Here is a 58,370-nt window from a genome sequence, read left to right as displayed (position 1 = left end):
ATAAAATAAAATAAAATAAAATAAAATAGGAGGCCCTGAATGTCCAGGCTGGAGAGTTGGGGTGTGATAAAGGGATATGAGGGAATCCCTTGGAAGCTCAGCAGGGAAGTTAAACAATGGAGGTGGGTGTATACCAGGAGGGGTAGAAGATGCTTGAGATGGGGTGTCACCAGGCTCCTAAAAATCCTCACTTCCTCCCCTCTGAGGACACCTGGTGTGAGAAGTGGTCCCTGGCTAAGCTCCTTCAATATGTCCTTTTCTCCCTTTGAGTTTTGACTAGCAAGGGCATTCATGGATGGCTAGTGGGACTGAGCCAGAAGGTTCTTTAACCTGAGGCTCTGAGCCCATAAATCCTTTGGAGAGCACACCTCTTGCCTGTCTTTGTATTTGAGGATGACTCCTCAAGGGAGCTGTGTCCTGGCCAGTCACAGCCAAGTGCTGACCCAGCTGGGGATAAAAATAGTCCTGAACACATCTTGCCAGTGTCTCACCTTTTGCCCTCTCAGCACCCTTGCAGGGTGTGTGGACTGTTAGTCTAGGTTTTTGGAGGTAGAAGGGGAACTGATGGTGATGTGGAAATCATTGAGGGAGCTGAGCAATATTGTTATGGCAGGGCAAAGATTCCTGTAAGACCTTGGGATAAAGGATAGATCGTCACAGACTCTTGTATCTGGAATAAGACTCTGGGGGTTCCAGTGGCTGGTGGGATAGGTGTTTCAGGAAAGACACACAGGAACCAAGGGGTGGTGGTCAGGGATGGCCAGCTCTAGCTGAATGGCTGGTGGGGTTTGAGGAACATTTAATGGGAGGAGGTACTGGTGGATATTTTTAAGCTAATTCAGGCTAGGGAGATAGCATAGTAGGTACACAACAGATTCATGCCTGGATATCTAAGGTCCCAGGTTCAGTCCCAAACACCACCAAGATGAACAGGAGCTGAGCAAAACAAACAAATAAATGAACAACCAGATCTTTCTCTTCTTTTGCTTCAACCTACAAAGGAACTTATGGGCACCTGGAAAGTTCTCCATGAATATCCAATGGTTCTGGGAGGCTGATTAACTAGGAAGACAAAGGAGGACATCCAGGAGTGGGATCAGGGGCTGGGGGTGGCAAATCCTCTCATTGTCATGTTGGCAAATGTTCCCACACTCCTGTCTCAATGGGGACCCTTCACTGAAATGTGTGTGTAGGTAGGGGTCTCCTTGCAAAGATATCTGCTTGCTTGGATTGGGGAAGTCCTAGGTGTGTCCAGAATGGCAGTGTGGATTACAGAGACGAAAAATCATGACTTGAAGTCCAGCTATGCCACATACTAGCTGTGTGACCCTGGCCAAGTGATGTTTCTGGTTACCTTACCTATAGAATGTAAATGGTAATCCATGCCTACCTGGGCTGGTGGGGTGCTTATGGGAGTGCCTGAAGGTCTCCTGTCCTACTCCAAACTGACTAGGTGACTGTACTGAGCTTTGCAAAGGGACAGTGTACCTGGGCAGTGAGGTGCCACTCCTGTGTGAGCAGAAGGCGGCATGGCAGCTTTACAAGGCGATTGTGGTCAGCCCAGAAAGCCTTAATTAGGACACCTATTCACAAATGGCTCAGAACAAAGAGAAATGCAGAGGATGAGCCCCTTGATGACAGGAAGATGACAAAAGGACAACAGAGGCTGACAGGTTGTGTTTTCCATCTGGCCTTCAGCTTGGCTATAAAGGCAGTACTGAGCTTCAGACTGGTTCATTTGTAAGACTTGCACCTCATGTCTGCCTGGCACACAGGAGGCATATTTATCCTGCTGTTCAGAGCCTGCCTTCTGCCTGCCTCCCTCAGACTGCCTATGGCTCCCACCCACCCTTATTCATGGTTCTTTATTTCCCAGTGTGCCAGTCCACAGGCAACCGACCTGGCTTGCTTTGGCTATTTTTTGTTAATATTTGTGCACCTCCTAATTTCTTGTGTATAAATAGTGGATTTATGACCAACAACATTTGTAAATATTTTTATTTACTTATTTGTTATTGGATAGAGACAGAGAAATTGAAAGAGGAGGGGGAATAGAGAGAGGAAAAGAGACAGAGAAGAACCTGTAGCTCTACTTGACTATTTGTGAAGCTTTTCCACTGCAGGTGTGTGTGTGGGGAGATCAGGGGCTTGAACTCGGATCCTTGCACACTTTAATGTGTACACTTAACCAAGTGCACCACCACTTGGCCCCAGAACATTTGTAAGTAGATCTTTGTGCATATCTCCACTAACTTATTTAAAACCATTCCTGGCATCTGAAGAATTAGCTCACCTTGTGGGGTATATGCCTTGCAAGCACGAGACCCAAGTTTGAACCCTAGCACCACATGAGAGTATTATGGCACTACAGGAAATTGGGATGCATTGGATCGACCTTCCCATGGTGCATCCCGTGAGTACCCACTCATTGGGGAAACTAATGATCCTTCCTAGCCGACTGAATCCACATGGACCCCAGTCACTTTCAAAGCCAGCAACAAGCAGCTCCTGACAGCTTTCAAGCTGTTGGTCCTGCTCTTCGAGTCCTCCAACTTAATGTTGAGGGGCTGTCCTTCGCCAAACGCGTTATCTTCGCCCACCCTGTTCAGTGCTTGACATCTTGTCATCCAATCTGGTCTCCTACGCCTACACTGAACTTCTCTGTTCCAGACTCTTGGAAACAGAGTTGGCAGTCAGCTGAGATAAAGAACAAACACCTCATCACAGACCCCTGCAAGCGTCAACCCGGCTTTGACCTAGCACGTTATGATTGGGCCCTCCTTAATCGCTATCGAACAGGCCATGGCCGGTGCGCCGCTATGTTCCATCGCTGGGGAGCCAGAGATGACCCGAACTGCCCCTGCGGCTACAGACAGACTATGAAACACATAGTCAACGACTGCCACCTCTCCAGATTCAAAGGAGGTCTCGAAACTTTACATCAGGCTCAACCTGATGCTGTTGACTGGCTACGGAAGAAGGGCAAATGCTAGAAGAAGAAGAAGGGTGTACTACGAGAGGGGGCGGAGCAGAAACACATCATGAACCAGTGGGGATTAAACCAACGCCCTACAGTGGTTATGTAAATAGAATACAGTGGCTATGTAAATAGAATACAGTGTTAAGCAGGGGGTATTAAACCAATGAAACAGAAGGAGTCTTAGAAGCAGAATTAGAAGCATCCCAACACAAAGCAAGTATATGGAGAGAGGGTAGGATTCATTAGTCTTTAGACAATGCAGAGCAGAACTACTGGGATTTATTTATTTATTTAATTTATTATTGGATAGAGACAGAGAGAAATTGAAAAGAGAGGGAGATACAGAGGGAGAGAGACAGAGAGACATCTACAACCTTGCTTCACCACTTATGAAACTTTCCTTCTGCAGGTGGGGACCAAGGTCTTGAACCTAGGACCTTATGGACAATAATGTGTGTGCTTAGCCAGGTGTGCCACCACCTGGACCCTGGGAATTTTTCTATAGCCCGAACACTCAGGATTAGAAGGAGGATCTCACCAACTATGGATAGGGAGGTAGAGGGCAGGAACCTGTGTACACAGGGAGTGGGAGTGTTCTGGAAACAATACAGCCTAGAGCAGTGAGTTTAGACATATGCAAACCCTGTGCCCCAACAGCCCCACTGCTGAGGGAAACTCAGCCCCCCATCCAAAAGCAGTTCTCATGCAAGGATAAGATAGCCAATTCATTGAGGTTTTATTTGTGGCAGCATGAAGTTGGAGGCAACCTAGATGACTATAGATTGACTGAAGATATGTAAAAGATGACAAATTTCATATTATGGAACAGAATGCAGAAGACAGGAGCAATAAAGTCCATGTACTTACAACTGAGTACTGAATTAAAAATAGCATCAGAGCCAGGCCATCTGTATCAATAAAATATACATGTGATACATATGCCAAAAATATTACACTGCTACTTATAATAAGTATACATTTGAGGTTTGTTTTTTTATCAGAGCACTGCTCAGTTCTAGGGATTGAATCTGAGACATCTTAATAAAGTCCTGTGTGCTACAACTGTGCTACAGCTCCAGCCTCTGCTATTACACCCCTATGGACAATATTACACTCATTACTTGCTGGTATCTTAAAGAGGAGAGTCATCAGAGGGGATATGAAATGAACGGCAGCAGATTAAAACAGAGAGGGAGCTTCAATGGACTGGTAAGAGCAGTCACAGAAACTGAAGAATGGACTCAACTCTGCCAAACATGTCCAAAAGACAGAAAAAAAAAATACAGAGAGAAGAACCTAGGTGATGCGCTTGTTTCCATGAACCAGCTTGAGGACTACGTTGAGGAGCCATTCAGGGTCTCTGCCTGGTCACATGCATCTTGGAGGTAGATGTCTAGGCAACTAAGCCTGTCCAGGCGGAGGCTGGATCAGGGGAAGGAAGTCTGGTGCATAGGCTGTTAGGAAGTCAACATCTGCTGCTGGTGGCTGCAGTTCACCTAAAAATTGGTGGGTTGCCACTGGGAGAATGGGGAGAATGAAAAATTCAGGCAGAGAAGAACCAGGGAAACCACATGATCAACCTGAGAGGGCTTCCTGGAGGAAAAGGGCTTCCTTCTGGAGGGCTTCCTCTGGAGGAAAAGATGCCATGAGGTGCCATCTGCAGCTAGGACAGTGTGCCCTCTAGTGGGACCAATGTGGCAGCCCAAGTAATGCAGGTCTGAGGCACCTTTGCAGCTGATGACTCACACAGCCCACAGACTTCTCTGAACCATAGAGGTCAGAGTTCTGGCCTGTGAAATGTGTCGCCTAGTCATGCAAGAGGTAGGAACTGAATGGGCTCCTAGGAGAGACCAGAAAGGGGGTAATTATGAGGGTGTCTGGACAAGGATTGCTTCCTGTTTGTCTTCTGAAAGTTCCTCTCCTCTGGCAAGTCTTCTGAACTTCTGCAGTTAGGAAATTCTGGGAACATGTGGGTGTGGGGTGTGGACCACACCACCAGGCAGACAGCTGCCCCCATATCACCCACCAGGCTGGGCAGCCCTGTAAGTGACCCTTATGCAGAGCTCAATGTTGAGTCCCTGCCACTCAGCCCACTGATATGTCAAAAAGACTTATTTATTTATTTTCTAAAATTCTTTTTAAACTTTTTTTTATTATTATCTTTATTTGTTAGATAGAAACAGCCAGAAATTAGGAGGGAAGGGGAGATAGGGAGAGAGACAGAGAGACACCTCAACCAAGGTGAGGTACCACCTGGCCCCAACTTTCTTATTTATTAACAAGAGAGAGAAAGGGGGGGGGAGAGAGAGAGAGAGGGAGGGAGGGAGGGAGAGAGAGAGAGAGAGGAACCAGAACATCACTCTGGCATATGTGACCCTGGGGGCTGAACTGAGGACAAGTCCGGTGCTCTACCCATTGTACTACTTCCCAGGCCACTAAGCCCACTGATTGTCTTCCATCTGATTTGCTCACCCCATCCCAACCCAAATCATCGTTCCCCAGTAGTCACAGCTGCCATCACACTCCTTACTCTCCTCCCCTAGAAAGGACTACACTTGCATTTCACAGGACTCCTAGTAGGGCTGGGTCTTAGGGTCTTGAGTGCTGTCTGGTCAGCAGAGTCTCCTAGAAGTAGTGAGGGGGATCAGATGGGCCATCCTCCCCTGCTTGTGGGCTGAGCCACCACTCTAGATACTGAGCATGCAGGGGTGCTCCCTGAGAGCACAGAGGTGGCTTAGGAGAAGAGAATGGCTGTCTCTGCAGAGTCCTGCCCAGACTACAGATTCTCAGGGAAAGAAAACACCAGCTTTTAGGCTGCTAAGTTCTGGGTAATATTTTCACATGGCTAGAATGGACACTGACTAGGTTCTGTAACTTACAATCCTGCTTGATTATTACAATCATCTTATTCTAGAATTTAATATAGATAGACAAGATAGATGATAGATAAGTATTATTCCATGATATGCAGTGTTGGGGATTGAACCCAGGGCCTCACACATAGCAGCCTCCTTAGCTTATTTTTTTATTCTCTATTATTATTATTATTGAGATAGACAGGAGAGAATGAAGAGAGAGGAAGAGACAGAGCGAAGAGACAGCACAGTACTGCTCCCCTGTTCATGGAGGACCCCCTCCCCCCAGCCAACCTACATTCCCCAGTGCTATCATCGTGCTCCTGTGTGGTGCCAGAGCTCAAACCCAGGTCCTCACATTCAGCAAAGTGTGTGTCCTACCTGGTTAGCTATCTCCCAGACCCTCATAAATACTTGTGATTCGACCCCCAAACCTCTGTGTCCTAAAGTCTATTACCCACTCACTTACTGCTCAAAGTGCCTGGGCCTCAGATGTGCTGGGACCTTGACTAGGTTGTCAGCTCAGCCCCTCCTTTCACAGACTGGGGAATGCCTCAGAGGAGGGGGTGAGAGGCTGTTGGCCATACTGTGGCTCAAGGCTAAGATGAACTGAGACCAGAAACCTATGGTTGGGAGGCCAGCACTATCTCCCATTTAATTTTCTGGGTGAACTCCAGCCCTGTGAGTGGTGTGTCTGTAGACCTTGACGATGTTCAGGGAAGGGCAGAGGGCTCACTCTTTGCCTCTCTTGCCTCTTTCTGATTATTTCTGATGTGAAACTGTGTCTTGCATGGCAAGGTCTGCAGGGAGGTGGAGCTTACCTGCTACCACTGGGTGCTCACTGGAGGTCTTTTCTCACAGTGGGTGTCAGCTTTGCCCATGAAGGCTATGGGGATACCCTGAGTGCTTGTCATGAAAGAGTGGCCCTGAGGACTCTCCCTTTCTACTCTAGTCTCTTGCTCTTACTTCCTCTGGAACTCCAGCCACACACACAGTGGCACCAGAAATAGCAGCTCTTCTGACCTGATATTTGGCCTTAACCATTTCCCTGAGTGGAGGCCCGGTGACTCAACAATGATAATACTGAAGTTTCAGGCACTGCATGAGTACCAGGGACGAGATTGTGCTTTGTCTCTCCTTTTCTGGGCTTGGGACAGGATGATCTTTCCTTGACCCTTGGTGTGTGTTGAGAACACAGCACACTTAGTGGTGAGAAAGATGGATTATGGGGCCTGAACATACTTAGCATATGGCTGACATCTGCTGATGTCAAGCACATATGACAGACGTATGCAAACTCACAAGGAATTGTGGGTATAGGAAGTTACTACTTAAACAAGTGTCTGGTGGAAATGGACCTCTTTTCCTGCTTGCCTTTTCCCAGGCTGTCTTTGTCTTTTCCTCTCCCATCTTTTCCTTGGGCCCATGAAGCTGTTTCCCTAGGACCTGTGTGACTTGTGTCTATATGCTGGTAAACTAAGTTAAAAAGACTCATGGTTCCACACCACTTGGCTAGCCTGTCTTTTCTTCTTTGCTTATTTTACTGCCCTGATTTTTTTTAATTAAAAATTTTTTTTAATATAATTTATTGCATAGAGGCAGCCAGAAATTGAGAGGGGAGGGGATGATAGAGAGGGATAGAAACAGAAAGACACCTGTAGCCTCTCTTCACCACTTGCAAAGGTTTCCCTTTGCAGGTTGGGGGGGCTCAAACCCAGATCCTTGAGCCACCCAGCCTCCATGCCCTGTTTTTTGATGTACCTAAATAAACCACATTGTAATAAACGTCTTAGTTGATAAACCAGCAGAAGCTACCAGACATCTTTGTTTTAGTTACCATAGGTGTGTGACTGACTGGTTCCAGCCAATGAATTGCAAGCAAAGGGAATGTGGCCAGTTCCAACTCAGACAGGGGGCGATGAGTGTGTTAAAGTCATAAAGTCTGTTCTTCTTCTTCTAGCGTTTGCCCTTCTTCCGTAGCCAGTCAACAGCGTCAGGTTGAGCCTGATGTAAAGTTTCGAGACCTCCTTTGAATCTGGAGAGGTGGCAGTCGTTGACTATGTGGGTCATAGTCTGTCTGTAGCCGCAGGGGCAGTTCGGGTCGTCTCTGGCTCCCCAGCGATGGAACATAGCGGCGCACCGGCCATGGCCTGTTCGATAGCGATTGAGGAGGGCCCAATCATAACGTGCTAGGTCAAAGCCGGGTTGACGCTTGCAGGAGTCTGTGATGAGGTGTTTGTTCTTTATCTCAGCTGACTGCCAACTCTGTTTCCAAGAGTCTGAAACAGAGAAGTTCAGTGCTAGATGGTGATAGTACTGTAGAGAGGAAGAGTGGAGCAGGAAGTGAAGACTCAGGAGACCCAGAGAGAAGGGAGTTCAGCTGTCACCCTGTGGTCTGTAGGGCTCACTGAGGAGGTGCTACTGAAGGGAGAGTCTTCAGGGAGTATGCGGGCAGAGGAAAGAGCTGGTGCAAAGGATAGAGGGATGAGTAGACCTGGGGTGTTTGTGCCAAGAAGGAGAAGGCCATTGTGGTTTCAGGTGGACAGACAGGAGAGAAAGTGTTCTTAGAGTGGCAAACTGCCACTTTTGATAATCATGGGGGTGGGTGGGGAATGGCTAGCAGGTGCAGAGAGGACTGGGCTGTGCAAGACCATGCATGGTGTACTCAGATTTACTCCCTCAGCATCTAGGTGAAGGCCTTGCCCAATGAATGAGGACACCCCTTCCTGACCAGCTACCTGGCGCAGCTCCAGAGCTGGTGCACAGTGAAGGATCCAGCTATATGTGGGGCCTTGATGAAAGGCTCCAGATTGTGGCCATTCCCTCCTGTGTCCAATCTCTCCAGTTCTAGCCAGGCTTCCAGAGGACCTGATACATGCTTAGTGGAGACCAGGCATGAGTTTGGAATCCTGGGGCAATAATACCAACTTGAGTAACTGGGTCATAAAGGGACAGGCAGTTAAGAGCAGCCACAGAGAAAGGGCTGGAAGGGACCCATGGCACATGCGGTCACATAGAAGGAGGTGCCAGGCATCCCTGCAGCCTCTCGTGGGGAATGTGATCTGCCTGGAGGCTGTGGGCCCTCAGTGGAAACAGGACCCCTGGAGTCTCAGGATTGTGCTGGCCCTGCTTCTGCTTGTCTCTGAGGCATACTGGTCCCAGACGTACTCACAGGCTTCAGGGAAGCCAGGGGTTTGTTCCCAGGTCTGTAGGTTGGAAAGGCTGGCAAAGTTTTATAGTGAAGAAGGGTCCACTCACTATTCCCTTTGCTTTTAAAGGAGACAAGCCTCAGTGCTCCTCCAGGCCTGCCTAGCGGGAGATTCCCACGCTCATAAACAGCATTAATAACTTTCTCCTGCCTTTCATGCTGTTGGGAGGCTGGGCCTTGGCCCAATAAAAGGCAGGAGTACTACCAGGTCTCCTGCAAGAAGGAACCCTTGGCCCCTCCATTGTTCTGGGGCTACCCTCAAAGAGAGCATGGCAAGCCGTTCCTACCACATTAGCTTTGGCTGTGTGGCCAGAAACTTCAGTTCCTGCTCTGCCGTGGTGTTCAAACCTGGGGCTCGAGTCTATCCAAACCATGGGGCCAGTCCTGAGAGGCCAGGCTATAGGCGATTCCAGGGCTTTGGCAGTCTCAGTCTGTGTTCAGCTGGGTCCCCACGGATTGCTCTGAGTTATGGCTGGCCCTCCGTAGTGGGGGAAGCTTTGGCTACAGGGCAGGGGGCCTTTGTGGGCCCAGCCCTCCCTGCATCACAACTGTGACCATCAACGAGAACCTCCTCACACCCCTCAACCTGGAGATCGACCCCAACGCCCAGTGCGTGAAGCAGGAGAAGAAGGAGCAGATCAAGTGTCTCAACAACAAGTTTGCGGCCTTCATTGACAAGGTGGGTCTGTGGCTGGGTCCCTGAAACTGTGGCTCATGCAGGAGCAAGGGGCTTGGGGGCCAGTAATAGGCAGGGCTCAAACTTCCGGAATCCCAGCCCTGCTATAGATGAATGCATGACCCTAGGAAGGACGTTCAGTTGGGGTCCTTGCTTTGAAATGTTGCTGTGAAGGCCAAATGCCTGATGGACAAGAACCTGCCAGGCAGAACAGGAAGTTGCCTTGCTGCCGCTGACCTTGTGCGTCAGGAGTTGAAGTTGTGTCTATGATCCCATCACTCTCAGTCAAAGGGTGTGACTGGGGTGATCTCCTCTTCTCTGGTTGCTGTCTGATCTCTCTCCTGGAGGAGATGCCAACATCTCCCACATGGAGAGCAGAACCAAGCTGAAGAGGGGCGGGCACCTCCATTTCTGCTCCTTCTTGACAGGGGCAGTGTGTGTGTGTGTGCATGTGTGCATGTGTGCGTGTGTGTGTGTGTGTGTGTGTGTGTGTGTGTGTGTGTGTGTGTGTGAATTCCTCCACACATCCATAGATTAACCAATAAGTTGAGAAGCTTGAGGGAAGAGTTAGGGAAGGGCTGCCGAGCTCTACTTCTTGCTCGGATTGTACTTCCTCAGCCTGCACACACAGTCTGGCTCCCTTTGACCCTGTGAAGCTCTCTCTGAAAGCTCACAGCCCGATCTTTGGGTGAGGTCATTCAGGAAGCCCAGGGGAGCAAAGGCACATTTTCCAGGGCTGAATGGTATCCAGGTTTGTACCAGTGCTTTGAAAGAAGGCACACACTGTGGTGGTAGTGGGTGGGAACTTTGCTCCCTGAAAAACATCAACACCTGGGATGGGCATGTCTGTAGAAGGCACTTGTGTCCATTCCTAACATCATTGGTCATGCATCCAAACTTCTTATTCTGTCTCTGGCAAAAAGAGGCTAACTCCAGAGTCATGCAGGTTGCTTACTGCACAGAGATATCCAGCAAGGTGTGTGTGTGTGTGTGTGTGTGTGTGTGTGTGTGTTTGTATGTAGGGGGCACTTGAAATTGAGCTGACACTCTGGTCTTTCAGCTAGGGGCTGTACCAGCCTGGAGATGTCCCTTTTCCCTAGTTTTCACGAGGCCCACATCTGCAGCTCTGTCTTTTGCAAGGGGTAGGTTCCTCCTAACAGGATGAGCCCCGAGTGGGTGATATGATGATGTGGTGAGGCTGAGCCTGCACAATAGGCAAGGCCTGAAGCTGCCCCTGAACTTGTACTTGTCTGCACAAACCCAGGACCTTTAATACAATCAAGGCCTGGAATGTTATCCCCATAAACATGGGTGATGGACAGCTGCTTTATACTTGGCTGGCACTCCTGGCATCTTAGGGGTTTAGGGGGATTTCACTGGGCCTACAGATCATTTGGGTGAGCCAAGCTGAGAGACTTTTCATCTGGAGGGACATGCTGCTGGAACTTCCCCCCCCCCATGCTGGTCTAGCAGTGCTGGGGCCTCTCCAAGGTCAAGATTACGAGTCTTCCTTTCAATCACTCAAATATGGGCAATGAATTAGATTTTTTCTTAGAAACTGTCCAGGGCTAATCAAACATGCCTTGGATCAGCATGGGCTAGAGAGACCCCACGTACAGTTGCTGGTATATCTCTAGAGCCTCAGCTGGTATATCTCTAGAGCCTCAGCTTACTGGGAGGCTCAGAGGGAGGCAAGGAGGGTTTGAACTCTTGACCTGGCTTTTCTCTCTGGGGCTCCCAGCCAGGTGGGAGCCATGGTGGTTGTTTTTAAAATCACTGCCACAAAAATGCCCACGAACTTAGCAACTTAAAGCAATAAGTCTTTAGCAGGTGGGGAGATATTGCAGCTAGTAGAGTGTTGACCTTGTGTGCCTGAGCCTCACAGTTCAGTCCCAGCACTGCATATGCCAAAATGATGTTCTGACTTGTCTCTCATATCTGTGAATAAATTAGATCTTTAAAGACAACAAGGCAATTTTACTTTCTCATCAGCCTGAAACCTTCACTCTTCTGTCCTCTACTTCTACTTGAAAAGACCCCTGTGACTGACTACCTGGGCAATACTTGGATAATTTAGACTAGTTGCAAAGTTGTGAACTTAATTCAGCTTTTAGGGTTCCTTTTGCCTCACACTGTAAAGTGTCACAAGCTCCATGAATTAGGACATGAGCATCTTTTAGGGTTTATTTGTGCCCTACCTTGAAGATCTATTTCTGTAGAATCAGATGTTATTTTGTTCTGTGCAGAATAAATGCATTGTTTGCACTTTTGGGGGAGGTGAGTTCTCTGGGAGGGCATTTGTGATATAGGATTTCAGACACTGCAAAAATGATTTTGTCTGTGGGGCAAAGCACAGGCTGTTGCAAGTCAGAGGTCATCCCCAAGGGTGGAGAGTGCTCTGGCAGCCCCCCCCACCCCCCCACCAGGCTGTTCTCTCTGAGTGTCTCCCCTCCCTGGCTGCAGGTGCGCTTCCTGGAGCAGCAGAACAAGCTGCTGGAGACCAAGTGGCAGTTCTACCAGAACCGCCAGTGCTGTGAGAGCAACCTGGAGCCGCTGTTCAGTGGCTACATCGAGACGCTGAGGCGGGAGGCCGAGTGTGTGGAGGCTGACAGCGGGAGGCTGGCCGCGGAGCTCAACCACGTGCAGGAGGTGCTGGAGGGCTACAAGAAGAAGTGAGTGTGACCCAGCTGGGCGTGGTTGATGGAACAGGGAAGGTCTTCAGTGGGTCTCCACAGGTCTCCTGGGGGCAGAGAGGGCTGAGGTCAGGGTCATTCCAGGTCACTTGTCAGACAGTTCTACTTTATCATCTGCTCTGTCTTCAGCTCCTACCACTTATAGCTCCTTCTGGAAAGAGGGGACTTTTTTTTTTTTTTTTTGGAGAGTATGGCTTCCATCCTTGGAAGGAGGGAACATACCTCCAAGGCATGGACTGACCCAGAGAGGGAGAGAGGAACCAGCAAAACAGGCAAGCAGAGATCAATAGGGCTGGAGACTACAGAACTTGGGAGCAGCTAGTACTCAGATGGGTGGAAGCAAAGATGATCTGGCTGGTGTCATTTGATATATCTGATAAACCCGGCTTGTTCTTTTATTCACTCTGCAGAGAAATCACGTTGCTGATCTGCAAGCTTCTGCTATCAAAAGGTCTACGTAAATCTTTTGTATTAGGCTCATTAGTTTGGCTGTTACCTAGTTTAAACTCAACATACCACTGTGTTAACTTATCCCACACCCCCCCCTCCAGTAGACACCAAATGAGGGGTGATTTGTAACATGATCAGGCCTGTAAGTGCTTACTGGAAGCCACTGGAATTCTGGGCTATCAGGTTGGAGCATCCAGGTGGACACAGCAGTGGGTTTTCCTTTCCCTTGGGGGGGATGCACATGCAGACACCATCCCCAGTGCATGGGTGTCAAGGCTTGCCTCCCACTGGGGCATGAGGGCAGGTAATTACAGTGCTCAGAGTTTATAGCAGCCCAAATGACTGTCATTAAGAAGCTGTGAAAACCCATGCTCTGGGAACTCTGGTCTCCCTTGCTGGTCTTGGGGCCAGAGCTGCAACAGAGACAAAAACCTCCTGGGCAAGAAGAGTGGGGCCAGGCTAGGAGAGGGGGCTAACCTGGCAGTCTGGGCACAGAGGCTTTGCTGCCAAGAATTAAAGTCAGTGGATGTTGGAGGATGGAGAAAGGACTATCATAAGAATAATTTTGGCTTGCGGGGGGAGAGATGTGGGAGGTTGCACACATAGTATGAAGTGCGAGGACCCTTGCAAGGATCCTAGTTCAAATCCCTGGCTCACCGCCAGCAGTGGGGTTGCTTCACAAGTGGTGTAGCAGGTCTGCAGCTGTCTATCATTCTCTCTCCCTCCTCTCTCAATTTCTCTCTGTCCTAGCCAGTAAAAGCAAGAAAGGAAGGAAGGAAGGGAAGGAGAGAGGAAGAAAATGACCACCAGGAGCAGTGGATTTGTAATGTGGGTACCAAATCCCAGCAATAACCTTGGAAGCAAAAAAAAGACTTTGGGGGACTGGGTGCTGGTGCATCTGATTGAGCACATGTGTCACCATGTGCGAGATCCAGGTTCAACTCCCTGGTCTCCACCTGCAGGGGAAAGCTTCATGAATGGCAAGGCAGGGCCACTCTTTCTCCCTCCTTATATCCCCCTTTCATTTCAGTTTCTCTCTGTTCTATCACATAAAAGAAGGAACAATAAAAGGAAAGCAGAAGCCACTAGGAGTGGTGGATTCATCATGCAGACCCTAGGCCCCAGTGATGACCCTGGTGACAATAATAATAAAAAAGAATGACTTGGTGGATATTTATGTTCTGTTTATTTATTTATATTGGGGTTCCCAGGGTCTTTGGAGTACTTGTCTTTTATTTAACCACAAAATATTAACTGTTTTACTACATACCCAGCAGCTTTCCCCCAGAGGCAGAGAGAGAGAGAGAGAGAGGGAGAGACAGACAGACAGAAAGACAGACAGAGAGAGAGAGAGAAGATGACTTGCTTCAGGGTTTGCAGTGACTTCAGTCCTATCTTGTACTTGGACCAGAAAGTGGGAACTCAGATTCCCTGTCCAGTATCTCTTTAGTGGGTTCCTTGTGGCTGAGAAAGGAAAATCTAGAGCTGTCAAGTCTCTTCTCCCAAGTCATGCAGGAAGCCAAGGGCAGGACCAGCAAGGATGGAAACCCCTAGGTTCAGCTGGTCAGCTCCAGAGTCTGTGCACCTGTGTTCTTTCTTCAGGCATGAAGAAGAGGTGGTCCTCAGAGCGACAGCTGAGAATGAGTTTGTGGTGCTAAAGAAGGTGAGTGACTCTTCCCACACTGGAGGGATGACACCTGGGATGTTGGATGCTCTGAAACTGGGCATTGAACTCTCATTGAGTTCATTTCAATCCACAAGTAATGGAAGGCTCTCAAGTTCCTTGACAAGTTCAGGGGGGGCATTGCATATGACTGGGACAGTCACCTGAGCCCCTTGTAGAGCCCAGACTGTACCAATAGATGCTTCTTAGTGAGGATGCCTCAGCACTCTGCTTTGGCTTGGTGTTTCCTAATCTCCATGAGTAGCTGAAGTGGCCACTTGGATGTCTGATTCTCTCTGCTGACATCACAGATTACAGGATAGGGAAGTGGTGCTGGGGTACTGACTCATTTTACTCATCACTTTGCAAGTTGTTCTCCTCATTCGGTGCCATTGCAGATGATGAAAAGGCAGAGGGAAACACTGCTAATGGATTTCCCCCTTGGGTTAGTTGGGGAATAAGGTCTTTGGCCACATCTTTTGTTAAAGACACTTGTGGTCACCAATTAGCTATCGGATTGTAAATGGATGCTCTCTAACAGATTGCTGCTAGATACCTTATTTGTGAGGAGCCACAGGATGGCAAAAGGGCAGGTAGAATCTCTGCCTAGAGAGGTGTAACTTTCAGCTTTGGCAGGAGGGTCAGCTCCTTGGGGATTGGGTGGCACCAGGCAGAACACCAGGACACCGTTCCTGCTGGGAGGCATTCATTGTGGTACCCACATGCTCCATAGGCTGCTTGCCTGGAAGGTGGCAGCCTAACACCTTGGGTTCTGATATTAGACTGCCAACTTGATCAAGGTCTGGGGGACTCTGAAAGAATTGAGGGCAAGGCTGGAGGAGCCATATATCCCTCCACTTCCTAGCCCAGGGGTCCCTCAATGTGGTGGTAGATGGCAAAGGCCGGTCCCTTCTGGAGGGCCCCAAAGAAGTCCAGGTTAGACATGGGAAGGAGGGGCACTGTATGACCTCATACATCTGCTGTCTGTCTCCACCAGGATATAGACTGTGCTTACTTGCACAAGGCTGACCTGCAGGCCAATGTGGAGGCCCTGAAGGAGGAGACATGCTTTCTGTGGTCCCTCTATAAGGAGGTGAGTCTCTCCTATCCCCAGAAGAGTCCATGAGGGTTCGGGCTGTGGCCACATTCCCAGAACAAGTTGTCAACTTCTTACTCCTCTAGGGCCTTCTGTGACTACAGATTTTTCTCTTGCTCAGGCCTCCTTTTTATGCGTGAGGTCTTTCCTTTAAAGTGACTTGAAGCACAACGTGGAGATCTGATAGTATAGGTGTAGGAGCACAGATATAGTAATGGTAGATCATTCTAGCAGTGTGCACACCTCGCTAGAAAACCCAGTTCTCTGTGTCTGGCTATTACCTGCTTTGCCACTAGACAGAGAGCTACTGCTGGTCCAGAGAGCTCAGGCCCTAGGCCAAGAAAGCCAGTTTGTGTTTGTCCATCAAAACCTGCCTCTATTCATCCGGACTTATTTTTTGTGGGGCTTTATGGGGGTGGAGGTGGGGGTTTCGTGCCTGCTTGATTCCACTGCTCCTGGTGAAGAGAGATAGAGAAGGGGGGTGCAGAGAAAGAGACACATAGATAAGGAGAACACTGTCCTACTGCAGGTGATGCTTCCCCTATGTGTGGTGATCCCATACAGTGCTGGGGGCTCAGACATGGGTCCTTGCTCATGGTGAAGCCTGCACTCTACCTATCTCCTAGGTGACCTATCACTTGACCCCAGTCCATTCAGACTTTAATGGAATTCCATCTAACTTCTTGCCTTGAAGCCATGGTCCACATTCCAGCCTGTTCTTTTCTTAAAGAAATGCTTTGATCATTTATTGTTATTTCTAGTCATTTTCTACTTTATTTCTAAAAGTTTCAGAGTCCTGGACTATTGTTCTGGATTCCATGAGAAGACAGGAGTCAGAGGGGGATTTGGAGCTGAGAGCACTGCTGCTGTTTCCAACAGGAAATCCAGCTCCTACAGTCACAGATCTCTGACACCTCAGTGGTGGTCAAGATGGACAACAGCAGGGAGCTTAACATGGACTCCATTGTGGCTGAGATCAAGGCTCAGTATGATGACATTGCCAGCCACAGCTGGGCTAAGGCTGAGTCCTGGTAACCAAGGTAACCCAGAGGGTTGAGCAAAAACAATCATGAACTAGAAGCTTCCCTCATGGAGGGGTCCCGGTGTTGGTGTAAGCAGAACAGGAAGGGGGAGTGGCTGTCACAGAGCCCCAGACTAGTCTGAGCAGTGTGGGACCACTTTCAGTTTACAGCCCAGCCACATCTCTGTCGCTGGCTGTTTTTTTTCTGCCTGTCTCTGGTCCCACAGTGTGAAGAGATGAAGACTACAGTCACTCAGCAGGGCAAGAACCTCTGCAGAACCAAGGAGGAGCTTAAGGAGCTGAGCCACATGATCCCAAGGCTGACTGCTGAGGTGGAGAAAGCCAAGCAGCAGGCGGGGGACTAGAATTTCTGTTCTGTGGACTGGGGCCTTCCAATCCGCTCCCACTTTCTTCCTTCTTCAAGGGGCTGCTGCTTTCTCTGGAGAGGCTTCTGCTTTAACCACTGGCCTCTGAAGGATTCCATGGTGTCCTAAGCATTTTAAGAAGACAGTTGGTTTGTCTAGCAAACCTACATTTCACTCTCATTCCCTTTCATCTGTCTTTACCAGTTCTCATCTCTAAACACATCCTTGACAGTGTGGTTTATTTTATTTTATTTTTTACATTTTTTTTAAAATTTTTTATTTAAGAAAGGATTAGTGAACAAAAGCATAAGGTAGGGGGGTACAACTCCACACAATTCCCAACACCCAATCCCCATAACCCACCCCCTCCCATGGTAGCTTTCCCATTCTCTATCCCTCTGGGAGCATGGACCCAGGGTAGTTTAGTGCAGAACTTGCCTCTAGATTTCTCTCCCCTCTTTTACTGGACTCCGTAGGCCTCAGCTGATCACTCACCATACTACATTGTTTAAAGGGGGCAGAGGGAGCAGGATGGTGGTGGCGGCAGTGATGCACCTGGTTAAGCACACATGTTACCATGTGTAAGGATCCACGTTCGAGCTCCACTCCCCCTTTCTCTGCAAGGGGAAAGCTTCACAAGTAGTGAAACAAGTACTGTAGGTCTCTCTCTGTCTCTCTCTCTCTGTCTGTCTGTCTCTCTCTCTCCCCTACTCTAATCCCTTTTCCCCTCAATTTCTCTTTGTCTTATCAAATAAAGAAAAAAAGGGGGCCTCAGGAGCTATGGATTTTTTGTGCTGGCATCAAGCCCTAGGAATAAATCTGGGGCTTAATAATAAATAAAATAAAGTTGTACAGATGCACAACTATCTGTGCATGTTTGAAATTTAAAATAATCTATCTTTCATCTTCAATCCTATTCCCATCTTTACTCCCACATAAAATGCTAATAATTCCTAATAACCAGATTTCTGTTCAGAAGTAGAATTTTTAGCTCATTTACCCTTTTATTTTTAAAAAATTGCTTGAGGAACTTCTTGGTAATTTTCATGTTAGCTTCCCCATTCTCACCAGCCACATACAGAGGGCTCTGGTTTTCTTTATCCTTTCCAGGATTTGGCTAGTTTTTTTTTTTTTTTTACCAGCATGAAGTGGTTTGGGTTTTCTTGATGATTAGAGCTATTGAACATATTTTAATTCAACCATTTAATTAATTTTTAATGATGAGATAGATAGATAGATAGATAGATATAGATAGATAGACAGGGACACTGGAAAGACACCTGCAGCACTGCTCCATAACTCATGAAGCTTTCTCCTTACAGGTGGTAGACCTGTTGTATTTTTTTTTTTTTAAGAATTAGGCTATTTATTTATTTTTTCTGCTGAACTGTAAGAGCACTGCTTTGCTTTGGTTTATGGTGGTGCTAGGGATTGAACCTGGGACCTCAGCCTCAGGCTGGGAAGTCTTTTGCATAGACTTCTGTCCCCAGCCCAGTCCTTATTACTTCTTAAGTGACACCGAAGGGAGCCTCTGTAGTTAGTGTGGTGTATGTTGTAAAGGGAAACTTCTTCGAACATGCTAATCTCAGTGTGCCAGAGAATGAGACCCCATTTATGGCTTTCTGGAAACCTATGCTGGACAGTGATTAATTGAGTGGCCTTGGGAAAGTCACAGCCTTTCCAAGTCTCAATTTCTTCATCTGCATAATGGTAAAGCAATGCCTGCTCTGTCAAGTTCATGAGTAGCCTCAAGGTCAAATAAGATAACATCTGTGAAAGTGCCTTGCAAACTAATAATGACACACACATCCATGATAACATCACTAGTTATTATCTGTCTTATTCCAGTGCTAATGGTTCCTTGCTTTTAATGGCTGCTGTGAACTTGGGTGTATCACCAAGTGGTGCAAAGATCAAGACTGAAAGTTCTGAATGACTACTACTTCTCTGCCTACTTAGTGAAAAAGTTGACCATTAAGAATAGGGCAGGGGGCAGGTGGTGGCACACCTGGTTAAGTGCACATATTACAGTGCATAAGGACCCAAGTTCAAGCCCCTGGCCCCCATATGCAGGTGGAATGCTTCATGAATGGTGAAACAGTGAGGCAAGTGTCTATATTTTCACTCTCTACTTCCCCCTCTCAATTTCTCTGTTTCTATCCAGTAATAAATAAAAAATATAATTATAATTTTTTTTTTAAATGGAGGGGTTCCAGGTGGTGGCACATGGTTGAGCACATATGCAGGGGAAAGGTTTGCAAATGGTGAAACAGTGCTGTAGGTGTCTCTCTGTTTTCCTCTTTTCCTCCTTCCTCTATCTTTATTCAATAAATAAACAATAAAGAACTAAAAAAGTTAAAAAAGAATGAAGGGGCTTGGTGGCCGTGCACCTGGTTGAGCACACACATCACAGTGCACAGGGAGGAAAGCAGGAGGAAAGCTTCACAAATGGTGAAACAAGTCTGCAGGTGCCTCTCTCTTTCTGTCTCCCTCTCTCTTTTTTAACTTTTTGCCTCCAGGGTTTTGCTGGGGCTCAGTACCTGCACTATAAATCCACTGCTCCTGGTGGCCATTTTTCTTCCATTGGATAGGACATAGAGAAATTGAGAGAGGAGGGGAAGACAGAGAGGGGAGAGAAAGATAGACACCTGCAGACCTGCTTCACCGCTCGTAAATCAACACCCCTGTGGGGATCTGGGGCTTGAACCAGGTTCCTTGAGTTTCATACTACGTGCGCTTAACCCAGTGCTTCACCACCTGGCTCTTTCCTCTCTCCCTCTCTATATCTTCCTCCCCTCTCAATTTCTCTATGTCTCTATCCAGTAATAAATAAATAAAAATATTTTTTTAAAAGGATGGACGTGAAGTAGGACATCCCACTAAGTTGCCGCAGCTGGCACCTTCCTTAGTATCCTTCCTTCCTCTCTTCCTTGCTAGCGCTGCAAGCTGGAGGCTGCCATGACCCAGTCTGAGCAGCAGGGAGAGGCCACCCTGACTGATGCCCATTGCAAGCTGGCAGGTCTGGAGGAGGCCCTGCAGAAGGCCAAGCAGGACATGGCCTGCCTGCTCAAGGAGTACCAGGAGGTGATGAACTCCAAGCTGGGCCTGGACATCGAGATCGCCACCTACCGGCGCCTGCTGGAGGGCGAGGAGCAGAGGTGAGGACTGGCAGGTGGCACAGTGATCTTTTGGAAGCGGCAACCTGATATTTCCTTCTTTGGGAGTCTTTGGGAATGGTGTTTACCCTGATGGCACCTGCAGGAGAGCAGGGCAGTATGTCCCCACCCTCTTCTCCTCTCTCCTGCTTCAGATGGAGAGCTGGCCTGCCCAGGGGTAGAGGAGCTGGCTTCTAACCATACCCTTTCTCCTTGCTCCTGCAGGCTGTGCGAAGGCATAGGCTCTATCAACATCTGTAAGTTGGGGATCGCTGGGATGCTATGGTCTTTCAAAAATTCTGTTTATTTATTTGACAGAACAGAGAGAAATTGAGAAGGGAAGGGGAGATAGAGAGGGAGAGAGAAGGAAAGACACCTGCAGCACTGCTTCATGGATATTGCAACTTTTCACCTGCAGGTTGGGACTAGGGGCTTGAACACTGGTCCTTCACATTTTGATGTATATGTTCAACTTGGTGTACCACTACCTGTCCCTGGGTGTCATGGTATTAACATTGGGTTGTATTTAACTGGTAACTACCTCCCGCCCATTCTGTCCATGGGACGCTGGATTAGGGAGGTAGAAGGTATAGGCAAGCGGAGGACCCCCACATGGATCCATCTGGAGCATCTGTGAAGCTTCAGTTAATGAGTATGGTACATTTCCAGACCCTTACTGGTTCTACAGAAATAGCCCAAGTCTTTGAGTTACATGTAGAATGCTCCTCCAGCAGTGCAAAGCCTTAAGAAGAAGGAATACTTGGGTACCCTCATGAGCTGTGGACATGCGAGGCAACTCTTCCACCTATGTCTTTAATACCCCTGCATGTGCACAGCTTCCAGTGGAGGTGCCTAGTTGTTCTCCCTGTCTTGCCTGCAGCTGAATTTCACCACAGCCCCCTCTTTTTTTTTTTTTTTTTTTTTTTTTTTTTTGCTCAGAGAAGGTACAGACACAGATCTGTGCTAGTCTGGTTCAGTCAAATTAAAAAGTCCTGTTTGCTAAGTACATTCCTTCAAGTGGCAAACAGCCATGGGCCCAGGTTTGCTTATTGTTTTGTAAGACCCATTGGACAGGTCTCTCAGGGCACAGAGTTAATGTTGGGTTCTAGATATGTTCTATTGTGTCAGGGGTGAAGGAGAAGTTTGATCCTGTGTCTCCTTGCAGGTGTGAGCCGTTCCCAGGGTGGCCTGGTCTGCGGGGATCTTGGCTCCACCGTCCAGCGTCCAGCGTCACCTGGGGGTGTGGCTACCAGCAGCAGTGCCATCTGCTTCCCTTCAGTGGTGGGGGCCTGCTCCAGTACCAGATCTGTGCGGTTTGCATAGTGGGGTTTGGGGCATAAGACAGATGGGTATGGTGTGGGGCTGGATATAGAAAAGGGGCTCTTCTCTATCTGAAGCCCAAAGGGCAGGCTAGTAGTTGCCCCTTACAAGAAGCCCAGAATTCCCTGTCAGGTCTCCTTACTGGCGATGCGATTTACTCCTTGAATATAAATCCAGGCCTAGCATGACTGCCACCTCCACAGATGGTGCTTCTCTGTGCTTCTGCAAAGGGACACAGGGACTTTTTGATATAAGCTGCTTAGCCATTTTCTTTCCCAACTAACTTGGGGTTACAGACATTTAGCAAGTACTGCTTGCTGTCCAATCACCCTGGGAAAGGAGGGATGTGGCAGGATGCCAGTGTATGGGTCACTGCAGCACTGAGAGGCAGCAAGAAAGTGGAGCTGGGCCCCAGGGGCCCCTCACTGGAGTGAGGAGATTGTGTGTCCCCAGAGAAGCACCCCCACTTCTGCCCCCAAATTGCTCTACTCAGGAGCCAGGAAGGAAAGACTGATGGAAACTATTCAGCAGAGAATTTTGTTGCTGGTGGCTTAGAATTGTATGATGCCTACGTGGTTGCTGATATGACTCACTCTCTCTGGATGTGCTGATTAAATGCCCACAGCAAAGGCTTTCTCCTGGTCACCAAGTGAAGGCTGCCTCTTCTGTTGTATGTCTAGCCCACCCCGAGCTCTGGTCATTTGGGCGCTTGTCCAGGTGTGCTCTATGGAATCCCACCTCCTCTCGGATCTATGAGGCTCTTTGCCACAGTTGCTGATCCTGGGCTTGATCCAGAACTACTGAATTGAAAGTTCTAGGAGTGAGTCCAGGAATCTGAATTTAAACAAGTTCCTGAGTGATTCCTCTAGGGACTGGTTTGAGAACCATTGGCTTCCATGGGCAGAGGAAATCACAGGGAACCTGGGTAATTTTGACTATGGAGGTGACTTTCCTTTGGGTCCTCACAGGTTCAGGTGAATCTCTTCAAATTTACTCAAAGATCAAAGCCAGTCTGGGCCACCTGTGCTGGGGTGTAGGGAAGTCTGGACAAAGGTAGAAAAGAGGAAGAGAAGGGGATATGGATTCACAAATACTTTCAAAGTGGCTGACACTTCATAGATGTATTTCACCCACTATTCTGAGCAACAGCATGACTACTATTATTAATTTATTAATTTTTGCTACTAAGGTAATTCCTGGTGCTTGGTACCTGTATGATGAACTATGATGAACACTGCAGTTTCTCTGACACCATGTGATGAAGTAGAGAGAGTTTATGATGAAAAACTTTGTTTCACTTACTCATTTTATTTTTTAATTTTTTTTTAGAGACAGAGAAATTGAAAGGTGAGGGGAAACAGAGAGGTATAGAGAAATGAGAGACATCTGTACACCTACTTCACTATTTGTGAAGGGTTCCACCTACAGGTGGGGCTCTAGGTGCTTGAACCTGGATCCTTGCACATGATAAAATTTACACTCTACCAGGTATACCACCACCTGACCCACCATTTCACTTCTTTAATAAGGACTTTATTTCTTCTGCTGTCTTTTACTTGGGTCTAAAAAGAAAAACTATCTAACTTTGTAAGAGATACTTTGCCACGCAAATGCGTATTTGATCTCAAGACACAGCAAACACTTTGAACAGTTCTCCTTGGCAATGCTTCAGAATGTGTCCTGAGGAGCACCCTAGTCCCCTTGGGCTCAGGAAGGACATAGCTTTCTCTTAGGTATACAGTGACCCCTCTTATTCTTTGTCTTCTGGACTGAGAAAGTCTCTAAGGGCCACATACTGGACATGTCACAATCTGGGTTCCTTGTGTGAGCTGGGAATGAAGTAGAGCTGGAAAATCAGATTGAGAAGGCCAGCAGCTCTGTTCTGGAAAAGGCATGCCCTGGGCACCTGCTGCCCTGGGATAGGGCAATGGGAGTCTGTGTCTCCTATCTGATGGTGGCAGGTATCTTATTTGTGCCTCCCATATTTTCTCCACTTTTAATTAAAAAGTACAACCTCTAGCATTGCCTCTATCCACTCCATTCCTTTCACCACCACTATTTAAAGTTCTAGGGGCATAGGACCAGTCAGACTAGGGAAACCCACTATCTTTAAACAAAGCTGAAACAGGCATGGACTTCCTGAGAGCAGAACTTTGTGAAGGTGCCCTCCTTACTCTGATTGTCACTGAGAAAAACATTGAAAGCTCATGTTCCCAGAGGGTGGCCTTGGGACGCACACACAGACAAGGAGTCATTTCCAGATACTCGTTCCCAACTTCTACATCCTTTCCAAAGAGGGAGACATGCTGGGTGTACTAGGCAAAATGGCTACTTCATCTCTTTTTTTCCACCTTATTTTAGAATTTGGTCCATTGAGTCTTCTTGGCACAATATTTGTATTTATCAAAGTCCCACAGATAGAACCAAAGCAGAGGAGACTTGGGACTTAGTGGAGGGGTACTTGTGACCTAAGAGGGCAAAGATGAAAACACTAAAGCCCAAACTTACCTGGATTTATGAAAAGACTATAGAAATCATTTAAATCCTTTGGGAACATTGCCACTTTGGAGGGAAACATTGAATAGCTAAATTGGTAAAATATAGAGGGGCACATTTTCCCTCCTTCCCTTCCTTTCTTCTTCTGCTTATTCCTTTTTTAAAATTTCTTTCTTGGTCAGAGCATTACTCAGCTCTGACTTATGGTGGCATGGGGAATTGAAACTGGGATCTGGGAGCCTCAAGCATGAGAGTCTGTTTGCATACCATTATACTATCTCCTCCATCCTAGAGGATCCAATTTTCTCAGGTGAAGTTCTTTCTTGATCTGTGGTCTTTTGAAGGAAGAGAGCCTAGGAGATATTTGGACTCATTTTATTGTTTAAGCCTTTTCCTCTTTCTTCGTCCTTCTCCCTGACTTCTTGATTTTATACCACTTGAATTCCCCTGTATTTTTTCTAATAAAATACTAGTTATGAATTACCTTTTGCTTTCTATGAGGGAAAGCTCATTTATTAGGAAATGACAGTGGTAATTCCAGAATCCTTTGAAGTGGAGGAGCTGGCCCTGGAGTTTTGCCATTGGCTGCAAGGAGGACTGAGGAGAGGTTTCATCTTGTAAGCTAATGACACCACTAGTGGCTGAGTGGGTTGACTGGGTTTTGCACACAAAGCATGAACTCTTATTAAAAAATATTATTACTGTCTCCAGTCCCTGAGTGTCTGACTTTTCTATGTCTGGAGTCACACTTTGGAAGTGTTATACTTGGCCTTTGATTTATATGTGGACTGGATCCATGGGAACACCAGCTTTTCCCAAACAGAGGTTCACCCCAGCACTCCAGAACCATGGGAAGTGGTGGGACTCAAAAGGGCTCTACTCCCTCACCTGAAGTCACTTGGCTGACATCCAACATATAGAGTTCACTTCACAGCAGAGTTGATTATGCATTAACTGATTTTTTAGTGCTTGAGATTTTAACCTTTCTTGTGGGTGAATGATGCTCCTTAATTGAACACTGGCCTACTGTGATTCTTCCCATTCTCTCTGAAGCCCAGAGAGGTAGGAGGGACAGGTAGGGTGAACTGAAGACTTGGAGGATCCACCTAGTGAGCCTCAAATGGCAGCAGCCTGAGCTCCAGAGAGACTGGCATCCCCCAGCAGTGATGCAATCCTTTGGACCCCAAGTGAAGGTCCTCTAGAAGGCACAAAGCCTTCATTTCTCCTTCCAGAAGAAGACTGGGGGTGGAACCATAGTGGAGTCTAGCAGGTGGACCTCAGCCTGGAGTAGTTACAGTCAATTTGTTCTCCTGCTGGAAAAATTGACAAAAGTCCAGAGGGTTTGAATCATTACTACTTTATCAGCTGTTGGCTTCATTCACTCCTTCCTGATCTGACATGCCTCAGAGCCCCATCCTGTGAGTGAGTGGGGGTCAGAGCTTAGAGGAGCCACTCCTTTAATGGGCTTCTTGTTGGATTCAGGCTCCAAGCACATTCATTGACATTCCTGGCTCCCCAACAAAGACTGAACCAGAGTTTTTTTTGGGTTCTAGACTAGGTGGGACATAGGGATGGGGATGTGTGGGTAGGAAGGAGGGGAGGTATAGGGGAACACTGAGCAAGGAATGGGGGGGGTGGATCAGGCATGGGATGGTCCTGGACCCTCAGAAAGTGGATTTCATCCATGGGGTGGAACTCATCCCAGGGAGAGTCAGTGTTAGGTGAAGGGGTCTTGAAGATGGCTGAGGGAGAAGAAGATCATGCTGTAGGGATCCAGGGCTATGGTCAGGCCTGAAGTACTAAGAACTGAACTGGAGTCAGACTGGGGACCTTTGGGAAGGTTACTTGGGGGCCAGGGAAGCACTGCCTGGCTGGAAAGGGCTGGTCTTCTGGAGAGGGTGCAAGTGGAACCGAGTGCTACCCCTGCCTGTGGAATGGGACTTTGTGGTTCATGACATCACAGAGCCTTGCATTGCAGCAGCATTTATTGAAACACAGATCGAGACAGCCCAGAAGGCAAGGCACCTGCAGACAGTCATGACAAAAGCGAGACCCAGGATATGGCCTAACCTTCTCTATCCCACCAGCTCTGCACTGGACAGACTCCACCTCCTACCCCCCTTTCTTGCAGTGGTGGGGGGGGGGAGGTCTGGAGCAACCCTGGAGTTTTATTTGAAATGTATAAAGGTGCACTGAATAGAAAGACCTGTTCAAAGTCAAAAGGATTCTCTCCTGCAACAGGCCTTTCAACTCGGAGGTCACAGGAGGAGTTTGGTTGGAACAAGTTTACCCAGAAGAAGGAAATCAGTCAGACAAGCAGAACAAAAACAAAACCAGAATTAACCATTGGGCCAATGCTTCCTGCAGAGATCTTCCCATCTGGGAGAGGGAGCTGTAGGGGATAGGATGGGGGCTCGGATTCAGGTATTGTGGGAGACCTGGCTGGAGGGTCAGACTCAGCCTATGTCCCATGAGAAGACCGAGCTTTCCTGGTATTCAGTTACCATGGGTGACAGCTAGTGTCCCAGGCAGCTTGCTGGAAAGTACAAATCAGCCCCTGGTGTTTTGGAGTTAAACTGGAAGGGTTAAAGGAATGGTTAAAGGGGAGGACTCTGATGAAAGCTGGAGTTCACTTCCCCTAAGAAGGTGGTGGAGCAACTTAGGATTGCTTTTCCTCTGCAGGAGCAAGTGGAAGACTCTGGAAGCAAGCACACATTTTCCATTCATACACCATTTACTCCCAGGTGGACGCAGGCCCAACCCTGACTCTATGCAAAGCGGACTGACCGGCTGCTTCCGCAGCTGAAGCTGGAGGAGCAGGCCTGGTAGGGGGCACAGGAGTCGGGGGCCATCACTGTGATGCTGCCCCCGGTGGCCATGGGGCCAGAGGTGATCTGGCGCCCCGGGGTGCTGCTGTACGTGAGACCCCCACAGCTGACTCCTCCTCGAGAGCTGCTGACACCTGCAGGGAGAGAGGGGACACAGAGGGCTGAGTGATGTGCTGTGATCTCGCCCACCCCATGTCAGACTCTTAAGGATTCCTGCACAGCCCAAGCAGTGGCACCGTGGATAAAGTGTTGGACTCCTAAACCTGAGGTTTGATCCCTGGCATTGCAGGTGCCAGGAGGATGCTCTGGTTCTCATTCCCTCCTTTATCATTACTAAGTAAGTAGAGTTTTAAAATTTTTAAAAAGGTTGGTCTGTGAGATAATGAATAGATAGGGATTGGACTCAAAAGGATGATATCCTAAATTCAATCCCCGGCACTGCGTGTGCCAAATTGATATTCTGGCTCTCATTCCCTTCTTCCCTCCTCCCATAAATAAATATAAAAAATGATAAATAAAATGGGTTTCCACCTTGCAGTGTCTCCACCTTCAAGGGGTTAGAGGTTAATAACTCAAGCCTTGTTCATCTCAGGCTTCTGGGGGGTCGGAGGGAGGCCCTGCATCCTCAGGGGCAAAGCTGCCTGATCTATTCATATTTTTCTAGGTTTCCCCAGTAAGGAGCCAGAGGCAGTGTGAACAGGTCAATGGATTGGATTTGAGGGTTCAGATTTGCCCTTTGCCACAGTCATTTTGGATGGGTGGGTGTGTCCCAGAAATACTTACAGACATTCACGGAGCCCACACCTTCACACAGCCTGTGGGGACAGAGCACTCTGTTAGTTCAGCTCCTTTGAGCATGCTTGCTGAGGGCACAGATGTCTGAAGATGTAGACCCACCCCCAAATGAATCAGGAAGTCTTCATTCATGGCTCAGCTTGTTTCCTTAACCCTTCCCTGGCTGCAGAAACAGGCTTTCAGCTTCCCGGTAGAGGGAGGAGAGAGGATGAATCAGACTGTCAGCTGCGTGGCCATGCCACCCTGGATGGGGCTGACCAAACTTACAGGAAGGAGAGCCACCATGGGCACCTCTGTGTGCCAAAGGGCTATAGGCTGGCAGATTGCTTGGTTTCTACGGCATGTGACTGCTTGCAGCAGGTCAGGCTTCCAGAAGGTCATGGAATTTAGTGCCTTGGGAGCAGGTCCCGGCCTTTGCACTGACTAACGTGTGGTCTCAAGAAAGGCACTGGATGCTGAGTCTTATTTACTTTTCTTTGGATGGAGACACAACTTCCACTGCATTGGAGCATGTGGATTATATTGCATACTTAGCACGCACTGAGTGTAAGCCATTACTATTACCGGAGCTTCACTGGATGAGCAGAAGTCAGATATGCAGCCCCCAGGAGGGTACAGATAATTCAGCTCCTGGTCCCCAGGTCCAGGACCCCCATCTCCTGTGCTCCCCAAGACCCTCCTGAGCGCACCTGTGTTCCTCTCCTTCCAGCAGGCGCCGGTAGGTGGCGATCTCGATGTCCAGGCCCAGCTTGGAGTTCATCACCTCCTGGTACTCCTTGAGCAGGCAGGCCATGTCCTGCTTGGCCTTCTGCAGGGCCTCCTCTAGCCCTGCCAGCTTGCAGCGGGCATCGGCCAGGGCGGCCTCACCCTGCTGCTCAGTCTCGGCCAAAGCGGTCTCCAGCTTGGCTCGCTGCAGGGAAGATGTGAGCACAACAGCATGAGAGGGAGACAGAGAGAGAGAGAGAGAGAGAGAAAGAGAGAAAGAGAGAGAGAGAGTGAGGGAGAGGGAGAGGGAGAGGGAGAGAGAGTTGGGGCAAGGAGAAAAGGGTCCCAGGGAGAAGGCAGGTCAGCTCCATGTGACTGGGTGGTTAGTGGGACTGTGGGCCCAAGGGGGCAGATGGGAAGGCCTCAGGGGACTCATGGGACTCATGGGACTGTGGGCCCAAGGGGACAGATGGGCAGGGAGGGGACTCATCCCTCCTTGAGTGCTGTATGAGTGGCAGGACCTGTGCCCTCTCTCTGGATCCTGGCTTCCTCACTGATGGGATCACACCTTTGTGTTCCTGAGGACAAAGACCCTGGTGCTGTCATGTGTTGTGCTGGGTACTGAGTCCTTCTATGAATGTACCTGGCACTTGGCGTTCTCCACCTCGGCCGTCAGCCTCTGGATCATGCGGTTCAGCTCATTGATCTCCTCCTTGGTGCGCCGCAGGGTCTCCCCATGCCTGATGACCGTGGCCTTCATCTCCTCACACTGGGGGTGGAAGAAGAGAGATGTGAGGGGCCAGGATGGTGCACAGTTCCTCTCCAGGTCACCTTGGGTGTGGGGGCAGTTTGACCTGGGCCTGTGCAGCCACCCTGGAAGCACTGCCCCAGAGCTCTGTTCTTCTCTGACCACCCTTAAGCATCCGAACCCCCAGATAAAAGCAGTTATTTCTAATATATACCTACCACTTGTGACACATCTAGGAGTCAGGGGTCCCCTGTGACCCACCTTGCTGCGGTACCAGCTCTCAGCCTCAGCTCGGCTGCGGCTGGCGACATCGTCGTACTGAGCCTTGATCTCAGCCACGACGCAGTCCATGTTCAGGTCCCGGCTGTTGTCCATCTTGACGATAACTGAGGTGTCTGAGATGTGGGCATGGAGCACACGAATTTCCTGGGGGTGAGAGGGTGGCAGCAGTCAACGCTTTATATGCTGTGGCTCTGTTGGATCTGCTCCCTCTGCTCCACTAGGGGGCAGCATTCACTCTCTTGGGGGCGCTGATCCCAGGTGTCCTGACTCCTGTTCACAGAATCCTCCAGTACCCACAAAACAGTACAACTGAAAGGGGCCCTAGCAGTCATCTGGGGACAGCCCCTGGCTCAACAGGCAGATCAGACCAGAGTGTGAACACAGCCTGCCTGCCTCGGTCACCCAGCCAGAGAGTTGGGGTTGGAATGTCAGACTAGTGATTCCTTCATTCACCACGCATCCCCTCCACAGCTGGGTAGACAGCTCAGGTGGTAGAATGGCTGGCTTAATATCTGCAGTTCCCAGTTCAATCCCTGACCTTGCTTGTATCAGAGTGCTGTCCTGGCTTCTCTGTCTGATGTGAAATTCCCTCTCTGTCACACAGGAAATAAGAAGCCATCCACCCTGACTCCACTCTGCATGTTTGCATAAATGTCAGCATCACACATGGACCCACAGGCCCCTCTGCTGGGCAGGGTCCTCCTCACCTCATCATAGAGGCGCTTCAGGAAGCTCGACTCCTCCACGAGGGCCTCCACATTGGCCTCCAGATCCGACTTGCGCAGGTAGGCACAGTCCACGTCCTGGGAATGGAGGGGAGAGCAGGGGCTGTGTGTTGGGGAAGGCCAGAGGCAGGCACCCTCCAGAGGGGGCCCCATCCTCTCTACTCCTTACCTTCTTCAGAATCACAAACTCGTTCTCGGCTGTGGATCTCAGTGCTACCTCCTCTTCGTACCTGGGTGAGTGGGTAACAGGAGTTGAGACTGAGTCTTGGAGTTGGCCACTACCAGCTCCCTGGCCAACTGGCTCTTCAGGGAGTCAATTTGTCCCCCTCATGGCCTATGCTATGTGTGATGTGGCCCTGCTGCCACCCTGGTCCCTCTGTCTGTGACATGAGAACAGAAGCCACACATGCTTTCCCCAAGTTTAAAATCCTCTGTGTGTCCTAGGTCCACAGAGAGCTGGTGCCAGGGCAGGAAGGCAGGAACAGGTAGTCCTCCTCTGCTTCCTGACTCAGTGTGACATCCCCAGGACTCCCAAATGGTAGAGGAGGAGAGAAGAATGGAGAAACTTTTTGCCCTACTGACACCACTTGAGGTCTGGGCAGTCCCAGCTCAGGCTGCTTACCATAGAACAACCAGGAGTGGAGGAGCTGTCCTGTTTCCACTTGTGCTACCCCCACCCCCTGCTCTGTTCACTCACTTCTTCTTGTAGCCCTCCAGCACCTCCTGCACGTGGTTGAGCTCCGCGGCCAGCCTCCCGCTGTCAGCCTCCACACACTCGGCCTCCCGCCTCAGCGTCTCGATGTAGCCACTGAACAGCGGCTCCAGGTTGCTCTCACAGCACTGGCGGTTCTGGTAGAACTGCCACTTGGTCTCCAGCAGCTTGTTCTGCTGCTCCAGGAAGCGCACCTGCAGCCAGGGAGTGGGAGACACTCAGAAAGAGCAGCCTGGTAGTGGTGGTGGGGTGTCTGATTCCCCAGAGCACTCTTTCTCCAAGGCTCACTGAACAGCTGGGCCAGCTAGGGACTGAGAGTCTAGTACTCAAGTGACTTTGTTCCTAGTCTCCCAGGGGGGAGTTGTGGGTGTGAGAAAGGGCATCTTGACTTGGTACCAAGGGTTTGAATTAAGTACCAGTTCAGCCATTTAAATGGCTAATTTATTTGACCTCGTGGTTTTCTAATTTCTGAAATCAAGTTAATGGTGGCTGCCTTAGAGCAGTAAAAGGGGAACAAGTTAACACGTGAAAAACTTAGAGCAATCCCAACACAGATGTAGTGTTTAGCCAACTTCATCATTACTCTAATTATCAGGTTTTTTTTTTCACTTATTCATGTATACAACAGATTAGATGTTTACTCTGTGTCTACACACACACACATACACACACACATACACTCTGTGTCTATGTTTTTGTCAATTTATTTTGTCATCAGAGTTACTACTGGGACTGGGTGCCTGCATGGCTCCACCACTCATCTCTCTATAGAGGGTGAGAGACAGATGTAGAGAAGGGGAGATAAGTGAAGAGGAGAGACACCTGCAGCCCTGCTCCACCACTCATGAAGCTTCCCCCTGCAACTGGGATGGTGGATAGGTTGAATCCAGTCCCTTACACATGGTGTGCTCTACTTGGTGAGCTATCAGCCAGGCCTCTCTTTATCAACTTCAACCTATCACCACAGCCCACTGGGAGGTAAATATCCTCTTGTAATATCAGTGGGGATGCTGAGACCCTAGAGTGTGGGCTGATTCACTATCATAGGATCAGTGAGTTATAGCGTCTGTTTCAGGGTCCCTGGCATCATTGCCACTGCAAGTCTAAGCAGCTCATCTAAACTCTCACAACCTCAGTTTGTGGAGAAAACAGCTCCCACCCTGCTGGGTTATTTTGAGGGGTAACAAGGTCACTAAAGAAAGAGAAGCTGAGAGTAGGAAGGCCACTCCCACAGCCCCCAGTTTCCCTGATCCTGGGTCCCAGAGGCAGTTCCTGTCTACTCAGCCAGAGCCATGTCAAGGGATGCAGGAGGAGTCCGTGATGGCAGGGAGTGATGAACTGTCACATGTCCTCACCTCTACTTACTGCCCTTGGAAGTAATGACAGCTACTATTTATTGAGGGCTTATTACACACCAGTGCTTTTCATGCATAAATCCATTAATCTCCGTGCAGTAAAAGCAGGAGGCAGGTTCTGTTACGCACACAGACAACATGTCCACCCAGTTCTCCACTTCTGGGGAAAAGAACAAAATGGGCAGCAGCCTGGCTTGGATCCGCACCCCAGGGGCTGCATGCTTTCTGTTTTCTCCACCATCTCCCACTGTTCCAGCACCCAGTGCCAGGCACGTCTCAGAGGCAGTCCTAACATCCCTGAGTTATTTTGTCTGTGGAAGCACATACACAGATTCAGTTTAGATGACAGACTCAGTTTCTGTAGTGTGTGTGCTTAACCAGGTGCAACATCGCCTGGCCCACCTAGACTCAGTTTCTGTACCACCCTGGATCCTTTGTACATTTTATTGTCGTTAAAACAGTAGAGACACATCCTTCTGACAAGACTGATTTGCCTTTCTCTCCCTCTGCTAGCTCCAAGCTGTCTCCCATCTTGACTGGCCTCAGGAAGGAGCATGGATGGAGCTCAGGAAGGGTGTGATCTAGGACACCCACCTTGTCGATGAAGGCAGCGAACTTGCTGTTGAGACATTTGATCTGTTCCTTCTCCTCCTGCTTCACGCACTGGGCGTTGGGGTCGATCTCCAGGTTGAGGGGTGTGAGGAGGCTCTCGTTGACCGACACGGAGGTGATGCAGGGAGGGCTGGGTCCACACACGCCCCCTGAACGGTATCCAAAGCTGCGGCCACAGGAGCCAGCACGGAAGCCTCCGACAGCCATGCGGGGCCCACAGGACCCTAGGTTGGAGAGGCTGCGGCTACCAAAGCCAGTGATGCCTCGGTAGCAGGACGCCCCTCGGTAGGGAGCAGCGCTGATGCAGCAGCGGTTGCCAGTTTTGGGGGCCACAGCAGAGCAGGAGCTGAAGGTCCTGGTCACCCCGAAGCCCGGGCTGATCCTGTAGGAGCGGCAGGACATGGTGGGGTCTGAGTGGAGGCTGGTGCTGAGGACGAGTGCAAAGGCAGAGGGACCTGCTAGAATCCTTCTGGCCTCTCTGATCCTCCCTGGTCCTTTTATTTGCAGGGAGAGCTGGGTTTGGCTGCATGAAAGCAGTGAAAAGCCATTTTATGTTGTTTATGGGCTTGGGGAGCTTGCCAGCAACTCCCCAGAGACTCATCTTAAAGGTGAGCTCAGTGGCGACTCGGGCCTCCGTAAAAGTGTTGAAGATGTTATTAGGGACACTGTGCGTTTGCACTTTTCATCTTCAAAGCTCGTTTACATACGTTCACTAATTAATTTGCTCTCAGCCGCCCCGTGAGAAGGCCCCAACCCACACCTGGAGACAGAGCTAAACTCCACAGTCTCAGGTTGGAGTGGCGAGAGTGGGCGGGTGGCTGCCTGGGCCCCAACCTCAGGGGAAGAACTACAGAGTCTCAGGTAAGATGAACCCAGGAAAGGCGATTGCCTCTGTCCTCGCCCCCAGCTCCACGTGAGATACAGTTTCCAGGTGCAGTCACTGCATCCCCAGTATTCTGAGGTCAGATGAGTCCAAACCCACTCAGGAAGTATGATCTGAAAGGTGGTTTGGGTCCAGGGAGACCCCTCCCCCTCTGGCCCACTGGAGGGCAGAGTGTTGAATAGCTGGGCCTCACAGAAACTTCCAGATCTGAGTTCAGGAGGTTCTGTTTGGTGCCTTCCTGTCTCACTCAGCAAAATGCAAACCACTCAAACTTTAGGTGGCCACAATAATGGGCATTTGCAGATTATAGGAGCTTCCCCATTTGGCCACTTTCTCTGCCTGACCCAAGATGCAGGAGAATCAAGTCTTGGCGTGACTTGGCTGCTGGGAACTCCGTTAGGAGCTTGCCCTTGAGTCTCTTCTCTTCCCTGGAGGACCACTGGGCAGAGAGAAGAGCTGTCCACTCTACTCACCAGCCCCCAAGCTCCCTCCTTATCTCCAGGGGTGTTAAGGGCCTGCTCTGTAGAGACAGGAGGTGCCAAGGTGGTTTTTTTCCTTGTCCCGGGGACACTGATTTCTGGTTCTGGTTGAGGGCTCTGGTATCTAATGTCCCTGCTTTCCTGTGCATCTTGGGCCACTGTTAGGATGATGATGGCTATTCATGTCTTGCTTATTGAGCACAGAGCTGGGGGATATGGGCTCTGCCCCCAGGGAGGCTAGTCAGACACTGCTGTGCTCGGGCCTTCAGGAAGAAGAGCAAACAGCTTTCTCTAGGGATATGCATCCTCCAGAACCTCTCAGCACGCTGCCTCTGCATCTCTGTCCCCTGAGCTCTCCCAAGATGGCTGCCATTTTGCCCTGGGCCTGCCACCCTCATCTTCATAGTCAGGACCTGGCTGTTTGGTCTCTGCCTCCACATTGCATAACTGTCCTCCAGAGTAGAGCAGAGAACCCAGGCTGGATGGTGGGTGACACAAGTAGTCTCACCAGAAAGCCTCCAAAGATCTTCAGGTCACATCTGCTCACAGGGAAACAGCAGGGCTTAGCTGCCCGGACAATGGAAGCTAAGCCAGAAGACATGGCCCAAGAGTCAGTGGCATAGTGCTTAGCTGTGTGGCCCTGGGGGTGTTTCTGACTCCTCTGGGCTTTCATTTCTCTGACTCTTTCCTTCCTAGTACGTATGGAAGGAAGAAGGAGCTAATACCCGAGACTGCTTTCTCTGGGACAAGAGATGTGAGCAGAGAGGAAAGGGAGTCTTGCTTCCCACGAGGAACACTCCCTGCCCTGTGTACCCCTGGTCACGCAGAGAGTGGGCCTAACCAGACCTGCCATGGCAGTTTCCCTCCATTGCTTCTTTATGGTCCCTCCACCCTTTCAAGCTGGCTTTTCATCTTTCCTGTAACCTGATATCACTAGTGTAAAAATCCGGGTGGTGTGTGGTGGTGGAGTGAGCAGACTATGTTGGGGCATACTGGGGGAGGGCAAGTTTTCCCAATCCCCACACCCCTGTGGGGACCCTACTGGCCTGGGGCCAGGCTGAATTCTGGTGCCTTGGGCAGTGAGTTCACTGCTGGTGGTGGAGACTTGGGGCTGGTAAGGTGCGGCCAAGAGGGGTTCAGCTCTTGCAAAATAGGAGAGGAGATGCTCAGCCAGCCTCAAAAGCCAATAATCACCCCTCTTTCTCTACTCAGATGCATTGGGATCTCCCTTTCCCCCCCTCCCCACTTACTGTCTGCCTGTGCTCCACTGGCCCCCTGCACTCCTACCCCTCATCCCAAGCCTTTTCCCTGATGACACCTTTGCCCAGGATGTTCTAGTTCAGCTGGATACCTTTCCCAGGAAGGCTTTGTGAGCTAGTCCAAGGAAGACTGTGTTTTCTCCTCACACCTCCACAGGCAGCTCATAAAATACCCTTCTGGGGGCTCCTTGGGAAACTCCAGTGAGCGCCATCTACACCCTCCTGGCATGGCTGCTGTTATTCATCACCCCACTTTGGTCCTGTCCCCTTCTGCCCCCACACCTTTTGAAGGCCACACCCAGGGACAGGTATGTGCCCTCAAAACTCAGGTCCTTCCTAGAAGTTAAAAAGCTCCCACAAGAAGGCTGCTTCCTCCAGGAAGTCTTCCAGGACTAATTGGGTGAATGAGGTTCTTTGCCTTACCTAGAGTGTCATAGGCAACCTCTACCACTCCCAGAGTTTCCCCAGAAACCTCAACACACACACACACACACACACACACACACACACACACACACACACACACACACACACACACTCACTCCTGTGAATGCCCCATCCTGCTCTCTATCCCCTGAGCAAAATGTTTGCTGGGCTACACTTGCTTCCCTCTGCTGATCTGAGGTCTTGAGCAGGTGTGACCCCAGCACCTCAGTGCTGATATTTGCTCTTCTCAGATAGTAACCTCACTACCTCTTGTCCCTTCTGCTCTTGAGAGCCTTCTGCTTCTAGAAAGGATTCTGAGATTTGAGCAAATAAAGGGAGCTGGTCTACTTCAGTCCTGCCCTGTCTGTCCTCAGAGCTGCTTTTTGCCCCTTGCTGTGGTGGCTTTAGGTCTGCTTGGTCTCTCCTAGAAGTCTCATCTCCTCCTTGACTGACTCCTCCAAACAGACCCTTGGAGGCTCCCCAGGCACATGGTGATCCCTAGTGGGACACAGGCCTCCACAAACTCATTCAAGGTGGGCATTACTTTGAATGTTGCCTTGTGTCCCCACATTCTCCCTGTGTAGCCCCACCCTCAGCAGCTGCTGTGCTGAACACAGAAGATGTGAAGGGCCTGCAGGGTCTTCTAGCCCCAGGACACCTACTCTGGGTTTTGCAAACTTGGACACGTACAAAAGACCCTCTGTGCAGGGAGGGAGGCCAGAGCAGCTGGTCTGGGAGCCTGCTCCAGCACGCAACGCCACTCCTTGCAATAGAGCTCCACCTTCTCTTTCTTGGGCTTCCCCCCTGGGAACTCCCAGAAACTCTGTCCTCTCCTGAACCCTACCCACATGCCCTCCTCCAAGCAGTTCTCCATGCTTGGCCTCACTATTTCCTCTGACGATAGTGCCACAGAGTGGATGCTCCTTAAATATAGGACTTCTTACTTCAGGACAGAACTTTGTTACTGATTCTGAATTCTTTATGTCTTTTCTGTTTAGTATGGAACTAAATGCCCCTAACTACTAGGAGCAATAGAGCTACATAAAGCCACATGTATGTGTCTCCCTCCATGTCATTCTCAGTGTGGAAGTTTGAGCCCTTTAAAACCTTATTCTGGGTCCATACTCCCAGAGGAAAGAAAAAAAGGAAAGCTTTCAAGGGAGGGGACTGGATACAGAGTTCTGGTTGTGAGAATTACATGGAATTGTACCCTTATTATCCCATGGTCTTGTCAATACTCCCATTTTATAAATAAATTAAAAAAACCTTATTCTGAGTCTTGTCATTCTTCTCTGTTCAGATGCCCCCAGGTGTCTCGTCTCCTGCAGTAAACAAGTTCTATGAACCAGCTCCAAGTCCCCCACTTCCTGTTGCTGCAATCACTTCTCTGGACTTCTTTCTCTGCTCCCTTTCCCTTCCTCAGACACACTGTGGCCTTCTGGACTCAGGGCCTTTGCACTGGCTGTTCCTTCTGCTTGAAATACTTTTCCCTCAAGCATTGGTTTGCTCCCTTGACACTTTGCAAATAATTTGTTCTCAAGGAGGCCCCATATCTCTTCTTTTGTTTGTTTAGTGGTTTCTCTAATTATTGTTAAAGAGAAAGAACTAGAAAGAGCAGTGAGAGGAGAAGACCAGAGCATTATTCAGCTCTGGTATAAGGTGGTGCAGGGTTTTGAACTTGTTGTCTATAGGACTTCAGGCACCTAAGCCTTATAGTAGGCTGATATATCTTCCTGTTCCCCTAACCCTTCTTTTAAAGCTGACAACCCACACTCCCACTCTTAGAATTCTCCCTGCCCATCCTATTTTGCTTTCAAATACATCTTTCCTTTTCTTTTCTTTTTTTTTTTTGCCTATAGTGTTATTGCTGAGGCTTGGACAAATGCTATGGATCCAATACTCCTGGTGGCTAGTTTTTCCATTTTATTGAATATGACAAAGAGAAATTGAGAGAGGAGGGGGGATAGAGAGGGGAGAAAGAAAGGTAAGAAAGAAAGAAAGACCTGTTTCACTGCTTGTGCGAGAGCCAGGAGCTTAAACCCAGATCATTGCACATGGTACTATGTGCCCTTAACAAGGTGTGTCACCCCCTCCCTGGCCCCATACATCTATTTCCCCCCAACAATGAACATATTTGAACATGCTCTGAAACATATGTTTTTAAAAATAAAGAGTCTTGGGTGCTGGGCTGTAGAGCACCGTGTTAAGCACACATAGTACCAAGTGCAAGGACCCATGCAAGGATCCTGGTTCAAGCCTCTGGATACCCACCTGCAGAGAGGTTGCTTCAGAGGCAGTGAAGCAGTTCTGCAGGTGTCTATCTTTTTCTCCTTCTCTCAACTTCTCTCTGTCCTATCAAAAAAAAATCTAAAAAAATAACCTCAAGGAGTAATGGATTCGTAGTGCAGGCACTGAGCCCAAGCGATAACCCTGGAATAAAAAAAAAAAGAAGAATCTTTTATTTGTTTATTTTGGGTAGAGACAGAGAATTTGAGGGGAAGAGGATAAAAAGAGGGGAGAGAGAGAGAGAGAGAGAGAGAGAGAGAGAGAGAAAGAGAGAAATAAATACAGTGCTACTTCATCTTTCATGAAGCTTCCCCTATCAGGTAGGAACCAGGGTCTTGAACCTGGTTCCTTGCCTACTGTAAAGTGTGCACTCAACTGGATGCCCTACCACCCAGCCTCCTGAAACAACTTCCTTGTTTATTGGTTATTATTCACCCCTTTCCCCCCAAATAAACTGTGGGAGCAGAAATATTGCCTGCTTTGTTTGCTGTTGGCTCCCAAGCACTTAAAAGAGTGATTGGAGTAAAAACTTGTTGACTGACTGTATAAGTGAATGGACATCTTGAGTGTTTGATGTCTGGTAGACAACATCCCGTGCGGGAACCCTTGGTCTGACAGCCCCAGGAGACACACCCCATTTGAAACCAGAAATCTCAGAACCCCACATGGTATATCCCTGCTTTTAGGCTGTGGTTTATGGTCATCCTGGGAACTCAGAATGGTGAGAAGAGGGCCAATGAGAGGGGTGGGAAAAGTCTTGGTAAAAGTTGCTTGCCTACTTTGAAATCCCTTGTGCAGGACCTAGCAGCCAGCAGAGGGCAGCAAAACCTCACAACTGGACCAGCAGAGGTTCAGCATGGAAAAGCCTAAGTGAAGGTAGAGGAGTCTGGATGAGATTAAATGACAGACAGGTGGGGCAGTAAGGTATTCATAGGCTGTATTGTAATTTTCATGCACTTAAAATGCGGGAGGACACACACACACACACACACACACACACACACACACACACACACACACGGCTGTGCTTCTGGAATGTGGTAGTATTATTAGCCTATGCTAAATTGATAAACTTGTGAGGAAAGGGTGAGCTAAGTTTGACCCACCTGCAGGAGTCCAGGCAAGAGTGGTAGCAGCTAGAACCTCTGTAGTAGCCACACAGGTGGTGAGAAGCAGCTAGATTCTGGGTATCATTTAGAACACCAGCTGACGAGCTTTGTGGATTCATTAAATATGGGTATGTGAGATGATGACAGTGGTCCTAAGGATTTTTTTTCTTTGTGAGTGAGTGGAGTTGCCATTGATGTGGAGGTAACAGCACAGAGAGGGAAGAAGGAAGATAAGCTTGATCCTGGATATGGCCTGTCTGAGAGTTTCATTAGATGCATGAGGAGATGTCAGTGGAAGGACTGCACACATGGGCCCTGTGGCTAAGGTCCAAGCAGAGGGCAGCATCACATAATAGCTCCAACAGTGGACGCTTAATATAAAACACCTGGGAGGTTGGAGTCATGAGACATTGACTAGTAAGGAGGAGAGTATAGAAGTGAAAGGTGTGTGGGAAAATTCCCTTCCCTCAGGCTTGGGACAGAGACCCCAGGGAACGTGAAACTGCAGTTCAAACTCCACTGGAGAGGGCACGGTCCACTGGATGTGAACACGGGCACATCACTGTGGTGCCACTCCAGTGGAACTTTCTAGAAGTCTTTCATCTAGAAATTATCATAAGTCTACCCTCTTGGATACTGGGAAAAGCTTTTCATGGTTGTCTTGCTAGAGGCACTCTGCTATGGAACAGGCCCCAAAGGGTGTTGGTGGTGGGGTGCTGACTACTGGGTTATGTTGCTGGTCTGCACTGTAGGCACTTGATACCCCAGAAGCTGTCTGCCCTGCAGGAACTTGGCACCAAGGAGACTGCTGAGAGAGCAGTTAGGGGATCTCTCTGGAGGAATGACAGGAGAGAGCAAGAAATGTCCCCTGCAGGTGGCAGCAACATTCAAGTGCCCTGATCTGGCCTTGGTGGCAGACCTACCTCCATGCTATGCCAGTTCTCCACTTACTGCTTGAGATCCAGGTGCACCCTTGTCGCCTGCTCTGCAGAAATGGATCTGAACCCTTGGACACTTCCTTTTGCTACCGGCACGATGCTAAGCCCTGCCAATAAGCCTTTTGGCAGAGAGTGGAGACATGGGGCAGGAGTCAAGCCCCTCTTCTGCAGCATTGAGTGAGTTGGATGGGTGTAATAATGGGAAAAGAAAGATAAGATGAGGGGCTGAGCAGTAGTGCACCTGGTTAAGTGCATATGGTGCCATGCACAGAGACCTGGGTTTGAGCCCCTGCTCCCCGCCTGCAGCAGAGACACTTCACGAGCAGCAAATCAGGCCTGCTGGTGTCATTTTTTCTCTCTCCTTCTCTATATCCCCCTCACCTCTCAATTTCTCTCTGTCCTAACAGATAAAATATAAAAAAAATTAAAAAAGGAAAAAAATGGCCACTGGGAGTAGTGATTTGTAGTGCCAGCACTGAGCCACAGAGGCAGCCCTGGAGGAAAAGGAAAGGTGTGGGGTGGGTGGAGTGGGGACTTGGGAAGCAGGGGACCAGGTGGAATGGCTTCCTTTGGACAGCAAGATGGTCTGTAGATTCCACAGGACAATGCCAGGAGAGACGCGGGCTTCTCGCCCTTGTTTTCAGAGTCTGCCACATGCTCCTCTCTCTTTGGACTACGAATCCTTCTAGCAAAAGGTCGAAGCTCCCTGTACCCCCACACCTCTGCCCCTGCTCACGACACTTGTTGGTCTCTGGTGGAAGGGACTGCTGAACTGGTGGAGTGCGGGTGCCCCAGTGGGATGCAAGAAGAGAAACTAGAGTCTGAGTGCTGTGAGCTTGACAAGTTTATTGAAAACCCAGGAACACAGAGAGCAGTACAAACAGGCATCCCACCCACCCCAGGCTTCCCTGAAGCTCGCAGACAAACCCTCCTGCAGTAGACAAGACTGGGCCTCCCCCATATCACCATGGAGTAGGGGCCATGGATTGAGGCAGAACCCAGCTTCACCCCTGCACACCACACAGTCCTCACACTCATGCAGCAGAGCAAAAGCAACAGCTCAGGAAGAAAACTAGCCACTTGGAAAAGAACCATCTTATGGGACTTGGGGGATCCCTTAGGCCACCAAGGACAGTGGGTTCTAGGTCAAGAAGAAACTTCTACCAGGGAAAGCCAGGGGAAGGACTCAGAGGATTATGGGATATAGCTGTCTGCAGTGTGGAGAGTCAACTCTCCATTATCTGAATTACTCCAAAACCACCAATGGCCGTGGTGCCTAGACACATTCTTTCAGGCTTTGGATAGTTCCTTCTCTCCCCAGTGAGTGGATCTTTTTGTTGACTCTGCATTTCTTGAGGCTCTAGGACTGGTTGATGAGGAGTGAGCCAAGAAAGAAAGGCAAGTGGGATGGAGAGAAAGCAGTACAGCTGTGACTGCAGGTGGAACGACTAGATGAAGGGGTGTCTCCTCCCAGGCACCGTCTAACCCTGGGGGAGAGCTGCGGGTGGGGTCAACTTCCTGGCAGCAAGGGAGCCTCCCAGGCGCTTCAGAGACAGAAGATGGAGCCTTCCAGATGGTTCTCTGTGGTTGTGGCTGGCTGTGGCTGGCTTCTCAGAACTTGGTCCTGCGGGCCGTGGTGGTGGTGGTGGTGGTGGAGGCGAAGCGCACGCCGGAGCTGCGGCTGCTGCGCCCCCCGCTACAGCTGCTGAAGCCGCCCTCTGCGGGCAGCGGGCAGGGTAGGCTGGAGGCGCAGGCTTCGCCCACCAGCACAGAGCTTCCGCGGGAGGCTCCGCCCAGGCCCAGGCCAGAGCCACATGCGCCACCCCCATAGCGGAGGCTGCTGCTGCCGCTGGAGAAAGCCATGCCTCCACGGGCAAGGCTGCCGCTGGAGACCAGGGCCTCAGGTCCACACACCAGGCCACCCCGAGAGCTGCTCACGGCTGCGGAGGAAGAAAGTCAGTGTGAGCAAGCCTGCATGCCCAGGGTCTCCCGGCTCCTGCTGGGGAAGGATGCTGGGGGCTGGGAAGGCAGGCAGGCAGGGATGTTGGCAACAGGGGAGGTGAGCTGGCTAGAAATGTCCCTTTACACAGTCAGTCTTCATCTTTTCCAGGTGACTCAAAGGTAGTGATGACCTTGAAGTCAGCATTCAGGTTAAAAGGGAAGAATCCAGCCAATGGCCAGGTGTCTGCCTCTGACTGCATAGACTGACAGGTTTTTGTCTGAGGCCATGGGCAGGTAGTTGGGTTGCAGGAGAGGGTAGTGAGGTGGTTATCCAGGAAGGTAGGACAGTGGCCTCAGGAAAACCAGGGATTTCTCTCTTCCAGTTACATCGTGACAAGCTTTGGTCCTCATATACCTCCCCCGACCCGACCTGTAGTTCCTTGGCAGACCCCCAGCTCGAAGCCCTCTGGTCTACAATGCTGCCCTCCAGAGTGGAGCCAAGGCCAAAGGGAATTAGAGGGTCCCAGGAGAGAACTGTGTGAAGAGGAAAAGAATTAAGGTTCTTACATATATTTACTGGGCCAACACCTTCACAGATCCTGGGAAAGAAACAGACCAGTTAGTTCACAAATGATGCCATTCCTTACAAACCTACTTGTTGTCTCAAGGACTCTCTTGGTTGAGTGAACTGGTAAGTCTCACCCCTGCCTGTACTAACATGTAGGGGAGTTTTGAAAAATGACATAATCCTACAACTTATCCCCCAAATGATTGAATCAAAGCATTTGGGGTAATTTATTATTATTATTATCACCACCACCACTATTATTATTGTCTTCATGAGGGCTCCACCATTACAAGGTGACTTTTTCAGATAGAAAGAGGAAGAGACAGGGGCCAGGTGGTGGCACACCTAGTTAAGTGCACACATTACAGTGTGCAAGGATGCAGGTTCAAGCCCCTGGTCCCCACCTGTGTGGGGAAAGCTTCACAAGTGGTGAAGCAGTGCTGCAGGTCTCTCTCTCTTTCTCCCCTCCCATCTCAATTTATCTGTCTTTATCCAATAATAAGTATATACATACATACATACATATATATATATATATACATATGTATTTTTTTTTAAAGAAAGAGGTAAAGATAAAGGGAGAGAGGGAAATATACCACAGCACTGAAGCTTCCACATGTGCCCCGGGAGCTAGACTTGAACCTGGGTCGTGCTCATGGCAAAGCAGGCTCATTATCCAGGTGAGCTATCTTACCAGCCTTATAGCTATTATAACCACCACGGCCATCAGCATCCTTTCTAACAAATCGATCAAGTGAGCAAACTCCCCATAATTCTGGTATTGCCTGTCTACAAACTTGCTCTTAGCAGGCACAGTTGTGTCTTCTAATTCCCTGCCTAGAGCCACCCAACCAAATGCTGTCACCTCTCCAGACTGTTCACTACAGCGGGTCTTTACCCATGTTCCCCTCTCACACCACTTGATTTCCATCTGCCTTGGTCTGGTCTCTCTTCCTCCTGTTGCAGAGAACACTCACCTGCTCTCCTCGCCCTCCAGCAGCCGCCTATAGGTGGCGATCTCGATGTCCAGGCCCAGCTTCACGTTCATGAGCTCCTGGTACTCGCGCAGCTGCCGCGCCATGTCTTGCTTGGCCTGCTGCAGGGCGCCCTCCAGATCTGCCAGCTTGCACTTTGCGTCATTGAGGGCAGCCTCACCCTGCTGCTCTGCCTCGGCCACAGCAGCCTCCAGCTTGGCCCGCTGTGGGGAAGCCAGTTTGCAAGTGAGTCTCAGTTGGGACCAAGGGATTCCCCAAGTGGGGTTAAAAAGACTGCCTCCTACTGGTGGGAGCTTTGCCTAGTGCCAAGCCAGAGACACAGCCCAGGGCAGTGTTTTTTCCAGGAACAGTGATTTAGTAGTTTGATACCAATAGTGGGGAAAACATTGCTTTCTGCAGTTTCTATGCTCTACTGATTTAGTGCTTCCTGATTCATGCATCTTCAAGACCTATGGGGACCAGGGACCTATTCTTGGTGATGCTCCTGCCCTTTTATGTTGACCCCTCAAACCTCCCCTTCCATATTTTCCTGTTTGTATTCTCCTCTTCCAGGAAGTTTTCCTAGACTAATCCCTCCGTATTTTCTGCTTGTTTTTCTTGGAGTGCCCACCTCACCCATCCCAAGGACCCCCAAAGTTAAGGGGCCTTGCTTTGCCTCTCCTAGGAGCGCTCCCCTTCACTTTGTCCCACCTGAGCCTTGGCATGCTCGATCTCTGCCTTCAGCCTCTGGATTAGGCGGTTCAGCTCATTGATCTCATCCCGGGTGTTGCGCAGGTTGTCACAGTGCTGGCCTGCTGTCACCCGCATCTCCTCATACTGGGTGCCAGGGAGAGGAAAGGAGAGACTCCGAAGTTGCAAAGGTTGTGCCAAGACCACTGCCCTCCCTGAGCAGGGTAGAGTCTCAGACCCCCGCTGGGCTGGCTCCCCCTGCAGGGGTCACCTGCACCCCGCCCCAGAGGCCTCTCCTGCCCACCTTGGTCTGGTACCAGCTTTCGGCATCAGCCCTGCTGCGCCTGGCAATCTCCTCATACTGGGCCTTGATTTCTGCCACGATGCCATTGAGGTTCAGGTCCCGGCTGTTGTCCATCTTCACGATGACAGACGTCTCTGAGATGTGTGAATGAAGCAGCTGGATTTCCTGTTGGGGGATGAGCCAGACAGATAGGTTCACAGTTCCTCCAGTGGCCCGTGTTTCAGTGCCAGGGTAGGAGAACACTGTTCCTGGGCTTAGAGCAAGGCCATGGAGCAGACCGTTCAAATCCATGGCAGAGAAAGTACTGTGACTGAGAACTACATCAGCTGAACATCAAACCCTTGGTGTGTGCTCAGAGACAACCTGTCCATATTTTTACTTGCATGGGTGAACTTAAAGCCCTGGGGACCTAGACCATTGGTGGAGGAGTAACAACCAGGATAGGACTGAAAATTTCCTTTGGATTCATCACAGAGTAGTTGTGCTTGTCTTGGTTCATTGAGAGGTATCAGTGCTTTAGATGATCTGGGAAGCCCTATGTCTCAAGGAGATTGGAACTACCCTGCAAGATGAGGCCTTTCTATTTAAAGGCAGACAACCAACTTGGACTGGCTTATACCAGATCAAGCTTATGAAGCAGAAGATAGTCCACTTGGCTAATGTGTCCTAACATAATTTTTTAATTTTTAAAAATATCTCCTGGCAAATAATTTTTTCAGAGTCCTCTGATCAGTAGCTAGGAAGTGACATTCCTAGATCTGAGTCTTTGCCTGCCCAATGGATCATGGGTCCAAGGGATTTGTTCATAGACCCAAGTTATGCCTTTCTAAGAAAACTGCCCACCTTAGCTTCTGTTTGTGTAGATGCAGCCCCATGTATAGATGCTATAGGTTGGAGTGGGAGGGGAGATGTGTGAGAGCAAGCACCAGGAAGAGACAGGCCCTGTCCAGATGAAGCTGCCAGGGAGGCCAGGCCAAGGGCATCTTCTGGAAGGGCTCCTCCCCCCCTCCCATGTGTGTATGTGTGTGTGTGTTTGTGTGTATGTGTGTATATGTGTGTGTGTATGCGTGTGTATGCATGTGTATGTGTGTGTATGTGTGTATGTGTGTGTGTGTGTGAGAGAGAGAGAGAAGCACCTTACCTCCATGTACAAGGCTTTCAGGAAGTCAATTTCTTGAGTCAGGGCATCTGCATTGGCTTGCAGATCAGACTTATTTAAGAAAGCTGCGTCCACATCCTGCATAACAGAGAGAATGAGGAAATGCTTGTTTCCTGAGCACTGTCCCCACTTTAACATGGTCTGGAGATGTGTTAGATGATCAGGACAGTTCCCATCAGATCAGACCTACATGATGGATGATAATGTCATTGCGTGGACATGCAGTGTGGTGATTACTGTTCTCTCTGCTGCAATGTGAATTCACCTCCAGGGACTGAGGGACATTTTCTGATGCTCATCTAGAGGCAGGAAGTCTCTAGATAATCTAAGACTCTCCAGAGGTCATCTTTCGGGCCTCTGCTCTGAGAAAACATGAACCTGCATAATCCAAGGCCAAATCAGAACTTCCAAGGGAGCCTGCTGTGACCCTGGCTCCACAGGGCTTCCTCAGCTGCTTCTCAGGGAAGAAATCTCCAAAAAAACTGCCCCCTCCACTTCCCTGCCCCCTGGAGAAGTTTGCCTGGTTCTGTTGCTCTCCCTTACCTTCTTCAGAGTCACAAATTCATTCTCAGCATTGGCCCGGTATGCCACTTCCTCCTCATACCTGCACAGTAAGGAACAGTAAGAGATGTGTTCTCACTGTGAACTGAGAACCAATTACAACAAGCCTCTTGGGACCACTCTGCTTCATCCTGCAAGCACAGATTCCTGCTACAGTGACAAGTCACCATTTACTTTGACCCATCTTTAAGATTTTTCCTGTATCAGTGGCCTTCAACCCAATCCCTTTCACTTTCTCGTGTTGGTTGTGGGGGCTGAAGAACTGGACCATTGCTGTGATTCTCTGCTGACATAGACTTACAGCCACGCACATGGCTACAGAAGAAATAGGACCAACAATTTTCTGCATGAGGCACTGCTCTCAAAGGCCAGAGGGCTCCTTGCCCATTCTGAGGGACAAGTCAGGCCCATCTCTAAGTCTCCTGTATCTTCAGGACTCATGAAGGCCCTTTTCTGGCTTCCTGACATATCATTGCCCTCTCCCCTGTCTCTAGGCTGGGGAGTGGGACCAGCATTATGTCCTCATCCTTCCAGATGCTTGCTTCTTTGGGGACCAGCCTAAAAGCCTCTGGACCATCATTGGTCTGTGCAGCCCATCACCACTCACTTCTTCCTGAAACCCTCCAGCACATCTTGCAGATTATTTCTCTCAGCCTCAAATCGGGCTCTGTCACTGGTCACCATGTCCAGCTGCCTTCGCAGGTTGGTGATGTAGTTCTCAAAGAGGGGCTCCAGGTTGCTCCTGGCACATTTCTGCTCTTGGAGGAAGTTCCACTTGGTCTCAAGGAGCTTGTTCTGCTGTTCCAGGAACCGCACCTAAACCCACAGGGGTGAAGGGATGACAGTTGGAGAGCAGAATGGAGTCACTGACATGCCAGCTGGCTTTTCAGATAGCTAGTGAGGAAGTTCAGCCTGACATGGTTTTCTCCTCTTCTGGCTCCTGTTTCTCTTCTGGTGAGATTAAGTCTGCAGGCCCAACCCCCTACTCCTGTCCCTCAAACTCAAATGAGGTTCTGAACCAAAGACCTTCCATGCCATTTCCCTTCTGTAACTTAAAAAAATTATTATCTTTTTATTTATTTGTTGGGTAGAGACAGTGAGAAATTGATGGGGGAGGGGTATATAGAGAGGAAGAGAGACAGAAAGACAGTTGCAGAACTGCTTCACCACTTGGAAAGTTTTCCCCCTGCAGGTGGGGACTCAAACACAGTCCTTGCACATTGTAAGGTGCACTCAACCAAGTATGCTATCACCTGCCCCCCCATTTCCCTTCTGCCCCCTGAGAAAGGTGTAAGACTTTTCATCTGGAAGATGGAAACACTGAATTCTTCCTGAGTTGTGTTTTTGCCTGTATCAAAAAACTGGTGCCTGCTATCTCTGGCAGAGAGTGAGAAGCAGAGTTAAAATACATATGGGGGGGTGTGTGTGTGAGGGGGTAACTTTGAGAGCTGGGCATTCTCAGGTTCTAAGACCTTCCCACCATCCCAGGTGTTCTATCAGCTATGGAACCTAGGGGTCATTTGCTCCTAGTCCCTCACTTCAGAGGCGAAGGAAATGCATCTTCCAGAGGTTGCTTTCTAGTCTCAGACACATTAGAGCATTCCTGCTTCAGGGAGATATGACTTATGGGACAGCTGTCCCTCTCTTCAGCCCGAAGATCAGTGATTACATGAAGTGGCTCTTTGCTACTTTCCTCAATGTAGGCAATTCAGTTTAATTGGAATACCACACATGGAGAGAGAGGAAATTAGTTTTTTTTTTTGTACAAAAATTACTTAGTTCCATTCTCCACCTTACTAGGTCTAAGCGAATATAGCCACTTAGCCTCAGAAACTCTGAAAATCGCTAACAGATCAGGAACATTTCAAAGGAACCCTTTAAATACAGTATCTGGTCAAAGTCCTGACATTCCTGGCCTGTTGGGTAAGCTATCCCAAGTGACCAGGTGGCAGGTCACACTTTGTCCATAAATCCTTGGATTTGGCTGGATGCCCCTCTTCCCTCGAGAAGACACATCACTGTGTCCTAAACTGATCTACTTAACACAGTGTTTCTAAGACCTGACCTGCTGTTCTGCAGGTCCACCCAGAAATTATACAACATATCTTCTGTTACCACCTGAAAGAAGTGGCATTAAGGCTAATTCCCTGACCCTTCATCTTAAGGAAGAGAATGGCCTAATGCATGCCAGCTTTCATTATCCCAGACTCCAGCTCAGCTGCCATGGGTACCTTGTCAATGAAGGAAGCAAATTTGTTGTTGAGGGTCTTGATCTGTTCCTTCTCATCCTTCTTCACCCTCTGTGCATTGGTGTCAATCTCCAGGTTGAGAGGTGTCAGCAAGCTCTGGTTAACAGTCACTGCTGTGATGGATGGGGCTGCAGGGACTCCAACTCCTCCAACTCTGTAGCCATAGCCAGGGCCACTGAAGCCAAAGCCCAGGCCACTGCCAGCTCCAAACCCTAGACCAACACCACTGCCAGCCCCATAGCTGAGACCGGCACAACTTACATCACCAAAGCCAAAAGCCAGCCCACCGCCTGCTCCGAAGCCAGCTCCATAGCGGAAAGGCCGAGGGCCTACGGCCGTCATCTGGGGTGAGCAAGATCCAAATGAGATGAGGCTCCGGCTCCCATAGCCTCTGTGGCCCTGGAAGCCAGGTCCACTCCTGCAGGAGGCAGGGCTGGCCTGGAAGCGGTGCAGGTTCTGCGGTGTCATGGCTGAGCAGGAGCTGAAGTTGCCCACCCGGCAACCTGAGCTGACTCGGTAGGAGCGGCAAGACATGCTGGCTTCTGGGGTGTGAGTGGAGGAAGAGTGCACAGGAGGATGAGCTGCAGCTAGGAGTCCTGTGAGGCTAGTGGGTCCCTCGCACCTCTTTTAAGTATATGGAGAGCTGAGGATTGGCCCCATAAAAATGAAAAAGCCATCTGGTGGCATTTATGAGCTTGGGTAGTTAGCAGAAACTCTTCATGCCTATAACCCCTTAACAATGAGCTAATCGCAGACACACCTACTCTCCTGGGCATCAGGCTTTAAGATCAAACCTATAAACATTAAAATCACATAAACATTATGGTCCCATTTTTTCCCATAAGTCCACCACAATTGCCATTATGAGAGCATTAATTTGCTTTGGTCGTAAGTCCAACACTTTTTCACTGAAAGTGTGGCTAACCACCAGAAAGTTAAGATCCTAATAGCTCCGGCAAGAGGCTTGCAGGGTCTGCATTGATACTCAAGCCCCCAGACTGAGATGTGTGTTTGTGTGTGTGTGTGTAACAAAGTTAGGGTGCACAGAACCAAATAAGAAGCAGTATAGTAAGAATACAGACTTTTGCATAGTCTGAAAACCTCTTGGACATTAAAAAAAAATCTATTGACCACAACCTGGTTTGAAATTTATGTAGGAACTGAAGCATCAGTAAAGTTCATTTGGGTTATTGTGGGTACATGTCTAATTTGAAACACTCAAAGGAGATTCATTCATTCATTCATTCATTCATTCATTCATTCATTCATTCATTCCACCAATAAGTATCTGTGTCTCTTCTGTTCCAGGGCTGTTCCTGGTGCTGGAGTACAAACAGGAAAGCGGTTAATCTGGAGAACTTCCACCTGTCAACACTTCTGTGATAGGCTTTGAGGCCAAAGCCTGCCAATAAGCTGGCCATGTATCCACATGGAAAGTTAGCCATGTGATTTTTAGTTTCTGAATACACACAAAGACTGATACCTTGTCCTCTTAGTGCAAGTTTCTGGCATCATTGATGGATCTTTGGCCAGGACAGAAAAATCCAGAACAATAAGCATCTAGATGGAAAAGGAAAAATTCTTTAAAATAAAAAAGTTTATTTATTTGAGAGAGAAAAGATGTGTGTGTGTGCACACGCATGTGCATGGGGAGTGGCACATTGGAGTGGGTGAGGGACATTTCAGAACACTGCTTATCTTTGGTTCATTGTGGTGCTGGGGACATGAGACCTCTGGGGCCTCAGCCATGCAAGCCTTGTGTATCTCCACTGTGCCATCTCCATGGTCCAGAAAATGAGAAATGCGAAGCCACTGGACAGTGTAATGACTTTTATCAGTCTTGCAGATATTTTAGGACCTGGAGGTGGGCTGGTGTTTGCTATTTCCATTCTAGGGTGTGATATGGTTTTACCCTCCCTGTCTTGCACCTGGGTACTTGTGTTCAACCAGATGATCTGATGGAGGGTAAGGTGTACTGAAACCTAACTTGGGGAGAAATGAAATGTACTCCTGTAACAGCGAGTCCTATAGACCAAAATGTCCTCAATAAAACAAAAAGGACAATGATTCCTCTGGCATGTTTTAGGAGTCTACTCAAAAGGGGACACGAACCTTTGACAGGAGCTATTCAGCTCAAGTGTTTTCCTTTCTTCTCAATTTATCTGTCTTTAGCTTCCTTTTCTTATATTAGTGCATTTACCAGAAATTTTTGTACAATGTTCAGAAACCATTGTAGAGAGGATATATTCTTTTTTGAAATTTTTATTTATAAAAAAGGAAATATAGAGTCGGTGGCAGCGCAGCAGGTTAAGTGCATGTGGCGCAGAGCGCAGGGACTGGCATAAGCATCCCGGTTCGAGCCCCCGGCTCCCCACCTGCAGGGGAGTCGCTTCACAGGCGGTAAAGCAGGTCTGCAGGTGTCTATCTTTCTCTCCCCCTCTCTGTCTTCCCCTCCTCTCTCCATTTCTTTTTTTTTTTTTTTTTTTTAATATTTATTTTATTTATTTATTCCCTTTTGTTGCCCTTGTTGTTTTATTGTTGTAGTTATTATTGTTGTTGTCGTCGTTGTTGGATAGGACAGAGAGAAATGGAGAGAGGAGGGGAAGACAGAGAGGAGGAGAGAAAGATAGACACCTGCAGACCTGCTTCACCGCCTGTGAAGCGACTCCCCTGCAGGTGGGGAGCCGGGGTTTGAACCGGGATCCTTATGCCGGTCCTTGTGCTTTGCGCCACCTGCGCTTAACCCACTGCGCTACAGCCCGACTCCCTCCTCTCTCCATTTCTTTCTGTCCTGTCCAACAACAACGACATCAAAAACTACAGCAACAATAAAAAGACAACAAGGGCAACAAAAGGGAAAATAAGTTAAAAAAAAAAAAGAACTCATCTTAAAAAAGGAAATATTGACAAAAATAATAAGATAAAAGGGGTATAACTCCACACAATTCCCACCACCAGAACTATCCCTCCCTGATAGCTTTCCTATTCTTTATCCCTCTGGGAGCATGGACCCAAGGTCACTATGAGGTGTAGAAGGTGGAAAGTCTGGCTTCTGTAATTGCATCCCTGCTGAACGAACATGGGTATTGACGGGTCGATCCATACTCCCAGCCTGTCTCTCTCTTATTCTAGTGGGGTGGGACTCTGGGGAAGCAGGACTCCAGGACACATTGGAAGGGTCATCTGCCCAGGGAAGTCCAGTTGGCATGATGTTAGCATCTGGAACCTGGTGGCTGAAAAAGAGTTAACATATAAAGCCAAACAAATTATTGACTAATCATGAACCTAAAGGCTAGAATAGTACAGATGAAGAGTTGGGGGGGGGGGTCCTCCATTTTGTAGATAGCTAGTATGCCTATTTTTGTTGTATTTCAAAAGGCCGGTGACTTTACTAGTTTATTTTGTTTGTTTTTTTTCTGAGCCTGACATCTGATATGCAGGTGGGTCCAAGTTATTGTCTGGGGAGATGATGTCATGGCTAGAAAAAGGACCAGAAAGCTGGATCAAGGAAGAGTGTCGTTCCCAAATATGGGAAAGGGGTATAAATATTGTTGACTGTAAACCCCATCAATTTGATCTGATCTGGGGCCCATATTCAGCTTAGGAGCCTATGTGACCTCTGCATCCCTGTAGGTCTGAGCTCACATTCTGTGGTCATGAGTAGGAATGTTCCAAGCTGCCCCAATTTCAGGACCCATCTTTCTCAGTTGTAGCATAGAATATGCTGTCCAGCCTCCCCTGAGGATGGAACATTCTCTGCTCTTGTTGATACACACTGAGGCCAAGGTCTTATGAGGGCCCACAAAGGGGTCTATTGTGTTGTTCCTGATAGAGATGACCAGTAACAATGAAGAGAGGGATTTATTCAAGGTCTAGGCCCATCATGTCTGTTTGGGAATCTCAGGACTCCCTGACTAGGGCCCCAGCTGATGGGGTGGCCTGATAGTGACTAAAGAGTCATCGTTAAAGTATGCCCATCTCTTGCCCTTATTCAGCTTTTGTAGTACTTACTTTGATAAGGTTAGCTTTGGAGTGACTGAGGGAAATGTAATAGGAAGTAGGTGCTGAGGGTATCTAAGTAGACACTATTTGACTCAGTCCTTGTGGCATTTCTCATCTCTATCTATTTCATCTTCTTGGTGCCAAGATACAGACCTATGACTTTCAATACTCTGTGATAACTGTCAAGTGCTGTCTCTCTCCTAGAACTCCCTGCTGCACTCCACACATACATTTTGATCCATGTCTCTATCTGGATGTCAGGTGGCTAACTCAGCCTTGATATATCCAAGGTGCTTCTCTCAGATGTCCCTAGTCAACATGTACAACTTGCCAGGCACACTGTCCCTGCAGTATATCAGGCCAAAAGAATCTAGGAGTCAGCATTTTTTCCTGTTTTCTATGTCTCCCTATATTCCATGTTCAACCAGTTGACTAGTGATTCTGCTAAGAGAGTGACAAGCCTGTTACTCTCCATCTGCTCTACCGAGATGTCCTTTCACTTGCTCTCCCAGCTACCTCTTTGGCCCCCTGAATACTTTATTAACACAGTCACAGGAAGCCTTTAAATCTTAATGGATGAAGCCTGGGAGGTGGTTCAACAGGTAGAGCACAAAGCCTCTATGTGTGAGGCCCTAGTTTGATCCCTAGCAACAAAGGTGGAGATGGGCGGAGATGGGTGGATCTCTATGCATGGTGAAGTGATGCTTTGATGCCTGTTCTTGTCCTTCTTTTCTTCCCTTTCTCCCTCTTCCTCATAAAGAAATAAAAAATAGAACAATAATTGGGCTGAGGTGACCCAGCGACTGAGACCGTGCATGTAGCAGGCTCTGAGTCTGATCCTTAGCACCACATAAAGTCATATTGGGCCATACTCCTTCTTTCCCTTTTCATTTTAGGTAGATAGACAGAGACAGAGAGCAGGAGAGACGCCACAGCTCCAGAGCTTCCCTGCGTGTGGTGCTGAGGCTCCAACCTGGGCTGCACACAGGGCGAGGCATGGCCCTGCTGGATGAGCTCTTATCAGCCCCAGATCCTGCTATTTCTACACTCAAGGGTTTCCTGTTGCACTGGGAGTAAGTGCCATGCATAATCCTCCACAGGAAGCTTCCTCTCATAGCATACTTTCTATCCACCTGCTCACCTCCTCCAACCACCCAGTCCTCTGGCAAAGAGGCAGGAAGGACCCCCTCCTCTAACACCCTCCCACCTGCCTGATTCTCTGCTGAGAACTTTCCCTCAAATAGCTGCATTTCTGCTTCCTCAGTTGCTGAGGAACTTGTTATGGTCACTTCTTATTTAAAGATTACTCCCTGTGTCCTCCTGGCCTCCTCCTCTCTTGAGCAGCCATTAACACTGGAGGCATCTCCTGACTGGAGCAGAAGTCCAGACAGGTAGGCAGCACTGAGTGTTTTCTTCCCTGTATCCCAAGTGCTTAGCACAGTGGTGGCATTGGGGTGTTGTGCTGTCTAGTTGTGTTGACTAGATGAATGCTCCATAAGGTTTAAAAGCAGAAGGGGAGAGGGAGAGTGATAGGTCAATGGGTGGGATATGCGTTTTGCCATGTAGTCCATCTTTGAGCCCAGGCATCATATGGGGATGCCTTGGCACCAGTGCCAGGCTGTCCCTTCCTCCCTGTTTCTGTCTCTCGTCTCCCTATCTGAGTGAAGAAGTGGATCTAAGACCAGTGAAATCACTTATACATGAGAGAAAAGAAAAGAAAAGAAAGGAAGAGAAAATGAAAGAAAAGAGGAAAAGCAGGCAGGTGGGAAAAGGGAAAGGGAGCAGGGAATAGAGAGAAAGAGGGATTCTAGAGTTTGGGTCTTGCGATTATTTCAGAAGAGGTGGCTCCAAGGTCCCAAATGGAGCAGGCAGGACCAGAGCTCCAGAACCACCCTCATTTGCCCTCCAACTCTGGCCATGTGTGTGTGAATCTGGCTGCTTAGCAGAAAGGCCATCAACCACTTTGAGACTCAGGAGATTGGGAGGAAGACCAGCACAGCCCTGAGAGGGCAGGGCAGGAGGGCTCACACAGAGAATGCCAGCTAGCAGGTGGAGCTGGTACAAAAGACATGATGCATGGGGGGGTGGCTGGGGGAAACTAGGTTCAAAATGGGCACCGCCACTGGTCAGCATTGGGGATGGTGGAATGGCTGCGAGGGGTGTCTGTCTATAGAGACATCAAAAAGTAATAATACAACCCATCAAGTCAGTCTCCTTTATTTTTAAATTTCTTTTCTTTCTCTACCAGAGCACTACTCAGCTCTGGTTTTTGTGGTAGTGTGGGGGATTGAACCTGAGTCTTTGGAGCTTCGGCATGAGAGTCTTTATGCATAACTATTATGTTATCTACCCTCAACCAAGTCAGTTTCCTTTATACTAGCAACCATTCACTGGTCATTCCAAACAATGTCAGTTAACAAACACCCCCCCCCAGGTGTACCCCCATCCTGGGGGTGACTATTAACCTTTGTTAGACTCAGTTTCTTCATCTGTAACATGGAACGATGCCCTCTTCACAGTTCTCTAGAAAGTCCAAGTGAAAATGTTGTGGGTGTCACCAATTTCTGTCCTTGGCTTTCTTTCTCTTTTGCTTCTAGCCTTCCTTTCTCTTTGGCACAGTGCACCTTCACTTCTAAGTAGTCACCCCTGTTTCTTCTAGCACTCCACCTCCCTTCTGCTCCAGGCTTCCACTGCCCATCAGACCATCCTGGGATTTTCCCAGTCCCAGCTTCCTCCAGTCCCATCAGGCGGACAGGGTGGAGGGAAATTGGGAGCAGTCAAGCACAACCCCTGTGAGCTGTCCACATCATCACTTTATGGTTCTGAGATGTGATTTTGCCAGATGCCGCCTAACACCAGCCTCTGCCATTTCTTAGAGGTTTCCAGGTGGGGAGAGGGGGAAGAGTCACCCTGGAAATTCTGAGCTGGACATATTGCTGCCTTGTCAGTTTCTTCTTCCTGTTGTTAGTGGTACCTGGTTGTGTGGCTGTACTGGGGCTGCTGGCTCAGGCTGATGCTATCTGCAGATGGAGGAGGAGGGAGAAGTGCTGATCGGGAAGGGTAGGATGTGGTGGGAAGGACTTCCCTGGATGACTGAGCAGGGCCTGGGAGGCCTGGCAGGCTGTGTGTGTGTGTGTGTGTGTGTGTGTGTGTGTGTATGTGTGTGTGTGTGTGTGTGTGTGTGTGTGTGTGTGTGTGTGTGTGCAGGGCCTGGGAGCCCTGGCAGGCTGTTTGTGTTTGTGTGTGTGTGTGTGTGTGTGCGTGTGTGTGTGTGTGTGTGTGCAGGGCCTGGGAGCCCTGGCAGGCTGTGTGTGTGTGTGTGTGTGTGTGTGTGTGTGTGTGTGTATGTGTGTGAGCAGGGCCTGGGAGCCCTGGCAGACTGTGTGTGTGTGTGTGTGTGTGTGTGTGTGTGTGTGTGCAGGGCCTGGGAGCCCTGGCAGGGTGTGTGTGTGTGTGTGTGTGTGTGTGTGTGTGTGTGTGAGCAGGGCCTGGGAGCCCTGGCAGGCTATGTGTGTGTGTGTGTGTGTGTGTGTGTGTGCAGGGCCTGGGAGCCCTGGCAGGCTGTTTGTGTTTGTGTGTGTGTGTGTGTGTGTGTGTGTGTGTGTGCAGGGCCTGGGAGCCCTGGCAGGCTGTTTGTGTTTGTGTGCGTGTGTGTGTGTGTGTGTGTGCAGGGCCTGGGAGCCCTGGCAGACTGTGTGTGTGTGTGTGTGTGTGTGTGTGTGTGTGTGTGTGCAGGGCCTGGGAGCCCTGGCAGGCTGTGTGTGTGTGTGTGTGTGTGTGTGTGTGTGCGTGTGCAGGGCCTGGGAGCCCTGGCAAGGTGTGTGTGTGTGTGTGTGTGTGTGTGTGTGTGTGTGTGTGTGAGCAGGGCCTGGGAGCCCTGGCAGGGTGTGTGTGTGTGTGTGTGTGTGTGTGTGTCTGCCAGTGTGGGAGAGGAGGAAGGTGAGAGGGAGATCCCAGCCACTGAGAAAGCTTTGTTATAAGCCGCCTTCTTCTGAGGGCTTCCGTTTTGCCCCCGGGGGATAGTTTGGGCTGGAGAGAGGCTCTCAAGAGTGGTGTTCTTGCTGTGGCCTGCCTTGCTGGGGTGGAGAGCTCAGGAGTGCCTGCAGAAGGCAATGGACAGGTGGAGAGAGCCAGAGTCCTCTCTGGTGCAGGCCTTCCGCCCCTTTGTCCTTTCAGACAAATGACACGTTGGAGGCATCTAGGCATAGTCCGGAGAGATGAAGCACCCTTCTTGCTTAGGCCAGTGTTCCCTCCAACAGGCAGGAGGCTGTTTTCAGGGTCCAGCCACACCCCCTCACATGTCCCACACAGCTCTTACCTATGCAGGGAGGAACTAGGCACATGGGCCATGTGTTCCCACACACCTCCACTGGGTGCTGGAGTATTCGTGAGCTAGGTTGCCCACAGGTGTCTGAGTCCTGGTGCAGGCTAGATTGCTGGTGGGACAAGGGAGAGGAAGGCACCCTGGGGAGGCCAAGGTGGGTCAGTGGCACAAAGAATGGAGAGAAGAGGGGCAAGGAAAGGGGAGAGGTTCTTGAGAGACAGACAGATGAAGAGTTTGATTCAGGTTCTGCTATTTCCCCAGGCCACTTAGGGCAGTTCCCCACCTGCCCTCATTGGGGCACTCTGGAAGGAGCTGGGGTTCAAATTTTCAATGAAATTTTATAAAACTGGCTTCTTGAAGATGGGTCTCCCTTCCTTGATGAGGGCAGCGTGCCGGATCCCCTGTCTTCCCAGCATCAGGCTTGAGACTGGCCTAGGAGGGCTGCCCAAGAGATGTTTCCACGGATGAATGGAATGGAACCCAGGGCCGCCACTGGGAGGCACTTTGATTCTGGCTGTCCTGAATCCTCTATCTCTGAGGGAAGTGGGGGAACATGGGGGCAACACGGAGAGGATTTCCTTGCTGGAAGTACAGGAAAGGGGGTTGCCCAGAGCTCTGAGCTGGCGTGCCTCATATAGGGAGTAGTGCTTTCTCTCTCTGTAAGACATCCTAAACGGGCAGTCTGCTCTCTGGGCTCAAGACATCTCATGGCCTCCGTCTCCTCCTTGTGCCTGTGGCTGTTCGCTGGGCCTCACAGAAGTGGGTGGCTGACTGGGATATGTCTGTTTTTGCTGACTGCACATAGAGCCATTTGTCATTTCCAGAAGTGTTAGTAATTAGTCAAGCTGGCTCTTGGGCACGTCTGGACTGTCATGCTTCCAGTGCACCAGGCCCTGAGATGTTCTTTCCTCATGTGGGGACCTGTGTTCCTGGGAATCACACACTGCTTCACATTCACCCACTGCTTCCTTCCCTGAACCCTGCTGCTGTCAGGACCCAGCTAGCCTGTCCCTCCTCCTGGAGAGCTTCCCAGGCCACAACAGGTAGACTCTTATTCAGCTCCCCACCCATAACTTCTTGTTCCAGATATGTATTCCCCAATTCACCTGTAAGACCTCTAAAGCATGGAGTCGGGCCAGGTTCCCATTAAAATAGCTTTATAGGGATGTTATTCGTATGCCACGTGATTCACTCATTTCAATTGTACAATTCCATAGTTCTGGCTTCTGCACAGCCACCATCTAGGTCAGTTTCAGAACTTTTCTATCACTTTAAAAAGTAACTTTAAGGGCCAGAGAAATAGCTCACTTGCATAGTGTGTTACCTTGCCATGTGTGTGATCCAGGTTTGAGCCTGGCTTCCACCTCATTGAAGAAAGCTTTAGTGATGTGGTCTATGTCTCTGTCTTAAAATAAAAAGACAACTTTAGCTCTCTCTTCACCTTATCTTCTCTTCCCCTCAGTCCTAAGCAACCATTA

The 58,370-nt window shown here is 49.2% G+C and overlaps 2 protein-coding genes and 1 pseudogene across 2 annotated transcripts; 1 reads left to right on the top strand and 2 right to left on the bottom strand.

Annotated features, from left to right (window-relative positions):
* Positions 1 to 9,312: 9,312 nt before the first annotated feature.
* Positions 9,313 to 20,511, top strand: LOC103109187 (keratin, type II cuticular Hb5-like; annotated as a pseudogene).
* A 6,179-nt stretch (positions 20,512 to 26,690) lies between these two features.
* LOC103109186 (keratin, type II cuticular Hb5) lies at positions 26,691 to 33,224 on the bottom strand. Its single transcript, XM_007518226.2, has 9 exons — positions 32,723 to 33,224; positions 30,759 to 30,967; positions 30,231 to 30,291; positions 30,044 to 30,139; positions 29,316 to 29,480; positions 28,950 to 29,075; positions 28,291 to 28,511; positions 27,590 to 27,621; positions 26,691 to 26,940 (listed from the first exon to the last, which is right to left on the bottom strand). The coding sequence occupies exons 1-9, from the start codon at positions 33,140 to 33,142 to the stop codon at positions 26,747 to 26,749; spliced, it is 1,524 nt and encodes a 507-aa protein (XP_007518288.1). The 5' UTR covers positions 33,143 to 33,224; the 3' UTR covers positions 26,691 to 26,746.
* Positions 33,225 to 40,946: 7,722 nt separating this feature from the next.
* On the bottom strand, positions 40,947 to 49,168 carry KRT84 (keratin 84). The gene is made up of 9 exons (XM_007518224.2): positions 48,549 to 49,168; positions 46,925 to 47,133; positions 46,300 to 46,360; positions 45,739 to 45,834; positions 44,598 to 44,762; positions 44,315 to 44,440; positions 43,607 to 43,827; positions 42,629 to 42,660; positions 40,947 to 42,060 (listed from the first exon to the last, which is right to left on the bottom strand). Exons 1-9 carry the CDS (start codon positions 49,098 to 49,100, stop codon positions 41,732 to 41,734), a joined length of 1,791 nt encoding a protein of 596 aa, XP_007518286.1. The 5' UTR covers positions 49,101 to 49,168; the 3' UTR covers positions 40,947 to 41,731.
* Between the last annotated feature and the right edge of the window lie 9,202 nt (positions 49,169 to 58,370).

This window comes from Erinaceus europaeus, chromosome 7, assembly GCF_950295315.1.
Source record: "Erinaceus europaeus chromosome 7, mEriEur2.1, whole genome shotgun sequence".
NCBI classification, from domain to species: Eukaryota; Metazoa; Chordata; class Mammalia; order Eulipotyphla; family Erinaceidae; genus Erinaceus; species Erinaceus europaeus.
Note: the sequence above shows the minus strand (reverse complement) of the source record. Positions and strands in the feature narration are given on the sequence as shown.

Bases quoted from the DNA above. Each gene is read 5' to 3' on its own strand.
- LOC103109186 (XM_007518226.2), bottom strand. From the start codon at position 33,142: ATGTCCTGCCGCTCCTACAGGATCAGCCCGGGCTTCGGGGTGACCAGG. The intron at 30,968-32,722 runs GTGGGTGTCCTA...CCCTGGCTGCAG, and splicing joins TCGCTGCCTTCATCGACAAG to GTGCGCTTCCTGGAGCAGCA. The intron at 30,140-30,230 runs GTAAGGAGTAGA...CTCCATTCCCAG, and splicing joins AGTTTGTGATTCTGAAGAAG to GACGTGGACTGTGCCTACCT.
- KRT84 (XM_007518224.2), bottom strand. From the start codon at position 49,100: ATGTCTTGCCGCTCCTACCGAGTCAGCTCAGGTTGCCGGGTGGGCAAC. The intron at 44,441-44,597 runs GTGGGCAGGAGA...CCTGGCACCCAG, and splicing joins AAAGCTGGTACCAGACCAAG to TATGAGGAGATGCGGGTGAC. The intron at 43,828-44,314 runs GTGGGACAAAGT...GCTTCCCCACAG, and splicing joins TCGAGCATGCCAAGGCTCAG to CGGGCCAAGCTGGAGGCTGC.